This window comes from Malus domestica, chromosome 13 (assembly GCF_042453785.1).
Source record: "Malus domestica chromosome 13, GDT2T_hap1".
Lineage (NCBI taxonomy): Eukaryota > Viridiplantae > Streptophyta > Magnoliopsida > Rosales > Rosaceae > Malus > Malus domestica.
This window is the reverse complement of record NC_091673.1, coordinates 25,844,133-25,916,221: the sequence shown is the minus strand read 5'-3', so window position 1 is coordinate 25,916,221 and position 72,089 is coordinate 25,844,133. Positions and strand designations below refer to the sequence as shown.

The 72,089-nt window shown below is 38.4% G+C and overlaps 3 protein-coding genes across 7 annotated transcripts; 1 reads left to right on the top strand and 2 right to left on the bottom strand.

The window, feature by feature from the left end:
• Positions 1 to 95: 95 nt before the first annotated feature.
• On the top strand, positions 96 to 3,129 carry LOC103453172 (uncharacterized). Of its 4 annotated transcripts, none has more exons than XM_008392729.4 (3): positions 96 to 568; positions 1,815 to 1,995; positions 2,330 to 3,129. In XM_008392729.4, the coding sequence occupies exons 1-3, from the start codon at positions 519 to 521 to the stop codon at positions 2,960 to 2,962; spliced, it is 864 nt and encodes a 287-aa protein (XP_008390951.3). In that variant the 5' UTR covers positions 96 to 518; the 3' UTR covers positions 2,963 to 3,129. The 4 variants fall into 4 exon arrangements, with proteins under 4 accessions (XP_008390951.3, XP_017192242.3, XP_008390950.3 ...); XM_017336753.3 differs by having other exon boundaries at positions 1,793 to 1,995; XM_008392728.4 differs by having other exon boundaries at positions 1,754 to 1,995.
• Positions 3,130 to 29,859: 26,730 nt separating this feature from the next.
• On the bottom strand, positions 29,860 to 31,767 carry LOC103453173 (peroxidase 16-like). The gene is made up of 4 exons (XM_008392730.4): positions 31,504 to 31,767; positions 31,224 to 31,421; positions 30,831 to 30,996; positions 29,860 to 30,598 (listed from the first exon to the last, which is right to left on the bottom strand). Exons 1-4 carry the CDS (start codon positions 31,711 to 31,713, stop codon positions 30,192 to 30,194), a joined length of 981 nt encoding a protein of 326 aa, XP_008390952.3. The 5' UTR covers positions 31,714 to 31,767; the 3' UTR covers positions 29,860 to 30,191.
• A 7,292-nt stretch (positions 31,768 to 39,059) lies between these two features.
• Positions 39,060 to 41,071, bottom strand: LOC108171026 (phosphoribulokinase, chloroplastic-like). 2 transcript variants are annotated; one of them, XM_029091901.2, is made up of 4 exons: positions 40,929 to 41,071; positions 40,750 to 40,834; positions 39,983 to 40,255; positions 39,060 to 39,286 (listed from the first exon to the last, which is right to left on the bottom strand). In XM_029091901.2, exons 2-4 carry the CDS (start codon positions 40,815 to 40,817, stop codon positions 39,274 to 39,276), a joined length of 354 nt encoding a protein of 117 aa, XP_028947734.2. In that variant the 5' UTR covers positions 40,818 to 40,834; positions 40,929 to 41,071; the 3' UTR covers positions 39,060 to 39,273. The 2 variants fall into 2 exon arrangements, with proteins under 2 accessions (XP_028947734.2, XP_028947733.2); XM_029091900.2 differs by lacking the exon at positions 39,060 to 39,286 and adding an exon at positions 39,582 to 39,648.
• Between the last annotated feature and the right edge of the window lie 31,018 nt (positions 41,072 to 72,089).

Below are 72,089 nucleotides of genomic sequence, written 5' to 3'. Positions count from 1 at the left end.
GTTCTCTCTCTCTCTCTCTCTCTCTCTCTCTCTCTCTCTCTCTCAGTATATATGAATATTGTGCACACCAAGACATAGGTATATTTTACCATTTTTTTGCCATGCCTCCTAACTTCACAGCCTGTCAATCCTGAATTATTAACATGACCGAGAACATGATTAAGAATTGTTTAATTAGTGAGAGGAGTGAGGGAGGATGGGGTTTGTTGCTTTGTTGTTTCTCTAATTAAATTCAGTGGGGAGCTTGGAAAAATTAATGTTGGCCTGCCTTGCCCTCCCAAAGAGATTTGCTGGTGTAGAGGTGTCCAAGAATCTTCTCCCAATTCATACCCGTAGGAGGAGGCTCAAATTATTTGCTAGCTGCACTGCTTAGATTGCTCCGTCCACTCCACTCCGATTAGTACGGAAGATCAAATGACTGATGATATTGATGGATGCTTATCTTAATTCTCTACTTATTGGGTTGTTTTGGTTCACCAATGTCATAGTATTATTGGTATGAAGAAGCAAACCTTTGAATGAGCCTCACACTAGACAATCTCCACTTATGCTGCTCTTTCTATTTCAGGTAATACTAAAAATATACCTCAACTGTATGTAACAAAAGTTTCCATGATTTAGTAAGCCTAGATGTTGATGTTCTTGCTTTTCTTTTCCTTCCTCTTCTCATATATTTTGAGCCATTTTTGGAAGTTCTGGTCGTCTGGGAAATCATAATTCTTGAATATTAATAGTTGGTTTCTGTGTATGGATAGAGATATATATATATATGCCAAAACAGTTAAAGGTGAAAGAGATCCCTTTTTTTTTTTTTTTTTTTTCATAGATATCAACCGTGCTTAATTGTGAATTGCAGCAGATCCTTTTTATTTTCTATTTCATGCAATGTAGATTCAGCATATGTATATAAAGTCTTCAGCTTCAATAGAAACAGGAAGAGGTGGGCACTTGTGGAGAGCAATTTGATAAAAATGAAGGCTACTGTTATTACACCAGCAGCAATATTGTACTAACAAAGGAAAAATAGAGTAGAGCACCCACATTCCATATCTGGTCTCACTATTTCCCCACATCCCATTTTTCCTTTTTCCTCCTTTTTGTGTCTGGTAACTTTCGGATAACGCACTTTCGGAGCTGCCGTGACACAATTCTGGGCCATTCTTTTTTGTTCATCCTTCATCCAACACCTTAAAAAGTCCCTTTATTTGACATATTCGGTCATGTAGTGAACAAGAGTCCTATTCCGAAATGCTGCTTGAATTTGTACACCGAAAAGGGAACAAATAAAATCTTGGAGCACGAATGTAGTATATAAAAGCCAACTGTCAGTGAATTTTGAGAGATAGATTTCCACTACCCTGATGGGTTAGATTTGTTCACTTGCATTTGGGATTCAAGATAATTCAAAAATGGTCACACCAATTCAATTATTCCTTGGTGTTTAGACGCGGTAGGATAAGTAGTAGACCTGGTGTCCAACTAGACTGTGTTTCCACCTTCCTTTAGTGGGTTTATATATCATACCTACTCCACTCAAATCAGTAAAAGTTCTTTTTTTCTAAATTTTAATTTTCTTCTGTTCATTGCTTTGTAAATGATATCTTGTACACAAAGTTTAATCTTATAACAATTGTTTGGAAAAAAGAGTTACTGTGGCAGATCTCATAATACAATAATAACAGTTCGGTGTGTTTCCTCAAATTATATGTTTCCCTGTAGTTACCAACATTTTTTAACTGTTATATTACTCCAGGAATGGGAATGAAAATTGAATATGCCATCAATGTTTTAGGAAGCTCACAAAATAGCTGCAGCTTAACCGTGCATCAGGTGGATGACTGGGACTATTTTCAGAAAACTGGGCTGAAGGAGAAGTATCAGAAGGCTAGAGTTGAGGGCACACTTCGGAACTCGATGGACAGGATGCTGGACAAGCACAACATGGATACCATAAAAAGTACGATGCAGATGCATGAAGATACGTTTAAACACCAGGTATGATCAACTTTAATGCATGTATCAGCTCGAATTGTATGCTGATCATGTTCCACAAAGCATGAGTTCTTTTGGTTTTCATGGAAATGCAAATATTAAGCTTTGGGAAGTTGATTTTGTAGCCATTCAGTCACCGACATCTAAATTTCTCATCCAACTATACCTTTCTGGATAAGCAAACCAGTCAAATTACTCCAAGACACAATTTGATTACACCTTTTTTGCTTATTAGATCCTAAGTCTTATACTTGTCAGATCAGATTGTTTTTGTCTCATAGATTTAGTATTTTTGAAACTGATGACAGCAGTCCTAACCAAAAACCAAATATTGCAGATTCGAGAGCTACACCGTCTGTACAGTGTACAAAAGATGCTAATGGATGAACTGAAGAAAAAGATTAAACAAAATAGACTTTGCGGCCCAATAACCAGTAGTGCAGATCACATTAACCAATCTCAGTGGATTAACTGGCAGCATTCAATAACTCAAACTTCTTCTGGATATAATTTCCATTTTCAGAGATTGAGGGATGATCCGAACTCTAGAGAGCGTAGTGGAAGTTGCTCGGGAGACACTCTGAGAATGTCAAGGGGATTTGACCTTGAAAGGCCTGCCGAGGAAGACATCTCAACCAGATTCAGTACAATTGACCAAGAACAAGCAGGGCCAAGCTCTCACATGTCCCTCAAAAGTAAGAGTGTAACTGGCTGTGATGAAGATAGTGAAGTGGAGCTTTCATTAAGCATCGGAAGTAGCAAGAACAGGAAGAGATCGAAATCTTACCAGCCTCAGTCGGGATGTTCAGAACTGATCCATAAAGCAAAAGAACTCGATTCGCCTGCCTCATTCAAATCAGATAGAGGAGGAGATAGCAGTGATCCCACAACTCCCATGAGCAGCTCTAGTGCGACATGTGACCAAGAAAGAAAGCAGCCACATTGGCTTTTCCATGGTTTAAAGCTCTAGTAGGACTAACAGTTCAACTTTCGTGCGTGTTTCTTCAAAAATCTTCACTCTGTTCATTATTGAAATTCTAATTAAGTTGTCACTTTAATAAATAGACAATCGAGATACTGTTCTCATCACGCATTACATTGGTGTATATAGGAAATTTTCAAACGTTGGTTGCTCCATATTTGAGTGCACTGGTTCATTATCTTCTTAGGCAATTGATTGAAATTTAAAAAGTACGTGATGATTATGACTAACTCATGCAAGAACTATTGGAAATTTATTGTACTTACTTTCGAAGGAGATGCATCACAGATAAGCCAACAAGAAAATTATATATTACAATGGTAAGACAAATAAAGAGTGTTAAACTCAAATTTGTCGCCAGGTGTTTGTCGATTGCTAATGCATATAATTTGTTGTTGATCTTAATTCCTTATGCATCGTAATATTCATAACCTCCACATCCACCAAAAGATCAAGACAGGGAAGAAACTATATAAAAGCATAGTAGTACCGTATGGACTTGGAATTTTATCTCTCAAATCATGCTCTTATTTTAATTCCTTGTCTTAAACAGGCTCCTTGGCCCCATTAACCATTCTGCTAATGAGAAGCACAGGAGCGTAGTTGCCTATACTATTTCTTTGGAACCATTCGATACTAGTATTCTAAACCAGGCCATCAATAACATGAAACATGTGTAGCACATGTTTTGGTTGTTATTTTCTTCATTTATAAAAATAAATAGAGGGCATGCTTGGCCAAAGTTAGCAGATGGTTGCAGGTTCATAATTCCTCTGTGAGAAACTCTTTTGAAACCAATATATTGTACACCATCCGTCCATTAGATAGTGAGAATATCTCATGTTGATCACTGATTGTGTCCATTTTTTCCTGATATGGCTGCATTTTTAGGAAGCATAGAAATTTCACTCTAGCATTTCCATCACCAATCACCAAAAAAACACTACCACAAAAATGAAATTTTTCGATATATGGTATGACTGAATTGCAATAAGTTCACAGAGTCTCAATCTTTCGCACTGCAATCCTAATCGGTCTTTCGGTCTTCAGCTTCAAGCCAGTCAGTCACCATTTAATTATTAGGGTGCCGCAGGCCTAGGTGTTTTTGCATTGTTGTGCTTCCTCCCATCCGTCTTGTCACCCATGAAAACAAAAAGAACAAGAAGATTAATGTTTGTTAGTAAATGCCAATGCAAGCTAGCAAGAAGATTATGTGCTTCCAACTACATAATTCCAATCTAGTCATTTTCCCAAAATATTGAAATCTGCACAACCTCGTATACTTTTCTAACAATTCCAAAAATATGTTATTTCCTTGGTCACATCTCTCTCTCAGGCCTCTTCTATCAATACATTGGGCACAGTTAATATTTGGATGAGCAGTTAAATGAAACATGCTTGAAATACTTATTCAATCTCTATGGGCTTACCACTTGCTGCAAAGATGCAAAGTACATGCTAATACAAAGCCCATGAGCAACAATATATCAATATGTTTGTATTCGAGCTGAACTCTACATCAGATAAGAGAAAACCAGGATTAGAAGTTGGGAAGGGTGCTAATACTGCTGTTTGAATTACTTAATTGTTCTTGCTCACATTAATAATAGTAAACAGGTTCATTACTAGTCTATGAAAAGATTTGTTTTAGAATGGGTGGGTGGGGGCAGCAAAAGAGAATACAAAGCAGGTATTTGTCCCAGCTACTTTCTAAACCATGAAAGACCAGATCGAACCCATTGTTTGTTGGAAAGTTTTATGAATATACTAGTTACTGGTTGAACAAACCGGTCAATTCAATTAGAGTCCTGAGGTTTTCAGATTTTATGCTGACCAGTCAACCAGAAGTGACAGATGAACGACAATGTGTATTAAGCTCAAAAATTCAAAGTGTTTCGAACCTAAACAAGGTGACTTATGAGATCCAGTGCATCTAATATTTGCGTACATATACACAGTAGTCATGTATCCTGTTAGATTTACTAAAACAACAATAAGATGTTTGAACCAAGATAGGCATCTCTGTTTGAATGCTTACTTGACTAATCTAGAAACTCACCTATTCGTCTCTACATGGAGAATATTTCTGCAGGATAAAATAAGCCAAGAACATTATTCTTCCTTCCTCCATTCTCTTAAAGTGCTAAATGTTCTATAAACTAATTTCCGCATATTTAATTTAAAAGAGGGTAGAGCAAGAGTTTCTGGGTGTAATACTCTTCTCTCGTTTTTGAGAGTGTAGATGCCTTGCTTGTAACTATTATTAAATAGCTAATCTTGCATAATTCCATTCTCCAATCTATTTAATAATAATAATAAAATAATATTTGTAGTTTTAGTTAAAATTGAGGGTTTATGATAACATCTCTAACAATCTCACAAACTCAAATAATGTTGTAGCCTATTTTCTCTCAGTGGTGCGAGAGAGGAGAGAGAGAGAACTGAGGAATTTATGAATGTGTATTTCTCTTTGCCTATACCTTTATTTATAGTAAACCATGAGGAGAAAAAACTTGCTCTTCAAGTAATACAAATCCCAATAGGAAAGAATCGCTAACAAAAAGAGTAAACCAAATGTACCAAGGATTCACACAATCACACATGTGTCAGAATTAATGTCACAACACTGCCCCCCTTTAGTATGAAAATGCTCAAGTAGAGGGTGCATTAGATCTTCATGGATGATATAGAAGCAGTTGATGAAGTCGTCTCGTCTAGTCAACACAATAAGCGAACGTGAGTCTCAAAACATTGAAAGAATGCATAGGTAGTAAAATTCACAAAACCTCGCTAAGGTAAAACCCAATGTAGGATAAAAATCATAATCTAAGGAGAAAAGTGAGAAGTTGCATTAAGTCAAAACTAAACTCCTTCATGACGCAAGTAGGACACATACAATGGTATTTGTGGATGCAAATTTTTGCCATCTTCTCATTTGACGAAAATGTACTTGCAAAATAATAACACCTAAGATTAAGGCCAAAAGCCTCACGCTCTCACGATGAATGGGGGGCTTTGGCCGAGGAATCTCCGATGCCAAAGTTAGAATTCTAAAAAAGAATGTGTTTAGGAGTTTGTGGGTAGCAAATGACTTAACTTTTTAGTAGGATAATAGGGCTATTTATAGGGGAGTGGCCGGCCCTATTTGGAGAATAGTGGCCAGCCATATATGGTGTATTTGGAGAATAATTGCAAGATATTATGTGAAATAATATCTTGCAATTAACGTGGTAATTAATCCCAAATTAAATAGGAAGTTTTGGGAGTTACCTTTTGAATAAGGATTTTATGAGGAGTGATAAGGGGGATTTGAATAAATCCCATTTTGATCACCTTTGACTCTTCCTTGATTAAGCCGTTATTGTCCGTTGCATGCGCGTGGGAATCTCAGTGTTAATTTTGTCCATTTCACCCAAAAGTCCACGTGTCACCTCCATAATTTTCTCGATTATTTTTGGCTCCACAGTATTGACCAGCCTAGGATGGGTGCCTCGTTAAAACCTTATCAGGTAGCAAGAACTCAATGGGCAAAATGCTCCTAACAGTAGGAAAAAAAATACAGTAAGGTCAAGTGAGTATACCTCTGGATACATCCCTTGAGTTTGACAAACTTCCAAATGAGAACTACAAGCATTGGAAATTAGACAATTTACACATGCCAATTTCTTGAACAAGCTTCTGGAAGGTAAACTTCAACATTGACTTTGTGAAGAGGTCAGCTAGGTTGTCTTTGGAGTGAATTTGGTTGACTTCAATGTTTTGATGCTTTATTGATGTGATGAGACCGCATTATACTTGGTATTGACTTTGTTGATGTACCATATCTCGGGGTAGTCGATACATGTTGCATTGTCTTCATGGGTCGTCTTTGGGACTCAACGATGGATGAAAAACCGCAAATACTTAAAAAATGCTCAATAAGAGCTCTCAACTATATTTCCTGTATAGTGTAGTGAGGTGCGATGAGACTTGGAACAATTAGAAGATTTAGCAACTAAGATCTATTTCGTGCAACTCCAGGATATTGTGGTATCCTTAATAGTAAAGGCATAATGATTTGGGAACGTTTCTTCTGGGAGTTTGATAAGTAATCACATCAGCATAATGAATAAGACAAGCATCATTATGAGGATCAAGGGGTTGGACTTGCTCGGGATGCCTAGGATAAGCCCAAATCCATAGAAAGAAAAAATGTCTTTAATACCAATTTAGTAGCACCATGTAGGCTCAGTGCTTTATCTTTACCAATAGATGAACAACGAAAGAGATGTCTTGTATAATGTAATGTGCTAAGTAGAACAAAGTGAAAAGTTGAGCTTAGATATGGAATTTTAGGTTCCACAACCTCTTCATGGATCTCATTTGCACTTTGCTTATGTACGATCGTGGGTGTACTCAAAAGCAACACGTTCTGAGCGTAGTTCGACTGGTGAACCAGAATACCATCTGAACTATGCTCAAACATTAGGTTAAGACATAATCAAGTTTTCACAAGATCCTTCATCTCAAATTATGTCTTCAGGTGTGAGACAGCTTTCTTGAGCTCTTCTAGAGTTTTAGTGGGATTCATGTCATGAACATAAACTGTAGCTCTAGCAATTTGAAATACTTCATGGTTAACACGTAAGGGTATAATTTATTCATTTCCTAGACTAATCAAATAATCACTTAAATGGGTACACCAAATTCGTTCGAATTGTTTTAGTCCGTAAGTAAATGCCTAATTTGAATTGAGAGGGTGTTCTGTGGTGTATAACTATTTGAACTAGTTCATGTAATTCTTCGGGATCTTACATGTAAATCTCCATAGCAATACCCCAATGGAGAAAGCGCTAACCACATTTATAATGCTACAATCATTCACAAGGTGTTTGAGAGAAACCTTGTGCCATAAGGCATGCGTCATATTATTTTATCCATCTCATTACGCTCTTTTTGCACTTGTAATACAACATGATTACATTTGGAAGTGTAGGAATGACATGTCCAAACACTCTTTGGTAAGGAATCTAATTCAACCTGGATTGTAATTTGAGTAGGCCAATCAATTCTACTTTGTCACTAATTGACAGAACAAGGTTCAATATTATCACTTTTCATTTGTCGGTATCTACCATATAATTGAAACATCATCCATGATAATCTCATTCTAACTCCATATCTCACCTAAACTAGTATACCACAAAACATTGATAGATTACATTCAAATAAGCAGCTTACTCTCTTTTGCTACTGTGTTGCGGTGGTGAAGTCGGGTGAAATAGCGGCGATGTGGTTGACGATGATGGGTGGAGAGTCTAGTTCTCTTCCCTTTTAGGTTGAATCTAATGCGTTCAATGTCCGTGCATTAAAGCGTGTTTATGGTCTTGCTGCTGAAGCGGATAAGAGCTTGGCCGAGCTAGTTTTGGACCCAAAGATAAGCTTCAATGATTAGCTTTTGCAATCCAATCGACATGGGGTCCATTTCTGTGACTGAGATTGATGACGATGTAGGTTAACTAATGCGGATTGCACTGTTTCTCGTGGTGAAAAGGGGCCTAAGTTCATGTTCTCAGATAATGCGATGGAGAAGCTATGTCACCCTTGGAGTAATGCACTAATCATCAAGTTGTTGAGAAAGTCACATACCTATAATTTCCTATTGAATGGGCTAAAGTAGAAGTGGCAATTGAAAGAAGGTATGCAACTTATAGATTTGGATCATGATTTCTATATTGCTAAATTTGATTTGGAAGAGGATAGGGAGTTTGTACTTACTGGTGGCCCATGGATTATTGCTCGACAATATTTGACAATACAGAAATGGAGGGTAGGTTTTCTCCCTGCTACTGAAGTAAATACTCGTATGGTAGTGGATTAGATCACTTTTGCCTGATTTAATTAGCCCGAATGAAGCTATTTTTGTCCTTGGAAGGCATATTACTGACAACATTCTTGTGGCTTAGGAGATCCTTTATAAATTTGGGAACTCCAAAAGCAAAAAAATGGTTCTTGGCATGAAAAATTGACCTTTCAAAGTCTTATGACCGCCTAAATTGGGATTTATTGAATATGTTCTTGTGGAGGTTGGTTTGCCCATAAGCCTCATTCAACTTATAATGGAGTGTGCTTCTACTGTCCATTACCAAATTTGTCTTAATGGTTGACATAGGTGTTTGTACTTAAAAATGGAATTAGACAAAGGGATCCATTATCACCTTATATGTTTGTTTTATGTATTGACAAAATGTCACATATCATTACTAATGATGTTACCAAAGGGAGGTGGAAACCAGTAAAGGCTTCTCAATCTCGGCTTGATGTCTCACATCTAGTTTTTTGTAGATGATCTTATACTTTTTTTTTATGCAACTCCCAAGCAAGCTAGATTGATCAAGAGCTGCCTTGAAAAGTTTTGTATTGCTTCAGGGCAAGCTGTGAATTTTGAAAAATCAGTTTTACATTGCTCTCCTAATACTCCCAAAGATGTGATTAATGGCATCAATGCTATTTATGGCTATCCTGTGTCTGACAATCTCGATGATTACTTAGGAATGCCTCTAATTCAAATTAGAGTTACAAAGTCTACCTACGCAAGCATTGTGGATAAAGTGCATAAGAAATTAACTTCGTGGAAGAGCAAGGTTCTTTTTATGGCTGAAAGGACTACTTTAATACAAGTTGTTACATCTGCCATTCCCAGCTATGCTATGCAAACTACTAAATTACCTACAAGCATATGTGTTGATCTTGACAAGTTGAACATGAATTTTTTTATGGGGTGACACTGATAAAAATAAATGTGTCCATCTCTATTAATGAAGCATTGTTTGCAGGCCAAAATGCATGGGTGGATTGGGCCTAAAGAGGACTTCTAAGATGAATCAAGCACTTTTGGCAAAAATTGGTTGAAGAATCCATGCTAAAGATCAAGGCGTTTGGGCTCGAATTTATCAATCGAAGTATCTTAAAGGCATTTTTATTTTAGACCCAATGATCCATAAGAGATCTAACTCCTCTTATACGTGGAAAGGAATTGTACATAGTACGGATTTTTCGAGGAAAAGGATGAAGTGGAGAATTGGAAATGGTTAATCAATTAGTTTTTGGAACGACTCTTAAGTCCTAGGTTGCCCCCTGAGTGATGCTACTGAGACAGATACTATTATAAATTCCAATTGCATAATTTTTGAATTTTTTCAAGATGGTTGGTGGGATTTATCAAACTTAGAAGTGTGCTTCCGGAGGATTTGGTGTAGAAAATCCTTAGTTGGCCTAGTGGTAGCCTTGGTGTGGGACGAGATAAACTTATCTAGAGTGACACTGTGAATGATATTTTTTCCGTCAAGTCCATTTATGGTCTCATAGATAAATGTGAGTCTAGGCATGAGAATATCTAGGATTTCATTTAGAAGATTAAGGTACCCCTTAAGTTGAATACTTTCCTATGGCTGATTAGTAGAGGTAAATTTCTTTCTAATGAACAATGGGCTAGGAGGGGTTTAACCTCTGATTCATCATGCAATTCTTGTTCTATTCTTGTTGAGGTTATTATCCATATCTCAGGGACTGTCAGATGGCCAAATGTATTTGGGATTTCCTTGGTGTGCCTTATCAAATGCAAAACTCCTTTGACTTGAATATTCAAACTTGTTTACTTGTTAATCTTAAAGTGCATACTAAGGTAGTCAATTTAATTCCTTGGTGCATTCTATTCCTCTTTACTTGTTGGCATATTTGGAAATAGAGAAATCAACATATCTTTGATAATAATTTTAGTATGCCAAGGACCCTATAACCCTTATTGTTAGGGTGGCTTCCGAATGGGTGAGGTCGTCCTGCAAAGATTATGTGAAACCAAACAAAGTTTAGATCTTTCTTGCTTGAGAGCCTCCTGATATTGGATGGTGTAAACTCAATGTTGATTGCTCAAGAACAATGACCTCTGGACAAATCGAGGCTAGTGGCATTATTAGAGATCATTGTGGTGACTGGCTAGGGGGATTCTCTACTAATTTAGGGCAGGGACATTTTATGGAGGCGGAGATTTGGAGCTTATTTTTTTGTCTTAAACTTGGTTTGGACAAAGGTGTCTCTAGACTTATTATTGAAATGGATTTAGTGGGTGCTATCAACGTTATTAAGCAAAATAGTCACATGTCATGCACATGAGGCTGAATTAACGGGCAAATATGGAAAATCAAATGAACAAAAAATTGTAGCAATGGTCCTTCAATTTTAACCCAATTGGAGCAATGGTCCCTTAACTTTAACCCAATTGTAGTAATGGTCCTTCCAATATGAGTCATTTTGACGAAATTTTGATGGAGTTAACGAAAAAGACCATATCTATATGTTTTGATGAGTTAAAGGACCAATGGTCATGGATTTTTAGTTGAGGGACCGTTGCTCCAATTGAGTTAAAGTTGAGGTACCAATGCTACAATTTTCTCGTATAAAAATATACCAAAAGTGATCTACTCACAAATGGGTACATTTTACAAAGAAAAACAATGCACCTATAATGATATGTAGGCATATGCGTACATAAGATGTAGCAACCAAATGAAATTGTACCTATATTATTATGTGGAACATATACTAAAACAACCCAAAAGCATTGTACCATAGAAATATGTATAATGAAATTTAACCAATACAAGAACAATGCAACAAAAGAAATATATGCATAGAGAAACTGAATTGTATCCGTGATATATAAGTATAGACAACCACATATTAAACAACAAATGTTAATATTGGTTTAAAAAAAACTAATAAGAAGAAAAAAATTGATGACTGAAATAGGTGGAGGTGTTGCTGCATATGGGAGTCGGAACATGGAGAACACAAGGAAACAAGAATAGACGATGATGATTCAAAAGAACGTGAGAAAGAGAATGTAACATTTAAGAATATAATATAAATTTAGAATGATAAAAAAATATTTGAAAATGAGACCAGCTAGTGGCTTCGCTATGGCAATCCACCATTCCGGGGGTCGAAAAGACTCAGAGGCATTTTATTCTCCCCTTGGCCACCATCGTACGATTCACCAAGCATGAATCGTACCCATGACATGCTAGAAACACTCAATTTTAGGTCGTTTTATTTATTAAAATGTTAAGGTGGCAAGTTATGTTTTTTTTTAATCAAGAAGAATAAATTAAAGGGAAAGCCCAAGCGTACAACCTTTCCATATAGAATCAAATTGAAGAGCATGAAGAACAAATAAAGGAGTACAATGATCCCAAATGATCACAAAGTTAGCCTCTCTATAAATATGTTTCCAGTCAATGCAACCAAAATTAGTCGCCGTCCACTTGATATCTTCAATAATAGGAACCAAATTTCATGGTTTCGCACCCCGGTCCAACATTGACTGAATGACCAACATAGAGTCACCTTTAATCATAATCTTTGTATAGCCTTTTGTCTGGGCAAAAAGAAGGCCCTCTTTGAGAGCCCTAGCCTCCACTTTTGAAATAGTGGCACCATCCATATTTAAAGCTCCACCTCCAATAATCTGCCCATTATGATTCCTTAAGACAAATCCTCCCGCCGCCTTGTCCCCAGCCACCGAGCCGTCAAAATTTAATTTAATAAAACTCTTATCCGGCGGATGCCATTTAACAATTATGGAAGTATCATTAGTATTTCTTCTCCAACCTTTACCATTGGCTTTAAGATATCGCTCACCCATAGATATAGCCAATAACGTAGATCTTGCTGGGATGGACATAACATTTCTGAACACCATATTATTACAGTCATTCCAAATTTGCCAACAAAGGAGCAAACACAAGCTCAAATCACTAGGAACCTCCTTATCAACATGCTTTAAAGAATTTAGCCAATCTACTGCCGAGTCAAAGTTAGCATTAGTGAAATTGCATGCCTTAATTGAATAAAGGTCCCACATCAATTTAGTGACACCATAATTACAAAATAAATGCATTTGGCCCTCGTCTACGAAATTACAAAAAGGGCACATCTTATCACTATTAATAACAAAATGACTTAATCTTTTTCTAGTTTGAAGTCCATCACGAATGAACAACCACACAAACATCGTAACTTCAGGAGGAATATTGAGTTTCCACATCTTTTTAACTTATGCTTTGTAGATTGAGTCAACGTCCCTTTCTGGATCCAAGTAGCTGATTTATCAAAGAACTTACCATTTGCATTTGGACCCCAAACTAGCACATCTTTGAAATTCTGCAAGGGTATTGTAATATTACAAATTTTCCTTACAATTTCACTACTAACCACTATTGGCAAGTTATATGGTGATGTGGACAAAGGACTTGATAAAATTTTGAAAACTAATAAGGTTCAATCAAAGAACATTGTGAACCACTATGGAGTGGCCTAATGGTTGAGGATGAATTACAGGTCCATATTCCACACAACACGTCGTGGGTTTGATTCTTGGTGCTGGTGAGTTGCACAATAATGGAGGTTAAAATGCTTTAGCTAGTCCTCTCAGCCCTTAGAACTAGTTGGTTCCCTTTTAAAAAAAAGAAAAAAAAATCAAGGAACATTGTGGAGAAGAGCTAGGATACTTATTTTTTCCTTATTAAGTTTGTCATATCAAGACATTCTCCAAATAATATATATATATTATAGGGATTGTGGAGCAAAAAATAATCAAGAAAAATATAGAGGCGACATGTGGATTCTTGGGTTAAAAAGACAAAATCACCCTTGAGGCACACCAGAACTCCCACGCGCAAGAAGTAGACAATAACGGCTCAATCAAAGATGAACAAAATAGGTATTTATTCAAAACCTATTTCATCAATCCTCATCACATCCTCCCCACAACGTAGCCCTTATTTATCTTTTTCAAATTAGGATTAATTACCAAAATGAATGAATTAATTTTCTAACTAATTGATTAATTTTCTAATTAATTTCCTAATCGATTGCAAGATATTATTTTGACATAATATCTTGCAATTAGAGCCAAAACCCATCATAAGTGGCCGGACCCCTTTTCTCCAAATAGAGGTCAACCACACCCCTATAAATAGCTCTCATTTCTCCCAAAAACCCAAGTCCAATTCTCTTCTAAAATTCTCCAAATTTCTTTAAACACTTTTCCCTCAAATTCATCATGGGCGCGTGAGGCTCTTGGCCTTGACCTAAGGTGTTAATTGTTTTGTAAGTGCATTTTCGTCCAAGAAGAAGAAGGCGGAAATTTGCATCCACAAATTGGTGTTTTCATTGAAAGTCTTGATTTACACGCTCGTAGAAGACTCTCACATTGAAGGTTTCTAATCTTTTGTCCATTCGTAGATTTTTCGTACGTTCACATTTCTAGAATTTTTTTTATACAAAAATTCTTTAAATAAACGTAAAAGAAAAGTATGATGGCAAGAGATTCGGAAACCACGACGAACGAAAATTCCAACGTTCAAGAATTAGGACCACGAAGATCCACGAGGCTTAATGCAACGACAAGTGGAGTGGCGCCACTCCCATAGGGCACCACCGTGGCAGCCACCATGGCAACCACCACGGCAGCCACCATCGTGGCAACATTTGGCAAGTCCTTAGTCCACGGTGAGCAGTAGGCCCAGGCACCAAAGGCAGCCCAAGCTCAGCGCATGACCTAAAACATGTAGGCCCAAGTTGCATTGAATCTAGCCCAGTGCTATCACATCCCGGCCCGGGCCCACACCACATCCCGGACCAGCTCCACTACCGTAGCACGATATTGTCCGCTTTGGGCCCCGACCACGCCTTCACGGTTTTGTTTCTAGAACTCACACGAGAACTTCCTAGTGGGTCACCCATCATGGGAGTGCTCTCGTGCGCTACTCGCTTAATTTCGGAGTTCCGATGGAACCCGAAGCCAGAAACTCCCAAAAAGCCTCATGCTAGGTAGGGATGGGAATATACGTTTAAGGATCACTCCCCTAGACAATGTGGGATGTTACAATCCACCCCCCTTAGGAGCCCGACATCTTAGTCGGCACACTTCTAGCCAGAGATAGGCTCTGATACCATTTGTCACATCCCAGCTCGGGGCGGATCTGAAGGATGATTTTGTGAAAACATGTTCATTTGAATAACATCTATAGCATGCATTTAACAATTAAAAGGCGGAATCATGCTTGCATGCATTCAAAAACAAAACATTACCCATGAAATTCAAAGCCTAGTAGATTGGTGAACCAAGACTCAACTCAAAACAAAGTGAGTTGAAATTTATACCTTTGTAGATTCCTCTTTGCATAAGCAAAGGCTAATCACCCAAAGAGAGGGCCTTCATTCCTTGCTTCTTAGATCCATGGATTTGGATGGAAGAATATGGTTCTCCAAGTTCCCAAAATTGAGAACCTCTAAGTGTCTACACCAATGTTAGATTTAAGTAGAAATGAGTGACCTTGGAGTAGTAGGATTGCTAGCTACACCCTCCAAGGAGGCCGGCCTCTTTAGAGAGAAAGGGAGAGACATGTTCTTTCCAATTTTCTCCAAAAAAAACCCTTAATGAATTTTAGGCTATAAAGTTCTTTATATAGTCACTTCTTTAAATGACCTAAAGAACCAAAAACCCTAATTCAACACACATGGCCGGCCACATAAAGGATTTGGGCTTTTGGGCCTTTGTGAATCTTTATTCATTAAATTGTCATACAACTTAAGTCAATGGGCTTGACGTTCGAAGCCCATTGGGCCTTAAGGTCCAAAACTATCCCGAGGTCTTTAACGAACTTATTCGTTTGATTAATTAATATATTAATTAATCATTGCCATAAATAATTAAACCATTTAATTATTCTTACTCATCTCCATTGTTTCTTCAATCTCCACCTTACACGGTGTACGATCCATTAGGTTCCTTTTAGCGAGGCAGTGGGCGATTAAAACTTTTTCAAATCGATTGTGAATTAAAACTTACTTTCAATTCTCCCTTTAGTGTTTATACACGTTTAGGGCTTCCACAAACCAAGAGTGACACCTAGCAGCATATCATGGTTACCCAAGCTAATAAGAAGAGGTAGAGAACCTATTCAGTTTAGGATTACAAATGCAATACGGTATTTCTCTAATACAATACTCTTGACCACATTGTTTGGTTTGATAGTTTATTCATGTCTACTATCCAATGTGATTCGTGTGCTTATATGATTATCTTGAATGTGATTTAGAACGACTTTCCTAAATCTCATTCATACTCTGGCCAGAGATTCTAAATCATATCATAGAGTATTCTTCCCCAAACGGTTTGAAGGTTAGAGATCCCTTGTTGCGCATTCACTTGCCTCCATAGCTAAGTGGCTTAACCCCAACTATGCCGTGGACACCCTCCTTTTGGAGTGACTTTTGACATAATCAAAGATCAAGGACTTAACCACAAGACAACTATGATGCCTCAGGTCAAATGACTACTTTGCATTATCCCAACCATGAGTTCTCATGTGACATGAATATGAGAACTCTTTGTTGATCGTGTTCAATGAACTCATTCTCTATTGGGCACCTACGCACTTGTCTTGATGTCACACACACCAATGACTCGAGACTAGTCACTCTCCCTGAGAGAAGACATAACACGTACTGATCTTAACGGACTGTCAATGCCCAATTGGCAATTCTATGATCCGGAACGTTTAGGATGTGTTTACGAAAGAATGGTCTCATGAATCTAACTTCTTTAGATTGCATTCTCCCAATCACATATTCCTTGGACATATCGTTTAAGCATATAACATTTATATGAGACGGCTCAAACAATAATCTTTGCCCTTGATATTAAACTAGATTAGTTTAACATGTGAAATGTCCGTAAAGTATCATCATATGATTGGTTTTAGGGCACATTTCCAACAGGATCACTTCCCGGGCCCACTCCACCACCGTAGCATGATATTGGCCGCTTTGGGCCCCAACCACGTCCTCACGGTTTTGTTTCTGGGAACTCACGAGCAACTTCCCAGTAGGTCACCCATCATGGGAGTGTTCTGGCCACCTTCTTGCTTAACTTCGGAGTTTTGACGGAACTTGAAGCCAGTGAGCTCCCAAAAGTCTTCGTGCTAGGTAGGGATGGGACTACATTGATAGGAGCATATTTATGCGACTTAATTGGCTTGTTCTCGTGCATTTATGTTATGTTTAGTTAGCTATTTTAGTGTTTAAAGTTACTTTTGTGTGTTTTCAGATTCTAAACGCAAAGTATGCATTTTGGAGCCTTTTGGAGCAAAATGGAGCTTGGAATGATTATCACATGCTTGGAGCAAAAGGAATGGATGAATTGAAGACTTGAAGGAATTAGGATTCCTAATTGAAGAAGGATTCCTAATCGAAGAAGGATTCCTAATCGACGAAGGATTCCTAATTGAAGATGGATTCCTAATCACATGAGGATTCCTACTCCAACAAGGATTCCTACTTGAAGTAGGAAAGTTAAGCCAAGGGTTCTTACTTTGGTTTGACCTTTCCTAAATGTTCCTAAGTTTTATCAACTTTGAAGGCATCCTAAGCATTCTAGGACATCAAATACACCTCTCTTGCACATTGAAAGTCCTTGCCGCACCTTGTGAAGGTTCCTTGCCCTTTCCTCTTCCTTGCCGTGCAAGGGAGAGGGTCCTTTCCTGATTTTGAGCATTAAAACACATTCCTAATGTGTTTCAAGGTGTTGCCGCATATCCCTTTACCTTTCCCTTAATTTTCTGATTTTGTTTCCTATTTCTAGAAGTTTTTGACTTAAATTTCTGTTTACCTAATTAGACTAGGGTTTTTAATTTCCTAATCCCTTTAAATAACCATCCTTGTGCAGCCACAACATCCCCATTCATCCAGAAATTCACCATTCATGCCAGAAACTGAACTCCATCTTCAACAGCCCCATTCCTCCACCATTCACCATATTTTCTGACCCAAAACCACCCTAGCCGCACCACCCATCAACCCTAAACACTTCCATACGTCCTCCATTTATTCTACATCATTCAATAACCCAAGAAACCACCAACATCCAATCTGCCGCAAGCAAGGAAAGGGGACAGATTCACTCAATTGTTTGGCTCTTCATTCTGAGTTGTTGAACAATTTTAGGTGTATTCTATCTTATATTTCAATGTCTAATTCATGTAATCTTTGTTTTGCTTTAAGTATGATTGGCTAAATTCGTTTTGGCTAAGGGTGTATTCAAAACCATGATTATATATGTGAAATAAGTTGATTACTTTCAGTTATCGTTGCATAAGTCGTGAATACAATTTGCTTAACCGTTTGATTTAGAACTTATTCTTGTATGTTGATTGAGAGTGCACGCTTAATTTGCATGCTTGAATTTGGTGCTAGGATATAAGTTTGTTTCACCTAATCGTTATGAATTTATATTCGCAAGTAGTGAAGGTCGCTAGTCACGATCGTGTTAAGTAGATTCCTGGCAAGAGTATCATGCTTTTCATAGTTACAAATGCCTTGTCGATGCTTATGATTTCCAAAGAACGTAATGATTCTAACTTGTATCTTTATCATGCTGTTCATATAGAGAACTTGTTAGGAATAATTTGTTTGTGATGCATATTCATCCAATTCAATGATTCTAGGGAAATCTGAAGGTTAATTTAAGCGGACCTAATTAACTTGGAGTGTCAAGGTTCATAACTTATTGAATTGATAACTGGAAATTGATTTACGTTGCATATATTTCATGTGTGGAGAAGAACCCCTTAGCCATTCCATCATCCATTGATTCATCACAATTTTGTCTTACAATCTGTTTTCTTTACAATCTGCCATTTAATTTAAATTCGTCCAAAATCAACCCTACTTTATTTCTTTGAGTCATATTAGTTAGAACTTGTCTTAGATTATGTTTTTAAGTGTTTTAGGTCATTAGAAAACCAAAATTCGTCCAAGTTTGCATTAGAGTCCCAAAACTGCCCAAAAAGTGTTTTAAGGCAGTTTTGAGTGTTTTTGGTGCTGTTTTGAGTCTTTTGATTTGTTTTAGTGTTTTAGAGTTTAGTTTTGCATTCTTTGAGTTTAGTTGAGTGTTTTAAACCTTGTTTTACATATTTGAGTCACTTTAGAGTGTTTTAGCAATCCCTCATAATCCCCGGTTTAAGAACGATCCCTACTTATCCATACTACATTTGTCAACAAGAGGGTTTAATTTGTGTGTTTAGTTATTTTACGCATCATACATTTAAGGATCCCTTCCCTGGGCGATATAGGATGTTACAATCCACCCCCCTTAAGGGGCCCAACGTCCTCGTCGACACACTACCAGCCAGGGATGGGCACTAATACCAAATTGTCACATCTTGGTCCGAGCCCCTACCACATTCCGAGCTTGACTCCACCGTAGCACGATATTATCCGCTTTGGGCCCCGACCACACCCTCACGGTTTTGTTTTTGGGAACTCACACGAGAACTTCCCAGTGGGTCACCCATCATGGGAGTGCTCTCGCACGCTACTCGCTTAACTTCGGAGTTCTGATGGAACCCGAAGCCAGTAAGCTCCCAAAAGGCCTCGTGCTAGGTAGGGATGGGAATATATGTTTAAGGATCACTCCCCTGGACGATGTGGGATGTTACAATCCACCCCTCTTAAGAGCCCGACGTCTTCGTTGGCACACTTTCGACCAAGGATAGGCTCTGATACCATTTGTCACATCCCGGCCCAGGGCGGATCACTTCCCAGGCTCACTCCACCACCGTAGCACAATATTGTCCGCTTTAGGCCCCGACCACGCCCTCACGGTTTTGTTTCTAGGAACTCACAAGCAACTTCTCAGTGGGTCACCCATCATATGAGTGATCTGGCCACCTTCTCGCTTAACTTTGGAGTTTCGACAGAACTCGAAGCCAGTGAGCTCCCAAAAGTCCTCGTGCTAGGTAGGGATGGGAATCTACATTTAAGGATCACTCCCCTAGGCGATGTGGGATGTTACAAGTGTCACTTTAACCTGCACAGGCCCAAGCCTAGGAGGAACCGGCCCGATCCACAACTCAACGCAAGCCTAGTGTGCTCCCGAGCCAAGCCCAAGCCTCGCACCCACGTGCGTCGTATGCCATCCAACCCACACTCATGGTGTCCCAAGCAGCCTAAATCAGTCCAAGGTTGTTTCAACCGTCTCGACTCTAAATTTTTGGGCCGACGATTGAACCAGGGGCTTTTTCACCTCACTTCTTCGTGGATTTGACATTTCCCAACTCAAATCTCACGCCCAGAGTCTACCATGCTTCCACTCCTCAAGGAGATGCATTCTATCCAAGCTCTTTCAACCCAAATGGGGAGCAACATTTGTCTCAACAAGTCATAGAGTTGACGAGTGCCCTAGCATAGTAGACGACCTTGGTGAATCAGCTTTTGCAGAGCACCGAGATGCAACGTGCCCCGGATAAGGTGTCCTAAAGTAGGACAAGCAGCCACTCGACCAACCTCGAACCAAGCGTTTCAGCAATGTACACTCCTAACTAGGACCCCAAGATAGTGTATACTCCAGTCTTAGTGCGCAGAGGAGCATGCATTCTCAAATAGGCCCACAAATGAGCATACACTCATGGTTAGGACCATACTCTGACAATCAACATGAGCAACCTTCGAGGTGAAGTGTTTGATCGCTGTTAAACCTGCAAGGAGCATAATTCACCTTACATCGGAGTAGGCAGCATGACGGACGGAGATAAGCAATCATTAAATCCAGCTTAAGTTTAACCGGTAGCCTACAAGGAAATCGCTCGCCTACCAGGAACATGCCACATGCATCGCAGCCGTAGCATAGACGAGTCGAACACATAGAAAACAACCTAGATCAGCAGGTCAAAACCATAGGCAGCTGGGAGCTCTGCTATCCCAGCAGAGGTAAATTCAGAATGAAGTAGAGATGCTCTTAAATGAACAGTTGTGTGATTTCCAACGCAACGAAGTCACCGACAAAGTGTTATGACGGAACATGACCAACAAGAGCAGGTCACCCTTCATGAACCAGATTGAGCAGGCAGAGCCTCCAAGCAAGTTTAGCATGTCACATTTCACATATTTCAAGGGGGATGGAGATCCGAAAAGGTATTTGAAGCACTACCGAAGCACGATGATCCTTTATCGGAACAACGATGCTCTTATGTGCAAAATATTCACCACCACTTTGCAATGCAAAGCGCAAGATGCCGTCATGATCCATCCGGAGTTTTGATGATCTTTCCTTGGTTTTGACCAAAGAATACTTATCATCCAGCTCAATCAAGAAAAAAATCTGACCATTTGTTCAATGTGAAGAACCCAAAAGAGTCGCTCAGCGACTATGTGAAAAGGTTCAAGGCTAAGAAGGAAAAGATAGTTAGATGTGACGACTCGATAGCAAGTGCAGCCTTCCAAAAAGGACTCACAATAAATTATCCGCTGTTTGGGGAGTTAATCATGAAAGAAGATCTAACTCTGGCAGACTTTTTTGCTCTAACAAAGAAGTATGCTTTCTGGGATGAGGCTCGACTAGCAGACAAGGAGCCCGAATAACCACGGAAAGAGTTGGCAATGGCTCAAAAGAAGGAGGACGAGAAGTAGTACAACAAAAACAGGCAGGAGGCCAAGCGTAGAGATCGACCCATGACTAAAGAAGGCTTAGCATCCAAGAATTACTCTAAGTTCTCGATCCTGATCCACCAAATCCTTTACGACATTAAGAGTGAACCATGGTTCAAGCTACCGAAGCAATCAAAGAGAGATACTTCCAAGTTTGACCATAACAAGTATTACGCGTTCCACTGAGGTCCCGATCACACAACCGATGACTACTACACTTGGAAGAATTATCTAGAGAAGCTTGTGAAAGAAGGCAAGGTTGATAGATACTTGGACAAGCCAGCTGCGTAACCTAGAAGGAATGTGAATGCCGACGAAAAACCACCCAAGAAAACGATTCGGATTAACGGCATCTTCGCTGAATCTGAGCACTTGGGGGCAACCAACAATTCAAAGAAGATGAAGATCCAGTAGGCTCTACTAGTCTCGCAAGTCTAAGCAGTTGACACCCAACCTAGACCCATCATTGGCTTCATCAAGCAGGATGCTGATCGCGTCGATTTCCCACACAACGATGCACTGATGGTATCTGTCCAACTAGCTCATGCCATAGTCGACAAAATGATGGTTGACAACAGAAGTGCAGTCAACCTACTTCAACTCTCAGTAATTCAAAAGATGGGCCTAGAAAACATGATCATACATCGAGCGGAAGTACTCACCAAATTCAACGGACACACCTTGATTGCTATCAGCCACATCACATTTCATGTGGAAACACCGCCAGTTGTCTTAAAGCAGACATTCACAATAGAAAACGACCTATCTCCTTACAATGGGATTTTAGGGAGACCTTCGCTAATAAAGCTGGATATACACTGTGCAAGTACTGAAGGAATAAAAGAAGAAGACCGTTACCCCTGTAGTGGCTACCGAGGTCCAAAGGGACGATAAAGCTACTAAATAGTAATTACAGTAGACGGATCAAGAAAATGGTGCCCAAACCAATGCACCAGCAGACGAGACGGGATGGGAACCCGAAGAGTACACCAAGCATATCATGTATGATCCCCAACAACTGGAAAAGACTACTAGTAATTGCTCACGTCTAAGCCCGAAGGAAAATGAATAACTCACAATTTTCCTTAGGGAAAATCGCGACATCTTCGCATGGTCACCTTTCGACATGCCCAGGATCAACCCCGAGATAGCTTGCCACAAGCTGCAAGTTAACCTTGCTGCTAAACCGATGATCCAAAAAAGAAGGCATTTTGCACATGAACGAGTGACGATCATCGAAGCAGAAATTGACAAGCTACTAGAGGCTGGATTCATATAAGAGATAGCACACTTAACATAGCTTACCAACGTCGTGCTAGTAAAGAAGAAAGAGAAGGGCAAATGAAGGGTTTGCGTATACTACATCGACCTCAACAAAGCATGCCGAAAGGAACCTTATCCACTTCCTCAAATCAATCTATTAGTAGATTCAACTTCTGGGAACCAGCTGCTCAGTTTCTTGGATGCATACTCCAGCTAGAACCAAATAGCCATGTATGAGCTCGACAAGGAGAAAACTACATTCGTTATTGAGCAAGGCACTTACTACTCCAAGGTAATGCCTTTTGGCCTCAAGAATGCATGAGCCACTTACCAAAGGTTAGTAAACATGATGTTCAAGATGCAAATTGGAGCAATCATGGAGGTCTATGTCGACGACATCATGGTGAAGGGCAAGCAGCGATCAGATAACATCGGCAACTTGGCGTAAACTTTCAATATTCTTAGAAACTTCAAGATGAAGCTTAATCCCACCAAGTGCACATTTAGAGTATCTTCAAGCAGATTCCTAGGGTACCTAGTAACCCAACGAGAAATCGAAGCACATCCCAAGCAAATCCGAGTGATCCTAGAGATGAAGTCTCTAACTACCTTAAAGGAGATTCAAAGCTTGACTGGACTAGCAGCCGCCCTCAATCATTTTCCCTCGCGATCCACTGATCATTGCAAAGCCTTTTTCAAGGCCATCAAGAGGGCACAATGAGACAAATGGGATGATGAGTGCAAAAGACCTTTCCAAGACCTGAAGAAGTATCTTACATCACCTCTTTACTATCCAAGTCGGAAGCAATGAAGGACTTACATCATCTACTTGGCAGTTTTAGAAATAGTAGTGAGCTTTGCCCTCATACGAGAATAGTTGGGGGCCCAACTGCTGATATTTTACACTTCTAAAGCTTTTCTCAATGCGGAAACTAGATACCCGAAGATCGAAAAATTAATTTTGGCACTAGCACACCTTAGCCACCCCTGCTCTACCCGATGGAGACTTCTGGCATTTGCACGTTGATGGCGCATCCAACTACAAAGGATCAGGAGCAAGCGTGGTCCTTGTTACCCCAAATGGTTGAATGCTCGAGCAGGCAATCACTCTAGGCTTCAAAGCATCTAACAATGAAGTGGAGTACGAGGCCCTACTAGCAGGCCTCTGAATGGCAAGAGACTTGGCTGTGAAAAAACTCATAATTCATTCTGATTCCCAGCTAATCACCAACCAAACTACTGGGGAATACACGATAAAACATCTAAGGATGGCGCAATACGTAGAGAAGGTACGCAAGCAACTTAAGGCATTTCAGACTTACACTCTCACTTAAGTTCCGTAGGCCAACAATGCCCATAAAGACGCGCTAACCGATCTAGGCTTCGCCCTAGACCATCAACTCAAACGCTCTATTCCGGTGGAGTATCTAGACAAGCCAAGCAAAGAGGCGGAGCTGACAGCCGAAGTGTCACAGGTTAGTACGACTCCCAACTGGCAAAGTTATATTATATACTACATGGTCAATGGCACACACCCCATAGAAAGATTGGAGTCTAGAAAACTCCAAATAAAGATGGCTCGCTACTACATGTGGAACGACATTCTCGTTTGAATATCCTACACCGGACCACGTCTCCATTACCTAATGCCTCCCGATGACCTAAAGGTTCTAAACTCAATCCATGAAGGTGTTTGTGGAAATCACTCCGGAGGTCTATCCTTAGCGCAGGCTACTATGACCTACTATGCATTAAGACGCTAAGGAGTTAACACAAAAGTGCCACCACTGCCAACGCTACAAACCAGTACCAGCATTGCCTGCCAGCGAACTACACCCGCATATGAGTTATTGGCCGCATCACAGCTTACTAGCAGCAACTCATCTCTAACTACAACAAGAGGGCCAAGATCTAGCGGTTCTAGCCTACAGATCTAGTCTTGAGAAAAGCCTTCATCACTACCTGTAGAGAAGGCTCCAAAAAGATAAATCATATCTGAGAAGGTCCGTACAAGATTACCAAAGTAGGCGGCAATGGTAGTTACACCCTCGCCACCATAAACGACAAAGATATCGAAAAACAGTGGAACGCCTACAATATAAGGAAGTATCATGTGTGACCTCCCATTACATCAAAGCCTGAAAAACTCATGCAGCTCAACAGGCACCACCTCGCAAGCCGAGGATTATCCAGTTGTTATGCAGTCTCTACTTTACAGCTAAGTTTTCGTTTGTTTCACTCATTTTTCAATGAGGAATTCAAAAGTAATTTACAACTTGGCTCAACTACATGTTTACAACAACTAATCACTCTTGAACTTCAAAAGAAGACTATGTCCTTCTTAGGGACTCATAACCAGCCATGCTATCCAATGCGAGAGGGTAAACCAATTCCCCAACACCCACTTGAGTCTGCTCTCTAAAGCAGGAGGATAAACTCTACACTCCGAAATCCAAACGTGGATGAGCTAGGCTGCCTCAGTATAACTAGATACACAATGGCTTACGCCGAGATTTCTAGAAGTGGCCACAATGGTCGTTTTAAAAACTTAGCTAACTGAAGGATTTTGGGTCTCTTGGCCTAATTCACGGGGAACCGGGCCCTAGAGATGGAAGGGGCACATTATGCAATACGCCCTATGGATGGCTGCCCTGGAACCCTAAAGTTGTTACTAAGTGCACTAAGGTAGCCTATGGTTTCCAGAAGACTGCCTACGGCTTGTTCTTCGAGCAATAACCCGCGCTAAACTTATACAACCGCACATTTCTATGAAAGGTTAAACAAGTTGGTGCGCATATACAAAGCTTCATCCACTGCCGACATATTACGCAATCGATGGGCTTCATTTTTACGTAGAATGACCTACACCAAGTCCTAAAGTGTTATGATACTTGCTATACAACCTACGAAATTGGAGAAAGCCAATGTTAATAGCCCAGTGGCCACGCTGACTTGTTTGCTTCTAAGTAAGGTGTCCGGCTGACGACCCTATGTCTAACAACTTTGCAAAGTTCTACACCAACACTTACAACTGCATAGGCTACACATGCTTGTCTGCTTATAGAAAAGTAGCACGCCTACCACTGGTTTATAAAGTCTAAGGTTAGGGGACAGACTAAATAAGCAAAGATGGAGAAAAAAGAAGGAAACAAGTTTATTAGGCTTTTTAGCAAAATTGATAAACAACTAGCAAAAACTGAAGGAGTTCAAGCAAAACAAAAAAGCAACAAGGAAAACAAAGAAAATCCTAAAGACTACCTAGAAGACTACTCTTTAGTAGTTAGGACATTCCACGGCTACTTGGTCGCCACACCTTTAGCAGCAGTGGCACCTTCAGCAGTGACACTATCCGGCACTTCACCCCTGACTGCTCCAGCTTAGGCATCAGCATCTCTGACTACTTCACCAATGGAAACCTCGAAAGTGAAGGCAAGCAAGTTTTCCGGAGAAATAGAGAAGGTCTCGAAGACTTTACTAACAAACTCAAAGTCATATGGCCTCCCAAAGAGATGGTCTACATAACCCAGCTTGTAGACATTGGCTTGACTTTGAGTAAGCAAAGCCTCGAACCCAGCTTCATACCCTTCAACTGCTCATTCACCTCGAGCAGACCAACACGAACCCGCTGCAACTCTTCCATTTCCTTCTTCAAATTGTCGTTGATCTTCCAAGCACCTTAGAGTTCCAACACTTGAGGTTCGAGCCTATCAACGACCTTCTTAAAGTGGATACTTGATTGTAAACAACGATCAACTCTTCATCCTTTGCGTAAGCAACATAGTGAAACTCAGAGATAGCATGCTCAAGTCTTGAATCTGAGGTGTGTAACACCCGATCTCCTTCTCTGCATTTTCATACTTAACTTGGATCATGTCAAGCCTAGTCTTCAAATCCATGATCTCCTAATGAGCAGTCTCAAGCTGCAGAGAAGTAAGGGCAGAGATATTTGACCCATTCAAAGCGGCATGCTCAGATTCCAACCTCTTGACTTTCTCGGGTGAGAAGTACGCTTCGACTGCCACCTCCTTGGTGTCTTCTGATCAAGAAGCATAGACTCAGCTGCTAGAATCGCCATTTTTTTGCATCATAGCCAGCAGAGCAGTCCTCATATACTTGGTTGTATGGTTCATAAAGGAATTTGGGCCAACAACCCATTTGACACCATCAACAAACTTGGCATACACATCCATGTCCTTGAGCAGATCTGGTATAAAAAAAGCACAAATCTCAGTAGGTTCCCCAGAAACAGGCTTATGGATTATTCACGACTGCCCACACGAGCAGTCTCCTTCTTCTTAGTAGACGAATCAGTCTCCGTAGCCTGGGGAGTGGGTTTTGGTGCCACTTAGTAGTAGAGTCCACCTTATCGCTCTTCATAGTAGCAAGTCTCTCCAAAGGTGAACCAAACTAAGCCCCCAACAAATGCTTGGGCACAAATTTTGGTACTAGGGGCATGGCGGAACTTCTACACTGAGCAATCCTGTCAGCAATCAAACTAGCCACCTTCGGAGCGGCAGGCACCACTGGCATAGATCTAGTAGCCTCATCTTTCTCCCCTTAGGGGAAGTCAAGTCAATCACGAGCTCAGGAGAAGCTGGCGAACCTTCACGAGCAGTGGAATAAGTCTTTGGTTTTTTCTTAACCGACATCTTCTGAGTAGGCGGGGGAGATCTCTTCTTCCCACCTTCATGTGCGACAGGCTCAACTATAGTGACTAGACAAGCTAACACCTCAACCTTGATTCGTTTTATCTCTTCTCTTTGAGGTAGCCTACCTTTCTTCCGACAAATAGGACTAAGCAGCCAACGCCACTTACGGTACTCAAAAAGGATACTAAGGGCAATATGTACCTTTTTCATATTTGGAGTCGAATTTCAAATTTGTGAAAATGGAGAAAGACGATTAGTAAATCAAAAAGCAACCTAGCAAAAGTGCAAAGCAATCGAATGACTAAGCAGTCTACTTACCAAAGATGAAAACCGTTGGAACACGCAGCTCAGGAGAAGAATCAGATTCCCATTCTCCATTTATTTCCAAAGTCTCCATGGCCCACTCATGGTCTCCCTTGCTCGAGTGGTCAAAGAGCCTATGGCGAGATCCTAGCTGCCCAACTCCTCCAATTTGGCTAATGTCAAAGAAATACCAAAATTCGTTGACAGTCAAATCCAAGTCAAAAAATAGGCTTAGATTATGCAATCCCACCATCACGCGAATCGTATTAGAAGAACATTGCGCAGGGGCGCACTTCATGGAGCAGAACACCTCTTAGAAGAAACGTGGAATGGGAAAAGTAAATCCCAACACAAAGTAATAAGGAAAGAACTTAATGGCTCTTCAATCCTCACCACATGGCTCACGACTGCCACCTTCCTTGACACGCTTCACACGCACCCCGGCGAAATGGCATGCCTATACGCCTTAAGAAAGTCTCTAAATGAATCATCAGAGCTAATTTTGAAGTTAGCAGCCTTGAAGTAGCCCACATTACTCAAAAACTAGCCTTGACGATACAACAGTGAAACACCATCATCACCCTTGTGGCTTGAAGAAGACATGCTTGAAGAACTTCTACAAAGGCGCAAGAAAAATTCATTGGACGGCTACTCAAAAAATTATATATATATATATATATATAATTTTTTTTTTTTAAGATCCAAGCTACAGGAACCCAGCAGTTGCGCCAGGCCTCATGGCTTGCCCATTCTTTCTTGGCCCGCAAGCCTTATGACCCAATACCACAGAAGGGGGATTGGCGCCTTTGTGCCTCCCGTTTCCACTTTTCCTATGGGCCGAAGCCCAGTCATCCAACCCAGGAAGGAGGCCCGCGCCTCCCTTCCTCCCATTCCAACACAAGCCCGAGCCTTATCGACCCAGTGCCCATCAACTCAGCCTAAGTCGAGCCACTCTTGCCCAACCAACCACCATCGCGTCAAGCAGTCCCATGGTAGCAACCATGTCGTGGCCCACTCCAACCAATTTTTCACACATCCTCAACCCCCGTCGAGCCAAATTTCAACTCCCAAGGCTCCCAAGGAAAAATTAATTTTTTTTTTCACCTTGATGCGGCGTGAAGACGAAGAAAGCAACGAAAGATGTTCCTTTGCACGGGCAAGTGTAAAAGATTGTTAGGGGAGGGGGAATAAATATCCTCTAGCTCTCTCTCTCTTGTAGGGTAGAATAAATTGCTCTCTAAAGTTGATTTAATAATCTACTTAAGGTAGACTTAAATAGACTTTAGAAGTAATTTATTTCCCTTTCCTAGAAGGATATAATTTCCAATTAAAGAGGGAATCTACATCAAAATAGGAACCAATCCTATGTTTCCTAAAGCAAGAAGATCTCTACACATGCTGCCCTTTTCTGCGAGCAACCCAACAGGTGTGGAGCCAAAAATAATCAAGAAAAATATGGAGGCGACACGTGGATTCTTGGGTGAAAAAGACAAAATTACCCTCGAGGCACACCGGAACTCCCGCGTGCAAGAAGTGGACAATAACGGCTCAATCAAGGTCAAAGATGAACAAAATAGGTATTTATTCAAAACCTATTTCATCAATCCTCATCAAATCCTCCCCATAAGGTAACCCCTATTTGTTCTTTTCAAATTAGGATTAATTACCAAAATTAATTAATTAATTGGTTAATTTTCTAATTAATTTTCTAATTGATTGCAAGATATTATTTTGACATAATATATTGCAATTAGAGCCAAAAACCACCATAAGTGGCCGGACCCCTTTTCTCCAAATAGGGGCCCCCCACACCCCTATAAATAGCTTTCATTTCTCCTAAAAATCTAAGTCAAATTCTCTTCTAAAATTCTCCAAATTTCTCTAAACATTTTTCCCTCAAATTCTAACTTTGGCATTGGAGGTTCTTCGGCCAAAGCCACCCCCCCTTCCATTCATCGTGGACACATGAAGCTCTTGGCTTAAGGTGTTGATTATTTTGCAAGTGCATTTTCGTCCAAGAAGAAGAAGACGGAAATTTGCATCTACTTATCTATATAATCATCCAACTGATTCTTTCTGAATTTGAATGACAGTAAAAGAGACCTGTCCAGTAGCTAACAAACAATATATTCTATGACCATGTAGCACCAAATAAAGTTATTTTTTTTATTTCCATCTTCAAGTATTTCATTTAAATTAACTGCTAAAAATGCATTATTCCAGCAACTTGAAGATTCCTTGCACAGCTAATCAAGCAGAGCTTTTCTACGAAATAAAAACAGTGATACATTTCCCTCTGCCAACTAACTGCTAATTGTATCCTGAAGCTGATGAGTTACTGTCACGCTCAAACATTGTGACTATGCATAACGAAGTTTTACACTCCCATAATAACCAAAAAAAAAAAAATTCAATCAATATAAAAATAGTTTTTCGAGAGATTATCCAGTTGAAGCTATCCAGTTTAATCCATTCTAGTTTGGGCGAGTGCAGTCTCCCCGAATCTCGCCTTGATTGCCCGTCAGAACCCCAATTCTGCCTAACTTAGTCATGGCTTGTATAAAAGCTTGATTAAAAGCTGCATTACTTGATGCAAATTGGTTGACGGTTGCCCTTGTTCTTGTATCTGTAAACAGTATCTGATCAGAGGTGAACAGACCCTTTCCTTGCTGAAGATTCTGGAAGTAAACATTGTCAAATGCTCGAGGTGTGGTTGGGTCCATGTTAATGGCAATTCTGGGATCCACTCGAGTTGGACACATCTGTCGAAGCTGCAATGCATAAGCTGGATCGAGTGTCGGATCAATACGGGTTTTGCTGCTGAAGCTGTAGATTCTCTTGGAAAACCGGCTGCAATGAGAGAAACCAAGTGTGTGCGCACCTAACAAAAGCATGCGAGTTAGAAAAAACATTAACTTTTCGTTATCAGCATGTTTTCTTGCAAGATTGTCAATCTAAATCTTTGATCAGAAGTGTTGTTTTAGCATGCGGTGGTAGATTCACAGTCTAGCAACATATATAGGCCAAGATAACATTACGACAAATTAGAGAGACAAAAATAATGGTAACCCTAAAAAGACCTTAGGAATCACTGGCAAATAAAAGAAGACTACCTGATAATGCAACCATGTCAGTCTGGGAGAGACCATGAGAGGTAAACATGGTGTTAAGCTGGTCTAGATTGAAAGTAGGGGAAGGAAGGCGTCTCTGAACACTAGCCATAGTAGATACCCTTCCATCTCGCCTACCCAGTTCAACTGTATAAGATGGTCCCCCAGCCTGCTTGAAATATGTGCATTAGACAAAACGTAGGATAAGATTATTCAAATAAGATAACGATTAATCATTAACTTATTACATAATGGTAGTAGTTAGACTAATATTCTCAATCGTTAGGTTAAATTTAAAAAGCTTATTTGGCTTCTGTCCTACTATGATGACAGCAGATACTAAATAAATTTAAAGAAAAACTAATCAAATTAATAACGGTAAGGAGAATATTATACCAGCTGTACAACATCTCTAGTAGCCAGAGCAAGAATATCTGCACATGAAACCTTGTTTTTGCAGTTAGGATCGCTATCAACCGCTGCCTTGGCTTTGATCACAGTGTCAAATCCATCTCCAGCAAGCGAAAGGTTATCGGGGTGATCCTTCTCCCCCTGATTAGTTGGTGACTGAATCAACACTGAAGCATCACAACCCTGTACCAATGAAGGCAACACATTAAACACATGGAAATTTGGCAAACCGAAAGTTGGAATTTGAAAGGACCTAGCTACTAACCCGAACAAAGCAGTCGTGGAAGAAGAGCCTCAAAGTGGCTGGAGCAGTTACAAAAGTCTGCTGGAACTTGGTTTTGACAGCAGAAGAGACTATGGACTCAAGATTTGGACACGTGCCTTTGTAGAAGTCTGTCCTAAGTTGAGCACAAGCTGTTCCAAGAAGGAAAGGGATGAGAAAAGCAGATAGGAGAATGCAACTACGAGTTTCCATGTCTTAATATCTTTAATTTGATGTTAGTGTTTGTGCTATGGGGATTCGAGACCTACTTATACAATGACATTAGGGACATACAAGATTGACTTGATTTTAAAACTTAAAAACTAAAAGCATATTGCTGTTAAAAATAAACAACTGTGGTCCTTGGACCTTTGTTGGGACATACACTCTGGCATGATTATATTATCTATTAGCCAGTTTGTTTTGAGTTTCAAATGGAAAATATTGGACTTTTTGGAGTTGAGGAGTCATTTTTCTTTCAAACTAATTACAGTGTGATATGTTGAAAAATATTTTTTTTTTGTGATCTGTTACTTTTATGTATCAAATTGTGATTTATAGGTAAGTAAAAATTGTCCGTTATATATAAGGAGTCAAACAATGTTCTTTAAAAATAGAGAAACAACTTTTATGACCTTATGGCACCCTACGCAATATAAGTTGCTCTTGTTAAATAGAGCTGAGTTGTTATTTTGCACCATGTTCTAGCACATGGAAAGTAGTTACATAAACCTTGTTTTTTATTTTATTCAAACACAAAGGTCGGCTAATACGGGTTTGACAAATGATTTGTCTCTTGGCTGAAAACTGGATATATAGTTGTTTTATCTGTGTGTGGGGTTTGTAGGATCATGACAGGCGAAAAATACGTAGGCAAATAGGCGTCTAGGGGCGAAGAGGGTCTAGACAACTAAAAGGACAACCAATTCATTTTATAAAAATTATGCAAAAAATTGGAGCAATGATGAGTTTTGATTCATGAACTAAAAAATCAGTGAATATTGATTCCTAAATTTGCTATAATACTAAACAATAGTTATCTTGACAAACTTCGTTAGAACTTTTATCCAAAATAAAGAGTTTAAGGAAACGAAAAATGGATAGAACTTTTAACAGAATTAGCCGAAATGGCCATCGCTTTACATTATAACAAGTTTAAGGACCAATATTCACTCATTTTTAGTTCAAAAACCAAAGCTCCAATTGAGTTAAAGTCAGGAGCCATTGCTCTAATTATCTCTAAATTAAATTATGGAACCATTTGGATTTTTAGATAGTTAGCAATGTGACCACAAATTTATGCCAACTCAAATGCAATTTAATTCCCAACCACCATCAATTGTTCATCATTCATCCTCCGCAGGCCATGAAAAAATATACATGAAATGAAGAAAAAAAAATAATGATCATCAACTCGAGCATGGACATGCACCACTGTTTATAAATGTATTAGGATAAGAATTTATTAATTTTCGTTTTTATTTTTCATAAGTTTAAGCTGTTCAATGTGGACATTTTATGTGGTTTATTAGCATTTACATAATTGTTTCCATAATATACATATTGTTCTTAATTGCTTTGCCTAAAAGAGTTACTAATTTATAAAACCTCTTGAATGATTAATAGTTACACAGGCTCCAAACGGTGATTACGCTAAATTAATCTCTATTGCAATAAGCCAAGAGAAGTCTTGAATTCATCATTACCCTTGAAAGTTCTTTGTCACCACTACTCGATCAAAATTCAACTGATGACATTTAAATTCAATTCAAATTCATATAAAGTACTTTCATTTTGAAATCAATAGAAACTATATTGTATGTTGATCCAATGGTGGATAACCACGAAATTTCATGATGTATATATAATAATTAAAGATTTGAAGATCCTAATAAGGGTTTGTTTTGTATTCTTCTTGAATTTGATATTTTTATTTTAAAAAAGTAATAATGGTAGCTAAACTACTCAATACTCATTAGTTTCAAAGACTAAATATAATAAGGATACCGAACGTGCCCTCATTTACTTTAGACCTTTCCAAAATTGCATTTTATAATTTTCAGAAATGAACCCGGAATGCAACATATATACTTGACAACCCATCTCATCAGAAGGTTGGCGAAAAGAAAATAATATTAAAGGAATGGATATCCTAATAGAATGCCGATTCCCCCAAATGATAGACTACAATTTATTCGTGTTTGGATTTCTATTCCCAGGTGTGATTGCATTTGATTCCAAACTATATTCCAGCAACGAATGCAATTAAACACAAGAGACATGAAAGAGCAACCCCACACCCACCCACAAAGCAAGTTTTAGTAATAAAATTAGTAGGACTGAAATTGGAGCAAAGACAAATATAGGAGGATATTGTAAACTTACCTAACATTACAAATGTAAACTTAATTAGTAGCTAGATTTTCATGAGAAAGATAGGATAAAATTAAAATAAATGATTAAAATATGTAAAATAGCAGAGTTGCCGCCATTAATTTTAACACTAAAAGGAACTCCCGAATCTTAACAGATCAGTAGAGAGCTCCACGACCGGTTCAAGGGAAGGGACTAAATAAAACCTCAACCTAACATAAAAAGTTGTGTTCCTAAAAACATAATGCCCAATTTAATAAAAAAAATTGAGAGAGAATTTTTAATTCCATAATCCAGATATATCAATGCAACCACTCTGAATTAATGTTTCATTTTTGGCTAGTTTAGGAGAGTTTGTCCATAGAGAACGTGGAAACAAAAACAATAGAATTCTAGTAAATAATTACAAAGAGATAGAATTAATTTAAGAAAATAATTATATTCCAAGGGAATATTATTTAGTTTTAGTAAAGCCAAGTTGCCGACGTTCCATATATATTAGTAAAGTCAATCATATGCTACTGGATGTGCTGCAGTCGGATCACAAAATAATACATGATTTTCTCCAATCCAATCAATTGTTCAGAAAAGGAGGCATAAAATTTTGTTTTTATAAAATCATAAAAATATTTTTGACAAAATCCTTAGTTATTTTGACAAGCAATTCTTCCTATTTATAATTAATTAAATAGCTGAAGCCAATCTACAAACGTGAGTTTACCACAAGTTGATAATAAACGTGTATTGCCATACATTCCATCCATGGCAATGCCTGGCAACGGTATAATTAAATATTTTTTAGAAATTAAAAAAAAAAAACAATTCAATTAAAAAACATAATCACATTCATTTGATATTGTCTATAATAACGTTGTATGTATGAGCCTTGAAGTCACCCCGGTTTGCTGCACTTATGTCAACTGTCATTTAACAACGCAAAAGGCCATTGGACTAAGAGTTGCGTCCCTTAAATCAAATTGGCGTATTGAAATTTTATTTGAACCTAAATATTTTTTCTCTATATTCCTATTAAAAGATCTCTGCTAAAATTTCTAAGTTTACCCTTACGTAAATGAAAAAAATAATGAAAGAAAACCTAAGAACCCAAAACCCACCCAAGCACTCGCGACACCTTCCCTTGACATCATCAACGACCACGACCCCCTCCAATTTTTTACTTCTTTCATTCTTCTACCCCGCTTATGTTTACCATTGAGATAAAATCACAATGCTCCGCGGTCGTCTTTTCGACAATGGCACCGCTCTAAACTCTTCTGTCAACTCCCCTCCTCATCAGCATCTATCTCTTCCCCAATCAGTTTAAACTGTAGTTTCCACTTTCATGCATCATTCTTCCAAGTGTCATCCCGATCTTCCAAAAATTTATGTTACCACTTGTTTGTAATAAAAGCAAAAACACTAATTCAAATCGAAGAGTAATACCAATTAATGACCAGGAATACTTATTGTGAAAAAAATCAAAAAGAAAAAAAAAATAAAAAGCTTTAATGAAAAGGATTTTGGCTAACTTTAATTTAATAAAAAAAATCATCCAAAACTATTATTTAACCAAAATGACTTACAATTTAATCATAAGGAAACTATTCATACACTAGACCTTACAAACATAAAAACTCACAAACTGAATTAAAAGCCCAATCAACAGTAAATGTTTTTTCCAAAACTGCCCCTGACAGAACCCAACCAGTCCCGTTAGCCTTCTAGTTCCCTTGCCACCGTTTCTCTTTTTCCTTCTTGTTCCAGTTTCCTCGGTTGCTTCAAAAGCCAAACATATCCTTAGCCTCTTTTTTATGTGTTTTTATTGGGATTGATCGCCTCCTGTACAGTTTTTCTTTTCCTTTTTTCTTTTTCTTGTTAAAGTGCTTTTAAGGTTATAATTCTTAATTATTGGTTTGAATTAAGTAACACTCTTTAATTTTTCAACAAGTATCACAATAATAAATATGGTAATTGGGTTTGGTTTCGCCAAGAAATTTGTGTTATTGGTCCAAATCAAACGTTTGTTTTATACTTTTTTTTATGATTTTGCGGTGGTCCTGCAATTCATTTTGGGCCAGCGTGGATCCCAGGTAACAGTAACAGCAGTATCTGAATGTTCGTTGACAAGACAACTATTTCTCTTCTCATATCTTCTCATCTCCTCTCCTCTCCTCTCCTTTGAAAGGAGATCGCCGTCGTGTCATGAAGAAACAGGGGAGAGAGCATAGCAAAGATTAAACGATCAAAGGCTTGTTGTTAAGGTTAAAATTGGAAAGTTATAATAAATAAATAGTTCAATTCTAGAAATAATGTGTTTTTGCACTACTTCTATATAAAAAATTGGTTCATTAACTACGTGTTTTCTTTCATTTTTTAAAATAGTAGGAGTTATTTTGGTTCAGTTTCATAAATAGTGTAAATTATTTTGGTTCAGTCTCAAAATCGAAACCGATAGAGAAAAGTGTGGCGTATAGCAGAGGTTTGTCAAGTATTTTTTAGCACGGCACAAATTGCTTCCTTTTGTATCTCCTCCCTTTAAGGTCCGTTTTTGGTTTGAATCCATGTTATGTGAGAAGTTCTTCCTTCCTTCCCATCCTATATGCTATCTTCTAGTAATTAAATTTAGAACCCACTCAACATATTCCTCATTTGTTTCCCATAGCCATATACTCTTTTACTTGCAGAACATTAATCATATATATATATATATATATATATATATATATATATTTTAACAAACAATATTTTTACACTAAAGGGGTGGGGAAGTAGGCTAAACTTCACAATGGGCTAGCAATAATGTGGTTCAAATTCGCATTTAGTGAGAATTAAACATAAGACCTCTCACTTACAAGTAAAGAGAAATATTATTAGACTATAATACCAAGTGGCAATCATATATAATTAAAATTAAATTGATTAAATCTCGATAGGGAAATTGGGCCAAGTTATGTCTTTTTATTTTTGGGTGATGGAGCTTAGGAGCTTCAACTACATTTATGGTGTGCATAAAAATTTGTAAATGAAATTAAAGGAACTAAAATGAGAAAGAATAATTGCTTATTTACTAATTTATAAACTAGTAAACAAATTAGAGAAATTGAATTGAGAAGGATTTAGATTGAGGAAGATTCAAAAACAAAATCATGTTGAAATGCTTATTGAAATATTTATAGAATCAAAGTAAGATTAATATAAATTTCATATATAAATTATTTATAAAGTAAACACTGACTATTTCTTAAATATACACACACCCTCTCTCCTACCCTCATTATTTTTTAAACTAACTATTTTTGAAACTAAACACGGGTACTGATAGGAGCATATTTATGCGACTTAGTGGGCTTGTTCTCATGCATTTATGTTGTTTTTCTTGAGTTATTTCAATGTTTAAAGTCAGTTTCATGCAATTTCAGGTTTAGAGACAAAGGATGCAAATAAGTGCGAAATGGAGCATTTTAGAGCAAAATTGACCTGGAATGTTGTGTATGCTTATGGAGCACAAGGAATGGACGAGTTTGAAGGTCAAAGGAGCTTAAGAAAGGAAGAAATGAAAGTGAAGAACAAAGAATTCGGAATTGGAAACCAAAGTTTCTAAAGTTGGAAGTTTCTATTCTTGGAGGTTTCCATTTTCGAGAGTTTCTATTCTTGGCTTTGGGCTTTTAGATGACCTAGCATTTCCCCCCTAACCCTTGCCGCACCTAGGGCTTTAGAAATCTGATTTCCTTGCCTTGCAAGGCATTCTAGAAGGCCCATCTCTAACCCTAGCAAACCAGCCGAATTTCCCTTGCCCTTTCCTTTAATTTTCTGATTTTGTTTCCTATTTCTAGAAGCTTTAGACTTAATTTATGTTACCCTAAATAACCTAGGGTTTTAATTTCCTAAACCCTTTAAATAAACTCTCTTTGGCAGCCACAAAAACGACCCATTCATCCAGAAAATAATCCTTCACGCCAGATAAGTTTGTTTCACCTAATCATTATGAATTTATATTCGCAAGTAGTGAAGATCGCTAGTCACGATCGTGTTAAGTAGATTCCTGGCAAGAGTATCATGCTTTTCATAGTTACGAATGCCTTGTCGATGCTTATGATTTCCAAAGAACGTAATGATTCTAACTTGTATCTTTATCATGTTGTTCATATAGAGAACTTGTTAGGAATAATTTGTTTGCGATGCATATTCATCCAATTCAATGATTCTAGGGAAATCTGAAGGTTAATTTAAGCGGACCTAATTAACTTGGAGTGTCGGGATTCATAACTTATTAATTTGATAACTGGAAATCGATTTAGGTTGCATATATTTCATGTGTGGAGAAGAACCCTTTAGCTATTCCATCATCCATTGTTTCATTACAATTTTATCGTACAATCTGTTTTTGTTTCACAATCTGCCCATTTAGTTATTTTCGTCCAAATCAAATCCCCAATTGTTTTGAAGTCCTAGATTAGTTAGAAAGTGTGTTGGTTTATGTTTTTAAGTGTTTTGGTACAAGTTAAAACCCAAATTCGTCCAATTTGGTGCTTGTGTTCAAAACTGCCCAGAAAGTGTTTTTAAGGCAGTTTTGAGTCTTTTAGTTGCTGTTTTGAGTTTTTGGTTTGTTTTAGTATTTTAAACGTTAGTTTTGCATTCTTTGAGTCCAATCTAGTGTTTTAAACTTTGTTTTTGCATTTCTAATTCAGTTTTCAAGTGATTAGTACCCCTAGTTAATCCCCGGTTAGAACGATCCCTACTTACATCGTTACTACAATTGTCACAAATAAGGTTTAATTTGTGTGTCAACATAATTTTCACATCAGGTACCATACTATTTCTGAAACTAAACACTGACTATTTCTGAAATTGAACATGGGTACTATCACTATTTCTTAAAATAAGCATTGGTATTATCACACTGTCTTAAACTAAACACAACTATTTCTCGAATTGAACACATGTACTATCACTATTTCTCAAGCTGAACACTGGTGCTATCACTATTTCTAAAACTAAACACAGGTACTAAACTATTTCTGGAACTAACTATTTATGAAACTCAACACAAGTACACTATTTCTGAAACTGATTATTTATGAAACTCAACACAGGTACGCTATTTATAAAACTGACAATTTATGAAACTCAACACATGTATACTATTTATGAAATTGAAAACGAGTATGCTATTTTTGAAACTGAAAATGGATAAATTTTTTCTAAAACTGACTATTGATTTTCTGAACTTGGATGCACCACATCTGTAATTTTGTTTGAAGGCTAAACCTTAGCAGTCCAAGTTGCAATTTTATTTGCATATGTTATTATATATATATACATGCTTCTCATCCTTTTGAAAAAGGCACCTGCTTGATACGCGGAATAACCTCCTCTCCCTTGGCAACTTCTTCTTTGCTCTCATAACACCCAACTGCAATGAAAAAGTTCAAATACCCATAAACAAAAATTTTCACATCCAGAACATTAAGAAACTACCAATTTAGCCTAGTATACCTATGATTACGAACAACATAGTGAATATAAACTTATACACACATGGAATTGATTACAAAGTCTTAATCAAACTCAGAACCCAAGAGACACTAAGAAGTCAATAAAGAGACACCAAAACATGGTTTACATCCAATTGATTTCGGTTTAGTAAATAAATGTACGTACTACATCTTTAAAAGGATTATATGCAACGCAAGTGGCCAACTAGAGTTATAATCTTTTGGTCAATGAGTTATCATTCTAGATCTTGGTATCCAGTTCAATGATTGCAGCATGCAGCTGATACATAAAAACAATTAAGAATTGAACAAAGAACACTGGGTTAGCATATGTGGATTTATCAATTAATGAGTACCTCATCCAAAATATAAAAGAAGATTTGTTTTACTCTCGCTAAATTACGTGGATACTCTCATCTAAAAAATAATATTAAGTGCAACTTTACGAAATCGGTTTAGATGAATTAAGGGTAAAAATATCGCTTTAGAAGAAAGATTCTAATTAAGAACAAGTCCAGGATTTCATGAATGTGTAGTGATGAAAAATAATAAAGTAGTGATTAATTAGTTAATGAAAGTGATTAAGATGAGTAATTAAGTAGACATGCACTTACATTGCACGTAAACCTTCAATGACAAGAATCTTGGGGGAACTTGATGAGCTCAGGAGGATCCAAGCGACCAGAAACATTGTGTAAATAGGCTTCTCAACAGCCTTCCCTTCCTTGATTGCCTTCATCTGCTTATACATAAGATCGAAGTCGGTAGCTCTTGGGTCTAGCATCGTCACTTCTTTCTCCTTCCTCCATGTCATGTCTAGGGAATGGTAATCATCCAAGCATATCACCGCCGTGGTGTTGCTGATGAGCATGTTGGAGTCAAACAGCCTGAAATATGCATTTGACAACTTCGCAATCAATTTCAACTTCAATGGACTGAAATTTGAGATAAAAACTAACATCTCACCGAAATTTGTAAAAAAGAAATCATAGAGAGTATTGTAATTTTTATTTATTGTTTTCGAAAATCATCGCTCAAGTTTTGATTGGATTTGGTAGACCCATCAAGTCATCGCACCATAAAAAATAATCGTAAGAAGAAAAGAGAAATCATACACTCCCAATTCATAAAAAAAAAATTAAAAAAAATACAATCCCCCCATATATCCAAAAAAAAAAAAAAATACATGGATGCACAAATACATAGAGACCACAAACAGATTCATTATAAGCATGGATGAATTTACATCATGGAAGCATTGATAATTTTTGCATTTATTCTCTCAGCCACAAACATCGCAGAGATTACATGACAAAGTCAAAAGTGAATATGAAGCTACAGCACCGACAAAAGAAGGAAGGGATGGAGTTTTTCTTTTTACCTTATCATTCTTGAATCCGCAAACCTCGAGATCTCCGCCGTTTGTTTGTTCATCCAATCTGAAGCCATGGCCTAAAATCAAAGTCCTACATAGCGAAATCATGCATAAGTAATATATTGAGCTTTTCATTCCAATTCTTTGAACAATAAAATCAGAGATGAAGGATGGCAAATGGTTACCTTTGTGATATCGGCATCTTGGTGGCTTTGGGTGGTTGAAGGATGATTGAGGTAGGGTTTGGTATTTGGACGGAGAAGAAGATATTGTTCCGCTATTTTCAGAGTTTGATGGAGAAGAAGATATAAAGGAAACAGACTAAATAAACGGGCCAAGACTTGGACGTTAGGGGTAAATTCGGAAGCTTGATAATTGTTTTTACTTGGGCCAGCTTTATTGGGCTAGTTTGGTATTGGGTTTTGTCATAACCATTAAATAAAGTTCTTACATTGTTTTTGGTTAAAATTTAAAGTTTTAAAGCTCTTTTCATTAGTTTTACCAAGAATACTTTCCTTCCCAGACCTATTTACAAATTGTACCATAACGATAGAGGGAGATATCTTGTACATAGAACAAATTAATAGATAGATAAAAGTCAAACTCCAGAACAAGAAAGAGAGAAGGAGAGTAGTAATGGTTACATGCGTTAGGGTTTGGATTGCCAGAAAAGAAAGAAAAAAAAAAAACAATGAGGGTGTAGAGAGATAAAAACGTGTTGTTGCTCATAGGTGGGTTGTGGGTAATGTTGGGCGCTTTTAGGCTCACCCAATGGCATAGGCCCAAGAAAAGACCAAAGAGCCCAAGGCCTAAAAGGGTTAAAGAGAGCCATCTCGAGCACTTAAGTTGACTGAGATGAAAGAGGAGTTGCCTGAATGCATGGAACGTGGGCAAAGTGACAACTTTACAACTTGAGTCTCCATGGAAAGAACTATTTAGGTGCCGTTTTAATTATGTGGCGACTGGCATTCAGCAACAGATGTCTAGGGTAAGACGTAAAGGTAGCTGAGAAGGTGCTTGGTGAGACGAGTAAGAGTAACCAATGTCCTATTAGATGTTTAATTCGCCTAGATCTAAACGCGCGTGCCACCCCGACTGCAAGAACGTCACTTCATTGACGAGAGCCTGGCCGAGTAGGTGGACATGTGTTAATAAGCTAGTGCAAGTTGTTGGCACATTAAATGCTTATTTGAGAAGCCTTAAGAGGGAGAGGCCCGTATAAAGGAGTAAAGATCTCCAATATGGGGGTCGGGCAAATCGAAAAGATGAGAAAGTGAATGTATGAGCCGAACGCTATTTAGTCTTGAAATCAATATATTATGAGCAACACGGTGGATGTAGCCCAGTTTTGAGGGGTAAACCACTTACATCTTTGAGTCCATTTAATTTCAGCTCATTTCCTAAGCCCACCTAGAGTGATTTAATTAAGCTCGCTAACCTTACAATGTTGAGCGCTAACATTAGCATTAGTTTTTCTTTTCATTTATGTTAAGGGCAAATTTGAAAGTTTGGGAGATTTTATTAGTCCAGTGTAGAGAGACAATAATTAAGTTCAAATAAAAAAAAATTATTGACAAATGAAAGCGACAGTAACATTTTCAATGGGTAATGCTAGGGAAACTAACTGTTTAGACCAAATTTTGTAAACCATATAACGTGTTTGTTGATAATTGAATTATTAATTAAATATTAATTAACGTACTTACTTCTTGTTGGTGACACATCACGTAGTTTACAAATCTACCTAGCATTACTATTTCACAATTGGCCTTTTCTTTTGTCGACTAGATGACCTTTTTGTGGGAGTAGGATTCTCTCCCCTTCCCTCCCCTCTTATTTTTGTGTAAACTTTTGGCGACTTTTGAGTGTTTTTATGTATGAACATTTGTGCTGCCTCATTTCCTAAATATTTTCATTTGTCTTCTATTAACTTGGGTGCTTAATTGTTGATGAGCGCTCAATAAGATACATTGATACTTTGAAAAGGTTGTGTGAGAGTAACTTTTGTAAATGGGCCAAACCAAAAAAATTTGGACAAATGTGCTAGAAATCTAGGGTCGGCCAATCAATACCATACTTGCCATGTCACATCACTCAACCAAATTTTTAGTGAACAAATCAAATGAGGAAAAGTAGGACACAAAGTTAACTTTTAAGGGATTAAGTGATACGTTTTGAGTTATAAAGGTTTAAGTGGACTAAAGATTGAGTTTATGAGGATGTTTGCTGTAAATAAGCCTAGAAAATATTTGAGCTTTAAGTGTTAAATTTGGGCGACAGACGATAAATTCTCCAAAGACCTTTTAGAATAATTTGTGCCCTATTACCATCCAATTTTAACTGGCAACTTAACTTTGAAAACACCACTGGATTTTAAAATGGATAATGTAATAAAGTAGGCAAATTTCATTACTTTTATTACAAACAATATCTGCATAAAATGAGAGGGCTAAAATGGATATACCAAGATTTACATTTTTTCTTAGATCAAGTACGATATTCATTCATAAGAAATTTCGAATTCGTACAAATAGGGAGGATAGGGTGCAAATTAATAGGCCTCGATAAAAACCTTGCTAGGGATTTCAACCTAGTCGAAGGGAAAAGAGCGTCCCATACCATAGTTACAAAGATAAGCTATCCTTCATAATGAGGTCTAAAATTACATCTGGAGGTTCTTCAAACCACACTCTCCTTTGATCTAAGTTAAGTCCCAAAAGCACCAATCTGTGAGCCACTCTATTTGCTTCCCTTCGAGTACGGATCAATTTTGTTTGAGGTATGGAACGCAAAAAGTGGCGCGTGTTATTTACCAAATTGCCCATCGAAGAAGTATCACCAGCTTCATGGCTATTAAGAGTCACGGGAACCATCGTAGCATCCCCTTGAATTCCACTGCTTCTGCAATGATTTCTTGTACCAACAGAACCCCACACGCACTACCTCTAGTTCTTCTTGCAACGACGAGGAAATGTCTTTCAACTTCATCGCCATAACCGCCACGAATTGGCTTGCCTCATCTAGCAGCACCACACCTACACCCCCCCCCCCCCACCACAACAACTTCAATGAGACTTCAATAAAATTATACTTAGAAAAGCACTTCAAACTCAATAATTTAAACACGAAAAATTTAATTAATTTTGTATTGAAAGAAGGAAACCAAAAAATCTCAAGCTTACAAGTAGATAGATGATGAGTTTTGTTTCCCATCTATCTGAACTTTTAAAGTGTTTTTATATAACTTGTAAGGTGTTTTTCTTATTAACCTTTCCAATATGAAACTAAACAAATAATTATATTTTCGGGTCTTTAATTGATATATATAGGCAATGGATGAGACATGCATTCATTAATTTCTTGAAGGCTTATGCTAGGATACCAAATTTTTAAACCAAATTTGTAAAATGTATGATGTGATTGTTGATGATTGGATTATTCCTTAAGTATTGATTGACGTGCTTATTTCTTATTGATGACAGGTATTTTGATTTGCAAATTTGGTCTAAAAATTTTGTCCACACATTCCTCTTTGTTAAAGGTTGGACTTGAATTGGAATGAATGTATAACTGCAACCTACATAACTACGAACTAATAATTAAAAAGAAATTAACAACCAAACAGAAATTGGTAAAAATGGGAAAGAATAAAACAAAAAGCACATAGCATTTCAAACTCAAGACCTTTCATTAATTTTCTACAACAAAAACCATTGCTTGTGATTAAACTTTTTGATCATTTAACCAAATTTTAAAAATTTATACTCTTACATTAAAAATTGGGTAAAAGACTGTTTACTACCCTCATGTTTCATGGTTTTCAACATTTAGTACATCAAGTTTTTTTCATCTCAGAGTCATACCTAAAGTGTAAATTTTGGGACAGTCTCATACATCCGTTAGTCAAACTATTAAATTTGCCGTTAATTGTGACGTGGCGCCTATGTGGACAATGACTGGACGCCACGTGTCAGCCACGTTTTTTTTTCTCTTTTCTTTCTTCTTTCTTCTTTCTTCTTCTTCTTCTTCTTCTTCTTCTTCTTCTTCTTCTTCTTCTTCTTCTTCTTCTTCTTCTTCCGACTGCAACATTTTTTTTTTCTTCCTTCTCCTTCTCCCTTCCCCTTCTTCTCCTTCTTCTTCTTCTTCTTCTTCTTCTTCTTCTTCTTCTTCTTCTTCTTCTTCTTCTTCTTCTTCTTCTTCTTCTTCTTCTTCTTCTTCTTCTTCTTCTTCTTCTTCTTCTTCTTCCGACTGCAACATTTTTTTTTTCTTCCTTCTCCTTCTCCCTTCCCCTTCTTCTCCTTCTTCCTTCTTCTTCCTTCTTCTTCCTTCTTCCTTCTCCTTTCTCCTTCTCCTTCTTCTTCCTCCAAATCTGGGGAAGTTTTTTTTTTTTTTTTTCTTCTTCTTCCTTCTTCCTTCTTCCTTCTTCTTCCTCCGAATCTGCCCAGATTCGGTTTTTTTTTTTTCTTCTTTTTTCTTCTTCTTCCTCCTTCTTCCTTCCCCTTCTCCTTCTTCTTCTTCTTCTTCCTCCAAATCTAGGGAAGTCTTTTTTTTCTCCTTCTTTCTCCTTCCTCCTTCTTCCTTCTTCTTCTTCTTCTTCTTCCTCCAAATCTAGGGAAGTTTTTTTTTTCTCCTTCTTTCTCCTTCCTCCTTCTTCCTTATTCTTCTTCTTCTTCTTCTTCTTCTTCTTCTTCTTCTTCCGAATCTGCCCAGATTCGGCTTTTTTTTTTCTTCTTTCTTCTTCTTCCTCCTTCTTCTTCCTTCTTCTTTTCCTTCTTCCTTCTTCCTTATTCCTTTCCCTTCTTCTCCTTCTTCCTTCTTCCTTCTTCTTCATCTTCCTCAAAAAAAAAAAAAAAAAAAAACCTTCATCTTCCCTAGATTCGGAGGAAGAAGAAGGAAGAAGGAGAAGAAGGGGAAGGAAGAAGGAAGAAGGAGGAAGGAGGAAGGAGGAAGGAGGAAGGAGGAAGGAGAAGAAGAAGGAAGAAGAAAAAAATAAAAAATAAAAAATCGAATCTGGGCAGATTCGGAGGAAGAAGAAGAAGAAGAGGAAGGAAGAAGGAGGAAGGAGAAGGAAGAAGGAAAGAGGAAGGAGGAAGGAGGAGGAATAAGGATCCCCAGATACGGAGGAAGAAGAAGGAGAAGGAGAAGGAAGAAGAATGAAGAAGGGGAAGAAGGGGAAGGAAGAAGGAGGAAGGAAGAAGGAGAAGGAGGAAGAAAAAAAAAGTTGCAGTCAGAGGAAGAAGAAGAAGAAGAAGAAGAAGGAGAAAGAAGAAAGAAGAAAGAAGAAAGAAGAAAGAAGAAAGAAGAAAGAAGAAAGAAGAAAAAAGAAAAAGAAAAAAAAAACATGGTTGACACGTGGCGCCCAGTCATTGTCCACATGGACGCCACGTCACAATTAACAGCACATTTAACAGTTTGACTAACGGATATATGAGACTGTCCCAAAATTTACACTTTAGGTATGACTCTGAGACAAAAAAAACTTGATGCACTAAATGTTGAAAACCACGAAACATGAGGGTAGTAAACAGTCTTTTACCCTTAAAAATTTATACTCTTACGAAAAGAAATTTGTAAAAACTGGAAAATAAACAACACACATAATGCTTTAAACCCGAGACCTCTTTGTTAATTTTAAACATCATGAATTACAAAATTAGAAAGTAAATAAACACATGGCGATTTAAACCAGAGATAAACACATAACCACCTGAAAGTAAATAAACACATAACCACTAGTTCTAGTTAAACTTAGTCAATTAACCAAATTTTATAAATTTATACTCTTATGAAATTATATATGAATATACCATCTGAAATAATTTTGGTGCCCTCAATTTTTTTGGGCCGCGGACGGTCGCCCAACTCGCACTGGGCCTGGGCAAGCCTTGCGTCGAAGTTAGACTTCAGCCATCCATTCTCTAGTTTATTCCATTTCACCACGGCAGCAGCATTGCTGCTGCATTTAGTCCTTCCATGCCATCTTTTATACTCCTGAAGCCAGGACTGATTTTTGCAATGAATCTCCATTGGGGACAGAGATGTTCCTTTCCATACAAATTATATTGTTCCTTCCAAATGCTCTATACCAACACAAGCACAAGATCAAAAGTTTCCTGCGCCAAAGAAGATGCTAGGTGTTCGGGCAAAGATTTCTCTGGAGAAGGGTCCTCGGACCTTAGCATAGCTCCCCAAGAGATTGGCACTTTGGATGTGTAGTCGGGCTCTTGCTTGTTGATGTGCTACAAGAAGAGGACAAAGTTAGTTCTGAAAGATGCCTTCGTGGGGCCTTAGGTACAGGACTTGAGGCTCACAATCAAAACTAACTGAGTGTTAGGCATGCCACTGCTATCTCAGTATAGCAGATGTAGAACAAGAGTGTGTTTAGTCGATTACTTGCACCCCAAGTTACTCAGACTTTTTGTTATCAAGGGATTGTCATGGATGGGTTAAGTTCACTTTAAGTTCTTTTTCTTGCCTTGTAAACAAGGACTTTTAGTTCATAGTCTTGTATGTTTAAATGAAGGGAGTCCAGACCCTCTTAAGTCATTTGTTTAGTCCTAGATTGCTTTTAATGAAGACATATTTATTAAACTAACCAGATCCAGATGCAAACAAAAATCTTAAAGTAGGAAAGTAGATGGAAATAACTTGAATACATACTGGAGAATGCACTAAGTAATAGATCTACAAATTTAGAAAACAAACAAAGAGCGTCGGGCAAGATTTCACCTTGTCTGTCAAGGTTGAACCTCTTGCATTTACTTCTCTTTGAATTAACAGGGGTTTATATGCTAAAAAGGGATGGATGGTAAACAAGTTTACACAAGGGAATCGATACTACACCACTAAGGGAGATAGCAGAGCTTTTAACTAGAGAAAGATAGGTTTTCTAAGGAAATCTAGACAAGAGATAGCTTGTCGCTAAAAAGGACTGAATCTGGGTTGATTTCAACTTTTGGATGCAAATCTGGCTTGAGAGCAGAGTTTGTATGTTTGTTTGTTTGATTGGTTGAGTCCTTGTCTCTGGGGCTTCTTCCTCCTTTTATAGGCAGATTAGTTCGATTGCTACAACTTTGTTCTTGCCCGAAAGCATTTGGAGGGTAGTGAGTCATCAACTTTTTACTTGGAATGCCACTAGAAAGTGTTTTTTGGCTAGTAGTAGGTTTGTCTCCATCGCTTATTACTTCAATAATAAGCACATGACTTGTATTTGGCTGAGAAGGCTTTTGGGTTTGGTGCTGGGCTTCAGGCAAGTCCCCTTTAATTTGGCACCCTTGTACTTTCCTTCATTTAAGCCCAATTTTCAAATATTAACCCAAAACACTTGGCTCACTAGCCAATCTACCCACCATATATTTCTCACTGCTTGTTCTCGAAACCCTAATGGGCTGGAAAACCATATTATCATTGGCATTGAACAGTCTCTTAAACGCACGTTCAATAGTTTCAAATGCTTTGTTACAAAATACGCACGATACATCTTCAATAATTCTCATTTTTTTGTAAGTTTACCCTTGTTGGTGAAGCATTCAAACAACTCCTCCATACACAAATCTTCACTTTACCAGGTACATAGGCTCTTCAAAGGGTTTTCCATAGGAACTTCACGTCATCTCCAATGGTTGAAACACTTGGGTCATTAGCATTCACCATCACACAGTTACGTGGAATATGGTATGCACTTTTTATAGTAAATTACTCATTCTTTTCCACATTCCACATTTGAACATCACATGGTTTTAGAAAGCTCAGTGGAATGCTTTTAATTAGGCGTTCCTCCTGTTAGAACTTATATGTGAGAAGTGAATCAAAACACCTAATAAAGAAATGAAATAACATTACTATAAGGAGATATAATGTAATGAAACTTATACATGTTGATCAATGTATAATATAAGGTGAGAAAACTATAAGTTTTGTACAAAATGATGTATAGAACGGTTATAAGGAGTTGGAAAACTAAAAGTAACTACAACCATGATAGGAGGCAGTTACATCCTTATAACTAGGGTTTCGAACCCCTTTCTCGGGTGTGGCATGGTTCTCTTAATGCTACTGCTAGTCCTATTGACAGTAGAGACATCCAATACGTTTCCAAGAGAAGGGAAGGTCTTAATCACGTCTCGATCTTCATGGCATCATCCTCAAGTAAGTTCCATGCATTCATTGTCTATCGACATAATGCATTATGCTCAAACTAGGGTTAACAATGCTGCATGCATTTACTGCAGTACGTAATTCATATGCGCTGTTGTGTTCGATCTTTATATGATTTAATAAGTATATATGTACATATGTAAGGTTTTCACCTCCTCCTCCCAAAACATTTTATTAATCATTTCCACATTCTAGGACGCACCATTCTTCGTGATCAAATTGTTCACCGTAAAGGATGTTGGAATTTTGGATTATTTTATTGTTTGAATTTGGGCTTAGCCCGTTAGTATTAGGGTTTCGTTTTCTTGCTTATTAGGGTTAGGTTAGTTCTCTATACAGTGGCGAAGCCAGGATTTCTCGGGGGGAGGAGCGAATTTAAAACAGTGCAAGGTTAAAAAAAAAATAGCAACAACTAAATCTTTTGAAGGTAGTACCTACGAATTGCTTCACGACAATTGAGTGGATAATCAAGCATTCGACATCTCAGTCCAGGGTCTGCCGGAAGATTAGCTAATATTTCATCCAACTCAGTAATCTCACTTTGTTGTGCACTACTCGGAATACTAGAAGGAGGAGGAGGACTACCCGGAATATTTGAAGGAAGATGAGGACTATCCGGAATATTTAGAGAAGGATTTAAGCACTGTTTCTTATAATATTGTTCCATTACGTAACTGTATAACGAAAGAAAAACAAATATATCTTAGACTCTTAGTCCTAGAGTAGACTACGAATTTAATTAATCAGTACCAACAATCATATCATATGAATAATCAATTTTTATTCTACAGTAGAGTATGTAGACTACGAATGTAATTAATAAGTACCAACAATGCATTTGAATGAGGGTTTTAGTTAGTTGAATTGGGGTTCATTATGTTAATGTATATATAATATATCAATCCTCTTTTATGTACTTCAAAAAAAAAATCAATAATCATAGTATTCATATGAATAATCTATAATCAATAACCATATAATGTATAACCCCATAATCCTACATCAATTAAACAAAATTTTATATTCAATAATCAATTAGGGTTTGAAATAAATTAAAAATTTTACCTTAATTGGAATTTGGAGTGGCTGTGCACAGTGCACAGTGCTTGCAGTTGCAGACTGATATGTCTGGTCTTGGAGGAGGCCAACAACCAATGGAAAGTGAAGGTTTTTGTTGGAAATGTGCCCTAAAGCCAATCATGTGATGATACTTTACGGACATTTCACATGTTAAACTAATCTAGTTTTACATATAAAGGGCATACATTATTGTTTGAGCCGTCTCATATAAATGTTATATGCTTAAACAATAAAGTCCAAGGAATTTGTGATTGGGAGAATGTAATCTAATGAAGTTAGATTCTTGAGACCATTCTTTCGTAGACACATCCTAAACGTTCCTGATCATAGGATTGCCAATTGGGCATTGACAGTCCGTCAAGATCGGTACGTACTATGTCTTCTCTCAGGGAGAGTGATTAGTCTCTAGTCATTGGTGTGTGTGACATCAAGACAGGTACGGTAGGTGCTCAATAGAGAATGAGTTCACTGAACGCGATCAACGAAGAGTTCTCATATTCCATGTCACATGAGAACTCATGGTTGGGATAATGCAAAGTAGTCCTTTGACCTGAGGCATCATAGTTGTCTTGTGGTTAAGACCTTGATCTTTGATTATGTCAAAGTCATCCCACCAGGAGGGTGTCCACGGCATCGTTGGGGTCAAGCCGCTTAGCTATGGAGACAAGTGAATGCGCAACAAGGGATCTCTAACCTTCAAACCGTTTGAAGGAGAATACTCTCTGATATGATTTGAATCTCTGGCCAGAGTATGAATGAGATTTGGGAATGCGTTCCTAATCACATTCAAGGTAATCATATAAGCACAAGACACACATTGGATAGTAGACATGAGAAAATAAACTATCAAACCAAACAATGTGGTCAAGAGTATTAGATTAGAGAAGGACCGTATTGCATTTGTAATCCCAGACTGAATAGGTTCTCCACCTCTTCTGATTAGCTTGGGTAACCATGACATACGGCTAGGTGTCACTCATGGTTTGTGGAAGCCCTAAACGTGTGTAATCACTAAAGGGAGAATTGAAAATAGTTTCAATTCACAATCGATGTAAAATGGTTTTAATCGCCCACTACCTCGCTAAAAGGAACCTAATGAATCGTACACCGTGTAAGGTAGAGATGGACGAAATAAATGAAATGAGTAAGATTAATTGAATGGTTTAATTATTTATGGCAAGGATTAATTAATATGTTAATTAATCAAACGAATAAGTTCGTTAAAGACTTCGGGATAGTTTTGGACCTTAAGGCCCAATGGGCTTCGAACGTCAAGCCCATTAACTTAAGTTGTATGACAATTTAATGAATAAAGATTCATTAAAGCCCAAAAGCCCAAAAATCCCTAAATGGCCGGCCATAAGGAATGAATTAGGGTTTTGGTTATTTAGGTCACTTAAAGAAGTGACTATATAAATGACTTTATAGCCAAATATTCATTAAGTGAAATAAGGGTTTATTTTTGGGGAAAATGGGTGAGAATTGTCTCTCCATTTTCTCTCTAAAGAGGCCAACACCTTGGAGGTGATTAGCTAGTCATCTAATCCTCCAAGGTCACTCATTCATCATCCAATCTCTCCTTGGTGTAGAGACTTAGAGGTTCTCAATTTTGGGAACTTGGAGAACCTATTCTTCCATCCAAATCCATGGATCTAAGAAGCAAGGAATGAAGGCCCTATCTCTTTGGGTGATTAGCCTTTGCTTATGCAAAGAGGAATCTACAAAGGTAAATTTCAACTCACTTTGTTTTTGAGTTGATTATTGGTTCACCAATCTACTAGGCTTTGAATTTCATGGTCATGTTTTGTTTTTGAGTACATGTAAGCATGATTCCGCCTTTAATTGTTAATTGCATGCTATATGATGTTGCTCAAATGAACATGTTTTCCCAAAAGATTTCCTTCAAGTGGTATCAGAGCCTAGGTCTAGTAGTTGGTGAATCCTTTTGTGTTTTGTAGTTCATAAGTTTGTGATCTAAAAGTTGTAATTGTTACAAGCTTTATTCTTGCTTCTTTGAAAGTAAATTTTGTTGGAAAATTTGCTATCTCAAATGTTGTAGATGTTGTTCATATGAGCATGAATATTGGAGCTAAAATTTGGTGCCATGCTTTTGGGAAAATTCGGCCAAAATCAAAGGGTGAATTTTTGGGTTCTTGTTTGACTTGTTAAAAGTGTTTTAATGTGTTCTTTGGAACCCCTAAGTACCCTAGTTTGGTTAGATGTTATTTCCCTTAAGTAAGAATGGTTTTGGAATGTTTTTGGGTGGAAAAAGTTCATGGAAAAATTTGGGTTTTTCATGGATGTTCTTCATTGTTCTTGATGTTCTTGCCAAGAACAAAAAGGTTTGGTGTTTTGATTCAAAGTTTTGAATTATTTCATAAAGTTTATGTGATATGTTTTTAAATGATTTATTATGTATTTAAAGTGTTAAATATTTGTATAAATGATGATTGAAATAATTGTGTTTGAATTATTTCAAAAACATATCTTATCTTACATACACTTGCATGTTTTTGACAAAACTCACAAATCAACACACACACCAACCTTATCCCTCCCTAAAACCAGCCACTCCCTCAAAGGGAGTACTTTTGGGGTTTTTATGCAATTACATAAAGTTTTGATACTTTTGTGTATTTGCACTTTGGCCCAAAAGTTTACGTTTTTACGTTTAGGTCCAAAAACGCTAAAGGACAAATTGTTTTGTTCCTTTAATGAAGTTTTTGCATTGATTAAAGTTTGGGTTCTAGTTGTATTTACATGAAGTTGTGACTTTTGTGTATTATACAAAGTGACCCCAAAAGTTTTTGTATTTGCAATATGGCCCAAAAGTTGAGGTTAATTGCAAGATGGCCCAAATAGGATGAGAACAAAATTGTTTTGTCTCTTTAAATGAGAATTGGATTTTCATTTTGTTTAGCTCCATTTAAATCAATCTTATGGATACAAAAACCAAATGAAAATGTTGCATTCAATTAATTAGTTAAAGTGTTAATTAATTAAAGGGTGATTATGAACCTAAGCCTAATATAATTGAGCTATGTGAAAGGCGTTTCAAATTTGTTTGAACCATGGGAATGTGTAGATTAGATTTTGGTTGTAATTTGATTTGATCAAATGTTGTAAAAGGGCTTAAGCTCTTCTTTACTTTAAAGTAACTTGTTATATGCAAATGTTGTAATGAGCATAAGCTCACCTTTACTTTGAAGTACTTCTTTCTTGCTTTATATGATATGCATGAAAATGAAGTAGTTGGGTCCAACGCCCCTAAGACAACACGCCTTAATGTGATTAAACGCGTAACTAAAATTAATCACCATCCCTAGACCGAGATTCAACACAAGGCTCGTGTTGAATCTAAACAAAGGTTCATAATCATCCTTAGGCCCTAAGGCAACTATGTAGTCCATCAAATGAATGCAAAGTTTATGTTAGTAGTATCATATACTCTTGCTTTAAAAATCGTTTTAAAAGCATAGTGGGAGTATTATGTACAACTAAAACAAAGGGATGGACCAATAGTTGTAATAGGACCAAAATAGTTTTAATAGAGATTAAAATGTATGTTTATATGTGATGAGACCTAAAACCCTCAATCAAACCAATATTAAGTTGATAAGCGAGAGATGTTTAGAATATCTCTTCGTGGCCTTCCACCGTGGTGGGATCCAATCGTTTATGACTTGTACACCGGCTTCACCCTATCATGGGGGAGTACAAAGTGCATGCTTATACTCAGGAGGAATCCATATACATATGATGAGGTGAGTGTAGGCAACGAGGATAGCTATACATCGTATCATCGTGAGGCTATTCTTGAACCCCTTCACACACTAAGCATGGTGGGAAGAACTTAACTAAGTGAAATGGAGCCAACATCATATCATTGTGAGGTGACATTCTCTAGAGGCCAAATAAGATGGGTACTTGCATTAGTTGCAAATGAGTAAGCGTACTCTCTCATTATTATTGTTGCTAGCCATACATCGTATCATCGTGAGGTGGGCTTGGTAATAGTGAGCCTCCCATAACCTACTAGGAGTTTCATCCAAAACTCTCGAATTCCTATGAGGGATATGGAATTTGCCAAAAATAGTGGGTGGTGCTATTTTGATTTAAAGACCCGAATCAAATGGCTTAAAATCAATCAATTTATATTCGTTATGTATTTGATTACCAATATATTTGCAAACGCTATCCAACACTTGACAAAACCGAACGTTTAGTTTACGGACTTGGTACTACAAAACCATAGATTGTCTTTAATGGCTTGTAAAAGTACCAAAGTAGTCTCATCCTCACAATCTTCCTATTGATAATGTATCATTAGAAGAATATGTTAGAAAATGTCTATCATAAAGAGGACAACACTTTTAATGTCATAATTCTTCAATTACAATTTGTTGTATGAAGAAATAGGAGTTGCTTTGAACAACTCTTAGTCAATGCAAACACTTAGTGCTTGTTTCTTTGTTAAATGAACAAAGAACTTGAGAAGAAAGCACAAAGGCATGAACACTTAAATGTGCCATGATTCTTCATTTACAATTGTAGTATGAAGAAATGAGAGTTGCCTTGTACAACTCTTGAAGGTTTGTAATTATGTTTAGAACATAATGGTTGGTTGACAAAAATAGTCCATTAACATGGACTTATGATGATTTTGAATCATTAAGTGTTGAAGTGATAAACCACTTAACGAGACGGAAACTAGGCAAGGACTTCACCTTTGTTTCCCTATCCTAATCGTTCACTAAGTTTATTGTAAACTATGTAGTGAACAAAAACCACATGCTCTCCAAAATTGTTTGATGTGTATAACACAATTGAAAAAGGTTTCAAGAGAGATAGTGGGAGTTTAGGGACAATGACTAATGTAGTCAAAGGTGAAAGTCAAATAAAGAAGATAAATAACTCCAAGGGAACAAACTTTCTTTATGAAAGGATGGACATTGGAAGGGGTATTTGCAAGAAATGTCTTGCAAGTGTCAAGGACACACCTTTCGAAGGTGTTGTAAATTGTTCTTGAATAGTTCAAAACAGTTGGTTCTTCTACTTGAATGCATGATTCCGTATTAGTGACTATGTTTTACAATCGTTGTAAAAGTGTGGCTAATAAGAAGTAGAAGATTAATGAGAGAAGAGAAAGTGCTTCACATTCGGAAACGTGAATCAAATGTAGATCTCTGCGAAAGCAGATGGTACTTACTTCCTCATATGAACTACCAAAGAAATTGGAAAAACATAGATTGTCTTTGTATTCCAATTTTAAGGAACTAAATTCCGTCACTATGTGAAATGGATAAATGTTTTGTTTGACAAAACAATGTTCTTTATTAATCAATGATTGGATTATGGTAATCTAATTAATTATCTCTATAGTAGAGATAATATGGTAGTGTTAACTGTTTAGAAAATAATGATGCTTAAAACCCAAAAGGTTGCAAGGTAGTGACTAATCCCAACTAAAGTTGTGATACCTCTAAAACATAAATTACGAGTTGGTCATAAATGGACGCTTTGGATCGTTAGGTCCGGATCCAATACCTTCTTGTTAAAATTGTATGGAGGCGAAATGTTCGAATCTTTATTCTTTTGGAAAGAAGAAAGAATCACAAAGTTGTTGAGGTTAATTCACTTAGATGTTAGTGGCACTTGTCCACAAACATAATACTACTCATGTTGAATTACATTCACCGAAGATCACTCTCGGTTGGACTATAGTTTATTTTGAATAAACACAAGTCCGAATACTTTGCAAAATGTTTCAAAGAATTCAAGTAATGTAAGTTGATGAGTAAGACATCTAAAGTATTTACCTCCTTAGATTTGATCCAAGGAAAGGTAACACTTTAGATAAGTTTCCTTGAAAGATATCAAGGAAAATAGCATCATAAGATAATGTATTTCTCCATTAGGAGAAGAACGAACTTGAATAAGATTTAGTTCGTTAGATATTATCAATTACCCATATATAGGATATATACTTCTAAAACAATATGATTGTCAATGAGAAGATCTTCCAATATTTTCATGACTCCATAAGATGTAGTTGGAAAAGAAAGACAAATCTTAAGCATGTTAAAGATTTGGGGTTGTGTGCTAACAAGCAATATTTGTTTGATAATAATCTTGTAGGATATCCTTAAAATAACTTTTGGATATCGCTTCTATAAACCAACTAACAAATGTTGTTTTGTTGGGTAGTTCATTGTAATTCTACAATGTGATTTGCCTAAAAGCAAATGAACGAGAGATAGAACTCGAAGAATGGGTTCTTTGAGAGACAAGATAGTAATCAACAAATATAACAACCTAGTTCCTATACCACAAGCTCCAAGGTAGTCGATAAGGATTTATAAACCGTCTCAGTTGAATGGTTTTGAACTTTATGACTATGTCATAGAGTTACACCTCTTAATTCGAAAGAAGTAAGAATGAAAATCCTTATGACTACATTGAGTGCATATACGATATATACTCAAGGAAATGGTAAAGTACCATTTGACTCGAAATAATGAAACCTTCATAGCTAATTGGTAGCTTAAGGTGACTACAATCAAATAGAATGGTTGACTTTAAAGGAACCATTTTTGACGTAGTCTTAGTTTCAATTAATTCGAAGATTGCTAGCTACAACTAAATGGTGATTCAATGTTTGGACATAATATGGGTTTCCGAAACCATTATTAAGATAGTCTTGATAATATATGTCTAAAACTATAAATCACAAGACATGTAAGTTGTAGAGATCCATCCATCATGGATCTTAGCAAGATAGTGGGAGCTATTTGCATTTTATGAGAAAAAGGATCAAATCGTTTGATTTCTCATAAAGATGTAAATGAATCTTTTGTTTACTAGTTTTACAAAAGATTAGTGGGAGTTAATCATGTTCCTAAAAATTTAAATATATATGATATATTAATTTTGGAAATGAAAAGAATACTTCTTCGTTAAAGTTATGACTTTAATACATTATATGAAGATAGAATGTATATGGGAGATATAGTCTATATACATGGGATGGAAATCTATAATGATATATTTCATGATATAATTGGATTATATCAATCCCTAATAATAGACAATGGATGCTAGGAAGTTTCTCATATGATGATAAACTTCAATAAGAAGGACGATTCTAGTGAGACTAGCAAGTTGCCCTTCTCAAAGGGAATGTACCCTTTGACTCCCAAAGAAATAATGCGTAAATTGAATCCTTTATGCATACGCAGAAAGGTGATTTATGTATTTCATATTGTATGAAAAACATTGATATGAGTTGTACCTAGAACGGTACAAGATGATATCAGTGCAAGCCCAGGATCAGAACCATGGCAACTGTCAAGTGAGTCCTTAAGTATTTGAGAAATACTAAAGGATAGATTCCTCAAAGAATGAGGAAGAATTAGAGTAACGAAATGGAAGCGTAAATGTATTAGATTATGAATCTAATCCATCATTAGATGTTTCTTCATTATGAATGAAGAGATAAACGAATATCTCTTTATTATGACTAAAGAGATATTTGGATGGAAACATTAAAGTAATGACTTTAGTGTGTTCCATTATGAATGCAAGATATATTGCCATATAGAAGTTTACAACAATGTTGTTTGGATGGGAAAGTTCATTTATGAACTCTCTATTCGATTCCAACCAGAAAGTGTATGACACTAATGGGGCGATAGCTCAAGCCTGGGAATCAAGGTCTCATCAAGATCCGAACTCAAATGAGAGACTGAACCACATGATTGAGAATCATGTATAATGGTGACGTCGTTATTCTCAAGGTTGCTTCTGTGGATAACACATATAGATATCCACTGCCTAGGCCTACTATTCAGCCATTTATGAAATGACTACAGAAGAGATATCATCATTGATGATCAAGCTGATTGGCTCTAGTGCAAGTGGGAGATTGTTGGAAATGTGCCCTAAAGCCAATCATGTGATGATACTTTACGGACATTTCACATGTTAAACTAATCTAGTTTTACATATAAAGGGCATACATTATTGTTTGAGCCGTCTCATATAAATGTTATATGCTTAAACAATAAAGTCCAAGGAATTTGTGATTGGGAGAATGTAATCTAATGAAGTTAGATTCTTGAGACCATTCTTTCGTAGACACATCCTAAACGTTCCTGATCATAGGATTGCCAATTGGGCATTGACAGTCCGTCAAGATCGGTACGTACTATGTCTTCTCTCAGGGAGAGTGATTAGTCTCTAGTCATTGGTGTGTGTGACATCAAGACAAGTACGGTAGGTGCTCAATAGAGAATGAGTTCACTGAACGCGATCAACGAAGAGTTCTCATATTCCATGTCACATGAGAACTCATGGTTGGGATAATGCAAAGTAGTCCTTTGACCTGAGGCATCATAGTTGTCTTGTGGTTAAGACCTTGATCTTTGATTATGTCAAAGTCATCCCACCAGGAGGGTGTCCACGGCATCGTTGGGGTCAAGCCGCTTAGCTATGGAGACAAGTGAATGCGCAACAAGGGATCTCTAACCTTCAAACCGTTTGAAGGAGAATACTCTCTGATATGATTTGAATCTCTGGCCAGAGTATGAATGAGATTTGGGAATGCGTTTCTAATCACATTCAAGGTAATCATATAAGCACAAGACACACATTGGATAGTAGACATGAGAAAATAAACTATCAAACCAAACAATGTGGTCAAGAGTATTAGATTAGAGAAGGACCGTATTGCATTTGTAATCCCAGACTGAATAGGTTCTCCACCTCTTCTGATTAGCTTGGGTAACCATGACATACGGCTAGGTGTCACTCATGGTTTGTGGAAGCCCTAAACGTGTGTAATCACTAAAGGGAGAATTGAAAATAGTTTCAATTCACAATCGATGTAAAATGGTTTTAATCGCCCACTACCTCGCTAAAAGGAACCTAATGGATCGTACACCGTGTAAGGTAGAGATGGACGAAATAAATGAAATGAGTAAGATTAATTGAATGGTTTAATTATTTATGGCAAGGATTAATTAATATGTTAATTAATCAAACGAATAAGTTCGTTAAAGACTTCGGGATAGTTTTGGACCTTAAGGCCCAATGGGCTTCGAACGTCAAGCCCATTAACTTAAGTTGTATGACAATTTAATGAATAAAGATTCATTAAAGCCCAAAAGCCCAAAAATCCCTAAATGGCCGGCCATAAGGAATGAATTAGGGTTTTGGTTATTTAGGTCACTTAAAGAAGTGACTATATAAATGACTTTATAGCCAAATATTCATTAAGTGAAATAAGGGTTTATTTTTGGGGAAAATGGGTGAGAATTGTCTCTCCATTTTCTCTCTAAAGAGGCCAACACCTTGGAGGTGATTAGCTAGTCATCTAATCCTCCAAGGTCACTCATTCATCATCCAATCTCTCCTTGGTGTAGAGACTTAGAGGTTCTCAATTTTGGGAACTTGGAGAACCTATTCTTCCATCCAAATCCATGGATCTAAGAAGCAAGGAATGAAGGCCCTATCTCTTTGGGTGATTAGCCTTTGCTTATGCAAAGAGGAATCTACAAAGGTAAATTTCAACTCACTTTGTTTTTGAGTTGATTATTGGTTCACCAATCTACTAGGCTTTGAATTTCATGGTCATGTTTTGTTTTTGAGTACATGTAAGCATGATTCCGCCTTTAATTGTTAATTGCATGCTATATGATGTTGCTCAAATGAACATGTTTTCCCAAAAGATTTCCTTCAGTTTTGTCGTGTGGGGGAGGGAAAATGGGGGAAAAGGTGGGGTGGGGGGGGGAATGACGTCTGACGGGATGGGATATGGGGAAAAGGGTGAAGGTTTTTAATTTGAAATAGGGATTCAGATGGGGATGGGCACCAGTGGTCCCCCGTTTATATTTTTTTTTTTTCATTCAACCAAAACGACGTCGTTTACCAAAAAATTTTAATTTTTTTTTACCAGGCCCAAAACGACGTCGTTTTGGCCTGGATTTTAAAATTAAAAAAAAATCCCTCCCGTCATCTTCCCCGAGAGCTACTCTGTTTCTGGTTTCAAAATTCAGAAGCCGGTGCTCACCGGTGCTCCCTAGTTTCCGGCCGAACAAGGGGGGTTCAAGCGTCGCTCCTGGCTTTGTTTTCCGGCGAGCGGAGGGGCGAACGCCCCCCTTCGCTCCTACGTAGCTTCGCCTCTGTCTCTATATATATGGTGCTTTGTAGCTCGTAGAATAAAAAGTTAGTCACAATGTAACCTCTAAGGTTTTGTAGCCGTTTCGGCATTCTCAGTTAGTTTAATAATATTATTATTTTGTTAGTCTTGTTCGTTGCGCACTCTGATATTCAACTAAGGATGCATCCAAGCCTAGTGGTATCGGGCTGATCACCTTCCTAAAATAATTTTGCAACCATCTCCCAAACCTTGATGTTTAACCCGTCACCCACCCGCCATCTTGCTCCCATCTGAATAATCCTATGAGCCTCTGCGATACTCCTCCAACCATAAGAAGCATTAGACTTTACTAGAGAACTTGCATATGGATGGTACTGAGCCTTGAAGAGTTGAGCGACAAGTGAATCTGGTTGTTGAATTAGGTGCCAACCCTGTTTGTCAAGCAACACCAAGTTGAATGCATACAAGTCTTTAAACCCCAACCCACCAAAATTGCACCACCATTTGAATCAACTCATCACACAAAGTTTTGGCAACAAGCAAGTTTGCATCGAATGTAGAGACACTGCTTGTGCAACTGTCTTTATCAATAACTCATTCCCTGCACTACTCAACATACTACCTCTCCACTCGTTCAATTTCGTCCATACCCGATCCTTTAAATATGCAAAGGTAGCTTTATTTGCCTTCCCCACATAAACTGGTGAACCCAAATAATGATCATGAACCTTCTTCTTGCCATACCTAAGCAATCTGTGAGTAATTTTCCATCAAATTCCGTGAGATTTCCACTGAAAGCCACACAGCTTTTCTCAAAATTTATCGTTTGCCTAGATGCTCATTCACATGTTTTTAACAAATTCTTCACGTGAAGACATTCTTGGATTGTACTTTGAGCAAAAACAAAGCTATCATCAGCGAAGAATAGATGATTTACATTCGGCGCCCTTTTGCAAATAGTTATGCCTTTGATTCAGACTTGAGTTTCCCACTTATTCTATAAAGAATACAAGCCCTCCGCACAAATAATGAATAAGAACGGTGAGAGTGGATCCCCTTGCCTTATACCTCTCTTTGGATAAACATACCCCACCGGATCACCGTTAAGCTTGAAAGATGACCGTAGTAACACACATCATCACTAAACCAATCCACTACTCGGCAAAGCCGAAATTCCTTATGATTTTTTCTAAAAACCTCTATACGCTTTCCTAATATTTAGCTTTATGGCCATAACTTCATTCCATCCACATTTTTTCTTGTGCATATAATGAGCAAGTTATGAAGCAACCAAGCTATTGTCCGATATTAACCGTCTGAGAAAGAGTGCATTTGAGAAGGGTATTTTTTATTTCCTCGTCTGAGAAAGGCATCAACAGTTTCGCATTTATTTCCGCTCCCACCCTCGGGGAGCTGTTTTCCAGGACCTCCGTCATTTTCAGCTGTCCCTTGAGAGTCAAAGAGCGTTGTGAAATAATTCACAATAACCCATTCCATTCCCAGTTTATCATTGTGACAATCACCGTTCTCATCAAATAACCCATTCAGACTAGTTCAACGTTGCCTCCAGTTTGCTTTCTGATGAAAGTATTTTGTGTTTTGATCCCCCAATCATAGCCAATTCTCTGGAGATCGCTATCTCCAAAACACTTCTTCTAGAGCAAGTAAGGAATAAAGTTTTCAATAGAGCTCCTTACACTATGCAATAGTAGTATCGTTGAAGGGTTGCCTAAACAAGCAATTAAGCTTGTCCTCCATCTCACCGATATCTCTTGGAAAAAGTTCGAAATGATCGATTTGCCCAATTGAAATGTAATTATGTAACTAATATTCTTAAATGATTCTTTAACATCGTCTCTACATGTTAGGCTCCCTAAATAAAAAATAAAAAATATATAAAATAGCAAATTGGCACTTTCATTAGTAGGAGTGTGCACCGTTCGGTTCAGTCCGATTTACTCCTTAAACCAAAATTGAAATTGAAGTCCAGTTTTCTCAATATTTATAACCACACGGTTTGGTTTAATGCAATTCCGGTTTGGTTTGACCGTACATAACATTGTTTCCAATCCTCCTGCAAACACCAAACCTAAACATTGTGACCACAAAATTTAACGAGATGCGAGACCAAGATGTCGATCAAGATGAGCAAGAAGAGACTAGCAGAAAAGAAGAAGCGTGGCGTGGCGTGGCGTGGTGAGGCATGGCGGAGAAATAAGAACAACAATGTGGCAGATGAAAAAAAGTACAACGGCATAGTGAGAAAGAAGAAAAAACAAAGAAACGATAAGGCATAATTGGATTAATAGTCCCTGTGTTGAAATTATAGTTGGAAGATAACCCCTGTGGTGAAGTCTGTTAAGATTTAGGCCCAAAATTGAAAATTTCGTCAACTCTCTGTAATTTTTACCCCATGAGGCTCACATGTGAAACTATAAAGATAAAGTTAGCCTCACATGTAAGCCCTACGTGCTAATAATTGATGAAGAGTTCTGTTTTAGCCTAATATGTGTGGCTCAATTGCTAATAATTAACAGAAAGGTGTTGAGCCATTGCATAACGGTGTGAGTTCGAACTTCGTTAGTGGCTAATCTAATATATAACTCAACAAAATATATCGTTTGAGGAAAACAAAAGAAAGGAAGAGATAAGACCCAAAAAAAATAATAATAACGGTTAGTTATTGACTTTTGAACTTGGATTTTTAAATAAATTTCTTTTGGGCTTATATATGAAATGGGTTGAGTCAATCAGATGATAAAAAAATTAAAAAAAAAAAAAAGCTTGTTTGTACCATACTTGACCAATCCCGAAACTACTGAGCACCGGTCAACGTTATACGTTTAAGGACCCAGAAGAGTTTCCCTCCAACCAAGAGACCAATCACAGCGCGACATGTGTCGACATCAGAAGCCAATCATAGCGCGACACGTGTCAACATCAGAAGCCAATCACAACACGACACGTGTCAATGTCAGAATGAAACTAGAAACTCTCTTCTATAAATAGAGATCATTCTCTCACAATATTGCCTAATGTCATTTGTACTAAATCATTCACTTGTACTCACTAAAGGAGAGCTTGAACCTATGTACTTGTGTAAACCTTTCACAATTAATGAGAACTCCTCTACTCCGTGGACATAGCCAATCTGGGTGAACCACGTACATCTTGTGTTTGCCTCCCTATCTCTATCCATTTACATACTTATCCATACTAGTGACCGGAGCAATCTAGCAAAGGTCACAAACTTAACACTTTCTGTTACATACCAAAGTCCTCAATGATTTTGTGCATCAACATTTGGCGCCGTCTGTGGGAACGACACTTATTCCCACTATCTTCAGCTTTGTCAAGCTGGTTTCTACCATTCGTACACTCTTTTTTGACCAGGCATCCCTCTCCAACATGGGGAGCGAAGGAAGCCACAGCACACAGAATGACACCCCTCTTACACCTTGTGCAAAGCAACAAAAGAAGGAAGGAAAGAGGGTTGCTCTTCAAGCTAAAGTCGATAAGCTAGAAGCTTAAAACAACAAGATAGCAATGAAGAATGAGGTCCTCCATGAGCAGTATGAGAAGCTCTTTGAGACGCTCCATGAAACTATGCGTACTCAAACACGCGAGCTTGTTGCCTTTGTGGACATCAACCATCATCTAGGTGCCCTCCAACACTGAGGGTCACCTTCCTTCGACATGGGTATCCTTGATAAGGAGCGAGCTAATCATCAAAACATTGATCAACATGAGACTTCTCTCAACCCAGCTGCTTCGACCCGAAGCAGGAGAAGTGGAGGAAGACACCTCCTTGCAGAAGGGTTGGAATGATCGAAAGCTGTTTATCGTGACTGCCGAGACTTTCTAAAGCAACGTCGAGAGAATCCCGTCCACATATGCTCGAAGATCAATGACCCAAGGGTTTCTGAAAGACTCGGTCCCCTCTCACGACCCAGGCCAGCTGCCAATCTAGGGAAGGAACGACATGTCCTAGAGGAACATGAAGGTACATGAGACTCTGATGTATTCCGATAGACTTACCCTAGAAGTCAGTACGGCGAGTCCAAGGAAAAATCACACGCCTTTGCTCAAACTTTCCTACTTCCACGAGGCGATGGAGACTTACAAAAGAAAATCCTAGTGGTACATGACTCCACTCAAGACCCTATTATCCTACAGCTCCTTAAGGAAGTAAACAAGTTGAAGGCCGAACGTCAGGCCGAGATACCTGACTGGAACCAACCCAGGCCTGGCCCTCTCACAAGAAGGATCCTCGACACCCCCTTCAAGCGAAGACAAAACAAAAGCTTGGTTTACAACTCTATACTGGAAGGGAGGACCCAATTGAACACCTTAACCTCTTTGAGTCCACCATGGCATATCGGATGCACACCGACGAAGAGCGATGTCTTCTCTTCCCCTCCACCCTCTCTGGCGGAGCTCTAAACTGGTATTGACGTCTTCCACCTGAGACAGTAGACTCATTTGAGGAACCGAGGAAACTGTTTGTCTCTTAACACATTTTCCAGACTGATCGCTTGCATTCTGCAGATGACTTCTACACTATTTGCCAGAAGCCGGACGAGTCACTACAAGAGTATGCTGGTCGTTTCAGCCATGAGTATTCTTCGCTGAGGCAGATGACAAAACCGCTCTCAAGGCCTTCATGGCAGGCCTATATGATTGTTTCTTTAAGTACATGATCAATGCCAACACTTGGAAGACTTACTCTTAGAGGTGATGGCACAGGCTTACAACCATGGCTCTGCCGAGGCAATGACATATTAAGGGAAACCCCCAACAACCACTCCTTATCAGCAAGTAGGGAGTGGAAACCAGATCCAACCGAATGAGAAGACCTCGACCTTCCTTCCAAACGGCAACAGTGCCTCCCCCTGCCTTACTTAATACTTTGCCAAGTCAACAGACATATCAATCTCAGGGCAAAAGGAAAGATTTCCATCCTCACCAGTCTCATTTTAGTAAAAGGAGTAAGGGACACTACCGCGATTACCAAGGGTATCGCCATGATAATCCCCAACCCCAGGCAATCAACACAGTGGGTCAAGCACGTGTTAGGACAACCCCTACCCCGAGGTATGAGGCATACACACCTTTGAACGCCACATGCGTGGCCATTTACCCCAGCATAGCACACTTGGTACCGAAGCCAAAGCCAAGGCACTTGGATTACAAGCCCACGAAGAACACGAGCACGTTTTGCTGCTACCACGAGCATAATGGCCATGACGGCAAGAAGTGTATCACCCTTTGTGATCATATTGAAGCTTTGGCACGTGAAGGAAAAATTGATCAATTCCTCCTTCACCCTCCAAGGGGTAACCGTAACCAACGCCAGGTAAATGTGATATATTCTAGAAGTGGTGGCACACCTATATCTAAATCTTTTAACAGGGCCATGAAAAATAATGAACGAGCTTTAAGGTCTGGTCACCAAGTGTTTCACGTGGAAGACATCAGGGGAGGTAAGTATCAAAAGCCTAACTGGGATCCAATATGTTTCTACCCTGAGGAAGAAAGAGGTAGCATCTACCCTCACAACGACCCACTGATCGTGGAAGCTCACATAGCCAACTTTGAAGTACAACGAATCCTGGTAGACACGGGGGCTTCAGTCAATATCATGTTTGCTGAAGATTTCAGGGCACTTAATGTAGTTGAACACTTGCTCGACCACTCGATTTCCCCTCTGATAAGCTTCTTCGGTGATATCGTGCAACCTTTGGGGAGCATACACTTACCTTTCACCATTGGTATAGGCCCTTACACAGCTACCATTACCACTAACTTTCTGGTGGTTGATTGCCCAACGACATACAATGTCATATTCGGACGCACAGGAATCAACGATCTCAAGGCCATGGTATCCACACATATGTTGTTGATGAAATTTCCAACCCCCTATGGCAATGGTTACATCAGAGGAGATCAACTTAGTGCACGATCATGTTACAACACTTCGGTCAAGCAACATCACCTGCTTGTGCCCAAGGAAACTTTTTCTATACATGACCAAGTTATAAAGACCAGTCCAGACGAAGCCAACTTGGATCTTCATGGTGGCAACAGTAAACCCGACGATCCTCGAGATGACTCTTTCACCCAGCAAGCACAACCCGCTGAAGAGTTGGAGAAGGTCTCTATCTCAAAAGATTATCCGGATCGCATGGTGAAGATTGGTACCACCTTGTCACCACCCATTCGGTTGGCATTGATCTCTTTTTTACAAGAGAACACTGAGGTATTCGCCTGGTCATACGAGGACATGCCAGGCATCTCTCCCGATATAATTTGTCATCGCGTAAGTATTGACCCTAAGACCAAGCTAGTGAGACAAAAACGAAGATCTTATGACGTTGAACGGTACGAGGCAATGAAGGCAGAAGTTGAAAAACTCAAAGGCATAGGCTTCGTTCGCGAAGTCAATTATCCAACGTGGGTAGCAAATGTTGTCCTTATTAAGAAGAATCCGACCAAGGAAAGTCTTCTGCTCCAAAAGGTCTTGTGGAGAATGTGTGTCGATTACACCAACCTAAACAAAGGATGCCCGAATGATAGCTTTCCTCTTCCTCTCATAGATAGACTTATAGAATCTACGGCAGGGTGTGAACTCTTGAGCTTCATGGATGCTTACTCAGGATACAACCAAATCCTTATGAACCCTCCAGACCAAGAACACACAGCCTTCACTACTGACAGGGGACTATATTGCTATAAAGTCATGCATTTCGGCCTAAAGAATGTAGAAGCGACTTATCAGAGACTGGTTAATTCAATGTTCACCAAACAGATTGGGAATAACATGGAAGTTTACGTTGATGATATGCTAGTCAAGAGCAAACATGTTGACCAACACATCACTAACCTATCTGAAACTTTCACCATTCTGAAGAGGTATCGAATGAGGTTGAACCCCAACAAATGTGCCTTCAGCGTAGGCTCTGACAAATTCTTAGGCTTCATGATAAGCCAACGAGGCATTGAGGCTAATCCTGAGAAGATCAAAGCAAACCGCGACATGAAGGAACCTGTGACTTCAAAAGACATTCAGAGCCTTACTGGCAAGGTGGCAGCCTTAACTAGGTTCATCTCTAAAGCTACCGACAGATGTGCTCATTTCTTCAAAGCACTTAAGGGAAGTAAGAAGTACATTACATGGACTGATGAATGTGTTGAGGCATTTAAAAACCTCAAAGATTACATGAGTAAAGCCTATTTGCTCTCCAAACCTGAGGTTGGTGACACTCTCATTATCTATCTATCGGTATCGGCTTCAACAGTAAGTTCCATTCTTATTCGAAATGATGGTAATGTCGAACGGCCTATCTACTACGTTAGCAAGGCCTTACAAGATGCGGAGACACGATACTCCAACATTGAGAAATTGGCTCTAGCATTGGTCATGTTTGCTCGAAAACTTCGCCCTTACTTCCAAGCACACTCTATCATCGTGCTTACCAATCATCCTCTTCGACAAATACTCCAAAGTCCTGACACTTCTGGGCGAATGATCAAATGGGTGATAACATTGGGTGAGTTTGACATCTCCTACCAACCAAAGCCAGCTAATAAGGGCCAAGCAGTAGCAGACCTCATCGCCGACTTCACATATCCTGTTAACATTGTTTCTACACCTAAAGAAGTGATTTCATTACCCTCGGAAACTCAGAAAATAGAACCAATAGCCCCAGCATGGAGTCTATATGTTGATGGCTCGTCCAACCAACAGGGTTGTGGAGCATGACTAGTCCTTACGACCCTTGACAAAGTGGCGATGGAGTATGCTCTTCGTTTCAAATTCAAGGCGTCGAACAATGAGGCCAAATATGAAGCCCTCATAGCAGGCTTACATTTGGCCAAACACCTTGGGGTTAAACGAATTGATATCTTCAGTGACTCCCAATTGGTGGTTAACCAGGTCACCAACAACTTTGACGCTAAGGTAGCTCTATGGCAGCATATCTGGCACAAACACAATTGTTGCTCAAGCACTTCCACTACCAGATCACCTAAATTCCTCGAGCGGCAAATAGTCATGTAGATGCTTTGGCTTGCCTCGCCTCAGCAGTGGAAGACAAGATTGGGAGAAAAATTCAGGTCGAATTGTTGGCAGCACCAAGTACCATGGCTGCGGAAGTGTGCAACTTACAACAAAGAGATAGTTGGATTACCCCGATTTATAGATTCCTTGCTCATGGCACCCTTCCAAATGACAAAGTCCAAGCTAAGCAGATTCGATACAAGGCTACCCGTTACTTGATCATTAATGACCAACTCTACAAGCGAGGTTTTAACCTACCATACCTAAGATGCCTTATGCCCACAGAGGCGGAAACTGTCATTCGGGAAATATATGAAAGAGTCTGCGGAGATCATGCTGGATCTCGATCCTTAGCACACAAGGCTTTTCGCCAAGGATATTACTGGCCAACACTCCACCAAGATGCCATCAGAATATCTCACTCATGTGATAAGTGTCAACGCTACGCAACTATTCCTTACCCCTCTCCCGAGCCACTCACTCCTATGATCAGCCCTTGGCCCTTCGCCCAATGAAGACTTGATTTGATCGGCCCAATGCCTGCAGGGAAGGGCAAGGTTCGTTATGCAATCGTTGCAGTTGACTACTTCACAAAGTGGGCCGAAGTAGAACCCTTGGCAACCATTACTGAGGTAAAAATAGAAGACTTCGTATGGAAGAACATCCTTTGCAGATTCGGCATTCCCAATGCTATAATCACTGACAATGGGCGACAGTTCGACAACAATAAGTTCAAGATGTTCTGCTTTAAGTTCAACATCAACTTATGTTTTGCCTCCCCAGCTCATCCTCAGTCTAATGGACAAGTTGAAGCTATCAACAAAATAATCAAGCGAACTTTGAAAACCAGCTTGGACAAGGCTAAAGGTTGTTGGCCAGAATTTGTACCCCAAGTTCTTTGGTCATACCGCACTTCGTATCGGACATCAACAGGAGAAACCCCATTCTCACTTGCCTTTGGTACAGAGGCAGTTGTCCCAGTTGAGCTTGAACAAGCAACGTTCTGAGTCCAGAACTACGTGCAAAGAGAAAATGACAAACAACTTACCCTCAACTTAGATCTAGTCGAGGAACACAGAAACCAGACTTACTTGAGGAATGTCGCCTACAAGCAGCGCATCTCCAACTACTATGACTCAAGGGTCAAACCTCGTTCTTTCAAAGTGGGGGACTAGGTATTGAAGAAAAGATTACTCTGCGACAAAGTCCCGAGTAAAAGAACACTTAGTCCAAACTGGGATGGACCGTTTGTAGTTGGCATCAATCGCCCTGGCTCCTACAAGCTTAGAAACTCCGATGGCAAGACCCTTGGCCATCCATGGAACGCTGATCACTTGAAGTACTATTACAAGTAAACTCACATTGTACAAGTGTTAAGCTTCAGCCGTTCGGCATCCTATGTAATGAAGACTATTTGGCATGAATTCAATAAAGAGGTGATTTAGACAACTTGATCATAATCCTCTTACATTCCTAGCAATGAAACACTCGGGTTCAAAGCTTCAACATGAATGCTTCCAACATGAAACAAAGTCTAAGTATATGTCAACAAGGCTATACAAATAAACGAACAGCTTCACTGTATATTCATTTAATCATATATTCCTACACATTCATACATAAGCCAACTGTGCTTTGAAAGGGTTCAACATATTTTGTGTCATTCGACACTTGCTACAATGTGCCTAGACACCTTGCCCTTATTCTCACCAACCAAGTGATGAAATGTGAAGAAGGAACTTATCTTCATGCCACCAACCAGGTGATGAAATGTACAACCCGTACTTTAATATCATTTGGCAACTTGCCATTCATGCCACCAACTAGGTGATGAAATGTACAACCTGTACTCTCCTTCATGCCACCAACCAGGTGATGAAATGTACAACCCATACTCTAATATCATTTGGTAACTTGCCACTCATGCCACCAACTAGGTGAAGAAGGAACTCATCTTCATGCTACCAACTAGGTGATGAAATGTACAACCTGTACTCTCCTTCATGCCGCCAACTAGGTGATGAAATGTACAACCCGTACTCTAATATCATTTGGCAACTTACAATTCATGCCACCAACCAGGGGAAGAAGGAACTCACCTTCGTACCACCAACCAAGTGATGAAAGCAACTCACCATTCATTCCACCTACCAGAAGATGAGTGGTACAACTTGTACATGTGAACTCCTAGCATTCACAAATAATAAAAAACCCTCAAGCTTAACAACTCAACTAGGGGAGCACTTATGCCCAACAAGAGTTATAGTCACCAACAAAGTCTTATTGCAAGCCAACAGCAACTTCAGTGCATGGCATACGAAGATCAAGCTATTCAGCTCTCTTGCATCTGCTTCAAACATTTCCCCTCTGTAACAATGCAAACACTACAACTCGTGGAAAGCTTCACACACTCTTGATCAAGACAGTGTGAAGCAAAACCAATTTATGGTGCCAACAAGAGCTTCATCAATGGAGGGCAACCACAATTCTCAAAAGCTTCACACACTCTTGATCAAGACAGTGTGAAGCAAAACCAATTTATGGTGCCAACAAGAGCTTCATTAAAAGAGTTCAACCACAATTCTCAAAAGCTTCACACACTCTTGATCAAGACAGTGTTGAAGCAAAACCAATTTATGGTGCCAACAAGAGCTTCATCAATAGAGGGCAACCATAATTCTCAAAAGCTTCACACACTCTTGATCAAGACAGTGTGAAGCAAAACCAATTTATGGTGCCAACAAGAACTTCATCAATGGAGGGCAACCACAATTCTCAAAAGCTTCACACACTCTTAATTAAGACAATGTAAAGCAAAACCAATTTATGGTGCCAATAAGAGCTTCATCAAAGGAGTTCAACCACAATTCTCAAAAGCTTCACACACTCTTGATCAAAATAGTGTGAAGCAAAACTAATTTATGGTGCCAACAAAAGCTTCATCAAAGGAGTTCAACCACAATTCACAAAAGCTTCACACTATCTTGATCAAGATAGTGTGAACCAAAATCAATTCATGGTGCCCAACAAAGCTTCAACCTCAAAGCTTCACCTACAAAACTTCAACACCAAAGCTTCATCTACAAAACTTTAATATATATATATATATTTTTTCGGAATTTCGAAAATTCAAAAATTCGAAAATTCAAAAATTCAAAAATTCAGAAATTCGAAAAAAAAAAAATTACCTAGGCCTTCTCTTCTTTGGGCCTAACAGCTTTCATAACAAATATATATGTAGAAGTTTTGGGCTACCACTTAGAAAGGAAATTCCTCATTCGTCAACTCCCTCGACCAGAGACTTGGAGGACTCCTACCATATGCTACTGCACCTTGATACTCGGAAGTCTCACGACCACTCAGTGACTTAGATTTTTCAAGTCTCCAAATGAGAAGTTTTCCTCACTCGGGAAATTAAGGGAGCACTACCTCAACCTACATGCTTCATTCACAAAGCTTCAACATACAAGCTTCAACAAAAGGAAAAATTCAAAGAACTTAGTGAAGAAGGCCTTGGTGTATTTAACACAATACGTTGAAATGAAGCAAAGCTTGTTTATTGATATCTTCGATAAGTTACAAATATGTACATATACATGAATCAAAATAAACAAAGAAGAGGGAGCCTTCACAAAGGTTGCTCATGAGAAGTCTCAGCAGTCGGCAGAGCCCCAGAAAGAGTAGGCATCGAAAAGTGATCATTCGGAGCCTCAGTACTGGGCAGAACCCCAGAAGGAGGAGGCATCAAAGATTGATCATTCGGAGCTTCATTACGCGGTACAACCCCAGAAGACGAAGGCAATAAATGCCTTTGGAACAAACCCACAAATATCTGATGATCAAGTAAAATCTGACCATCAGATTCCTGCAGCTGGTCAAGCTTCCTCTTCA

Bases quoted from the DNA above. Each gene is read 5' to 3' on its own strand.
- LOC103453172 (XM_008392728.4), top strand. From the start codon at position 1,756: ATGGGAATGAAAATTGAATATGCCATCAATGTTTTAGGAAGCTCACAA. The intron at 1,996-2,329 runs GTATGATCAACT...CAAATATTGCAG, and splicing joins AAGATACGTTTAAACACCAG to ATTCGAGAGCTACACCGTCT.
- LOC103453173 (XM_008392730.4), bottom strand. From the start codon at position 31,713: ATGGAAACTCGTAGTTGCATTCTCCTATCTGCTTTTCTCATCCCTTTC. The intron at 31,422-31,503 runs GTTAGTAGCTAG...TCATTGGTACAG, and splicing joins TCCACGACTGCTTTGTTCGG to GGTTGTGATGCTTCAGTGTT. The intron at 30,599-30,830 runs GTAGTCTTCTTT...TGCTTTTGTTAG, and splicing joins TGACATGGTTGCATTATCAG to GTGCGCACACACTTGGTTTC.
- LOC108171026 (XM_029091900.2), bottom strand. From the start codon at position 40,817: ATGGCTTCAGATTGGATGAACAAACAAACGGCGGAGATCTCGAGGTTT. The intron at 40,256-40,749 runs GTAAAAAGAAAA...TGCATATTTCAG, and splicing joins GCGGATTCAAGAATGATAAG to GCTGTTTGACTCCAACATGC. The intron at 39,649-39,982 runs GTAAGTGCATGT...TTTATGTATCAG, and splicing joins ATTGAAGGTTTACGTGCAAT to CTGCATGCTGCAATCATTGA.